Here is a 65,000-nt window from a genome sequence, read left to right as displayed (position 1 = left end):
TTTGTCTCCCTCTTGTGTTCAAATAGCACCACTAAAGGTTTATTAAGTGAATTGCTTACAAGCAATATTCTGTCTATAGCAGTGGTTCTCAACCTGTGGGTCGGGACCCCATTTGGGGTCGAACGACCATTTCACGGGGGTCGCCAAACAAGGCAGCCATTTTCCCCCCTTTTGTTTGTCCATGTCCCTGGTACCCGGTGATGTATAAGTGGTTGGGGGTCACCACAACATGGGGAACTGTATTATGGGGTCGCGGCATTAGAAAGGTTGAGAACCACTGGTCTATAGAGTAGAGTAGAGTAGAGTAGAGTAGAGTAGAGTAGAGTAGAGTAGAGTAGAGTAGAACAGAACGGGACAGAACAGAACAGAATCAATGTTGGAAGTGGTCTTGGAAGTCTTCTAGTCCAGCCCCCTTCTCCAGCAGGAGAACCTATACATCTCAGACAAGTGACTGTCTAGCCTCTTCTTCCAGTTATGGAGCGCCCACGACTTCTGGTGGCAAGCAGTTCCACTGGTTAATTGTCCTCAAAGTTAGGAAGTTTCTCCTTAGTTCCAGGTTGCTTCTCTCTTTGGTCAGTTTCCTACCACTGTTTCTTGTCCTGCGCTCTGGTGATCTGGAGAATAGATAAATGCCCTCTTTGTGGCAGCCCCTCAAATATTGGACCACTGCTATCATGTCACCCCTATTTCTTCTTTTCTTTAGACTAGCCAAGCTCAAGTCTTGCAGCTGTTCTTCATATGTTTTAGTCTCCAGATCTTTGATCATTTTAGTTGCTCTTCTCTGAACTTTTTCCAAAATTGGTTGCAGTATTCCAGGTGTGGTCTTACTAGGGTTTTTATGAAGCAGTGCTAGTACTTCACATGGTCTTGATTCTATGCCTCTGTTTGTACAACTGAGGATTGTATTAACTTTTTGGGCTGCTGCTGCACATAGCTGGCTCATGGTCAAGCATTCGTCCACTCGGACTCCTAAAGTCCCTCTCACATTCTCAGTCATCCAGGTCCTGCCGTAGTTATCCCAAAGTTGTCGCAAGATAACTAGACCTTCTTGTTTTTCTTTTCGTTTTTCAAAAGAAAGTCCAGTTGTCTGCTGAAGAAGCATCTTTGGGAAGCAATATTCTGGTTTTTGACTCCCTCTTGTGGTTAAATAGCAAAACATCCCAACATAGTCAAGAACAGTGGTTCTCAACCTTTTTAATGCTGCGACTCCCAACCGGTCGTAAGTCGAGGACTACTCAACCGGTCGTAAGTCGAGGACTACTCAACTGGCGCAACACCATTTGCAGAATGGGACTTTTGGCGGGCTCAGCAGGGCAGAGACAGCCTGGACAATTCCCATTGGCTTTTGAAAGCCAATAGAATTAGACTCTATTCAAGAGAGTCTATTCTATTGGCTTTCAAAAGCCAATAGAATAAAAGGGAGTAGCACAGCTAAGGAAAAGGGGGAAAAAATGGTGGAGTGCGTTGTTTGGCGACCCCCGTGAAATGGTCGTTCGATCCCAAATGGGGTCCCGACCCACAGGTTGAGAACCACTGGTCAAGAAGCTTTAAGACTGAGGGCCATTTCAGAGTAATCAACTTCAGTTAAAATCAGACTTTTTCCCCTCCCACAATAAACTTCTTTTTTTTTTAAGACAAGTTTTATTGTTTTTTTTTATTTTTAAAACAAAGTACTCAAGGCCCACCGTGGTGTTAGGGTGGCCAAACATCTGCAGACAAAACATACATACATAATTCAATCAATACATCAAATATTCCCTCTCTTTTTCCCTTAAATTCAACCTAAACCTGTTTTTAAAGCTTTATAAATTTACAATACCATAGTCAAAATAACTGTAAGTACAAACATTATCAGTTCGGGTATCCCTTCCAAATATATTCTAATTCCTTAATTTTATCATAGATCTTATTTATTTCTTCTTCCAAATAATATCCCTTATTTATAATAAAATATTAATCCATCCTATACGTATCTAATCCATCCATCCATCAATCTCTTTAAACTGACAAAGTCCAACCTTAAATCATTTCAATCCATTGGACAGAATTCAAATTTTCATCCAGTTAATTTTCATAACTAATAACATCCATGTTATCAGCGCCATTAGTTCCATCCTTCCAAGGTCGGTAAAAAATGGGGACCCAAATTGTTGGGGGTAATATGATGCTGACTCTGTAAACTGCTTAGAGAGGGCTGTAAAGCATTGTGAAGCGGGATATAAGTCTAAAGGCTATTGCTATTGCTATTCTTGTGGAAAACGCAAGGACTCTTACGAATTCCAGAGGGTTTTAGGCAGAGAGATTTATTGCGCAGGTTCAGAAGCAAATAGCAACCAGCAATTCTGAACCCCAAGGGAGGGTTCAGACTTCAGTTTTATACTTTCTTTTTCTCAGGAACAAAGGACTACACACATTGCAATACACGTTGTAATACCTTAGGTCCGTTTCTCACGGGTATACAATGGAGAGAGTTTGCTACATACATTGTATCCAAGTGCAATGCACATTAGGTTAGTCCAGTGGTTCTCAACCTTTTAAATGCCGCGACCCCCAACCGGTCGTAAGTCGAGGACTAAACTGGTCGTAAGTCGAGGACTACCCAACCGGTTGTAAGTCGAGGATTTTCCCTGCCCGGGAGCGCCGGGCATATGTGGTGCCGCCCTCTGCACCGGCCGAGGCATAGCTGGCAAGCGGCAGAGATGGAGCAGGCCGACCACCGGCTGGGCCACCAGCTGGCCCAGCCCAAAGGAGGTAAGGCCCCCGCCGGAAAAAGGGAAAAAAATGGCGGACAGCCTTGCTTGACGACCCCCGTGAAATGGTCGATCGACCCCAAATGGGGTCGCGACCCATAGGTCGAGAACCGCTGGGTTAGTCACATACTACTGACACAGCATTATTCCAGTAATCATGCAGACACATCATTATTCTAGTGGTTTTTCATTATTCCACATTACTATAAAGGGGTGTGGTGGCTCTGTCAGTCAGCAAGGCTGAGGTCAAGACCCAGATACTGCGTGATGGGGTGAGCTCCAGCTCCTGCTCACCTAGCAGTTAAAATGCAAGTAGATAAATAGGTACCACTTTGCTGGGAACCCGTCCGGGGATGAGAGAGGAGCCCGCATTGGATGCCCCCAAGCAATGGTGACATCGCCAGTGAATACGTCTCGACTTCAAAATGCCTTGGCTGCTGTTTCCAGGTCCCAACAGCAGCCAAATATCCGATTCAGTAGACCCCTGGCTTTTTATAAATCATCATATACTAAATACCAAGCCCAGGTCCCAGTAATAGAGTAACAGAGTTGGAAGGAACCTTGGAGGTCATCTAGTCCAACCCCCTGCCCAAGCAGGAGACCCTACCCCATTTCTGACAGATGGCAGTCCAGTCTTTTCTTGAAAGCTTCCAGCGATGAAGCTCCCACAAACTTCTGAAGGCAACTTCTGTTCCACTGGTGGTGTCAACGCTGCAAATATTGTATATTCTTGCTTTTGACAATATGTAGAATTGTCTGGTAATTATGGGATTAATACAGAGCAGAAGGGGCGTTGGGGGTAAAGCCCGGGAAAGAAAGAGGAAGAAAACATTTGACCTTCACACTAATTGGATAATGTGAGATATGACGGCTAATTTAGGGAGGGAACATGCGGATAATTTAACTGCTCAGAGGCAGAGAACTTAGATCCTAGCATCCCTCCGTTGTGCCTGTGCCGACATTTTGTAACAATAAAAGACTTTTAGGAAAATCAATGCCTGGAAGTTCTTTGGAATGTTTCATTAGCCGGAACCGCAACAGGTGGATTGTTCTCACTGTCAGAAAATGTCTTTATTTCTAGCTTGAATCTCTCCTTGATCAATTTCCATCCGTTATTCCATGTCTGGCTTTCAGGTGCTTTAGAAAATAGATTGTCCCACTCCTCTCTGTGACAGCCCCCCAAATATTGGAAGACTGCTATCATGTTTCCCCTGGTCCTTGTCTCCACTAGACTAGCCATGCCCAGTTATTATAACTCAGTGGTTCTCAACCTTTTTAATGCCGTGACCCCCAACCAGGCGTAAGTCGAGGACTACCCAACCGGTTGTAAGTCAAAGACTTTCCCTGCCCGAGAGCACCATGCATGCGTGGTGCCGCCCCCTGTGCCGGCCGAGGCGTAGCTGGAGAGCGGCAGAGACGGCGCAGGCCGACCACTGGCTGGGCCACCAGCTGGCCCAGCCCAAGGGAGGTAAGGCACCCGTCAGGCTCCATGCGTGCCAGCAACCTTCCCTGCGCCCGCCAGCCTCCCACCTCCCACCCCTGGCCCTCTTTTACTTACGTTTTTAGTAGTTGCTCAGCAGGGAGGGGTGGAAACTTCCAGACAGCTCGCCTTCGCTGCAGACAACTTGCAGCACTGTTTGCAGAATGGGACTTTTGGCGGGCTCAGCAGGGCAGAGACAGCCTGAACAATTCCTATTGGCTTTTGAAAGCCAATAGAATTAGACTCTATTCAAGAGAGTCTATTCTATTGGCTTTCAAAAGCCAATAGAATAAAAGGGAGTAGCACAGCTAAGGAAAAGGGGGAAAAATGGCAGACTGCGTTGTTTGGTGACCCCCGTGAAATGGTCGTTCTACCCCAAATGGGGTCCCGACCCACAGGTTGAGAACCACTGTTATAACTGTTCTTCATATGTTTTAGCCTCCAGTCTCCTGATCATCTTTGTGGCTCTTCTCTGCACTGTTTCTAGAGTCTCAACATCTTGTTTATAGTGTGGAGACCAAAATTGGTTGCAGCTAGATATGGCCTTACTATGGCTTTATAGAGTGGTATTAGTACCTCACGTGATCTTGATTGAATCCCTCTCTTAATGCAACTTGGGATCGCGTTGGCTTTTGGGGCAGCCATTTTGCCCATCCTTTGGTTGAACCTTCAAGTCAAGTTGATCGGAGTCAACCAATCAACCAGTGGATGTGACTCTATGAATGTCTATGGCCTCTTTTACTGGATATCGGTCACTTACATAAAAACTGAAACTTAGGAATCGGTCCAACTTGACAAGGAGGAAATGAGAGTTCCTCTTTTGCTCCATCTGTGGGAGGAAAGACCTAGTAGGCAAGATATAAAGTCATCCCAGATGTTTCTCCTGCTGCTGTCGGCATGGCTGCCTTGAGGTGCTTCAGGAGCATCCCTGGTCCTCTTCAGCTGCTGCTGCTGCTACTTCTGCAAAATCTGGGTGAGTGTTGACAATTGAGATCAGGCAGGCTCCATTCTCAGATTTACAACTGGAATAAAATCCAGGCTGCTTCATATATGTGGCACTGTTCTGAAGGTGAGCAGAGATGAACAGATGCCCCAGCAAAGCCCAGTCCCAGATGTTAGATTTGGGAAAGGCTTTTGAGAAGATTTCTTCCATTGATGCCCATCCCAAGTGCCTAGAAGGTGAACAGGTGAGGAAGAATATCAGAGATTGGAAGTTCTGGAGATCAACTTGGACCACCTGGTTTGATTTAGTCCTTGAAGTGAAGGATAGAATAGAATAACAGAATTGGAAGGGACCTTGGAGGTCTTCTAGTCCAACCTCCTGCTCAGGTATAGCAAACCTATACCATTTCAGGCAGATGATTGTCCAATCTCTTTTTTAAAACTTCCAGTGTTGGAGCATTCACAACTTCTGGAGGCAAAGCTGTTCCACTGGTTAATTGTTCTCACTGTCAGGAAGTTTCTCCTTAGTTCCAGGTTGCTTCTCTCCTTGGTTAGTTTCCATCCGTTGCTTCTTGACCCGCCTTCTGGTGCTTTGGGGAATAGCTTGACTCCCTCTTCTTTGTGGTAGCCCCTGAGATATTGGAACACTGCTATCATGTCCCCCCTCATCCTTCTCTTCATTAAAGACCCAATTCTAGCAAGAACTTTGTGGAGTGGAGAAGCAGTACTGTGGAGTCCTTGATGCTCTTTGAGCATCGGTGGTTTCCTGCAGACATTTCATTGCCCAACTAGGGAACATCTTCAGTGCTAGAAGGGAGTGGGGTTTGTGGCAAGGGGTGGAAGGAGGAGGAGGAGGAGGAGGAGGAGGAGGAGGAGGAGGAGGAGGAGGAGGAGGAGGAGGAGGAGGATTGTGGGATCCTTGGTGCTCTCTGAATTTGATTGTTTTCTTGCAGTTGTTTCATGACCCAACTAAGGAACATCATCAGTGCTAGAAGTGGTGGGGTTTGTGGTGTGGAGGAGGAGAAAGATAATAGTAGTAAAGTTGGAAGGGACCTTAGAGGTCATCTAGTCCAACCCCCTGCTCAGGCAGGAAACCCTACACCATTTCGGACAAATGGCTGTCCAGTCTCTTCTTAAAAATTGTAATTGTATTGTATTGTATTGTAATAATACAATAAAAATTGTAAAAATTAATAATTGTAGTGTCCTTGATGCTCTCTGAGCTTTGCTGGTTTGCTGCATACATTTCATGACCCAGCTAGGGAACATCATCAGTGCTAAAAGAGAGTAGGGTTTCTCTCTGTTTATGTACACTGGCTTGTTCTATCAGTGTTGGTGGATGTGTTTCTGCTGGTTGTTTGATTGGACTGTTGTTTACTGTTAGCTTGTTTGTCTGAGATTGGGATATTGTTCATGGCTTGATTGTGGGCTTAGTATTCATCTTGGTGTTTAATCTTGGCTTATGGTCCCCGATAGGATCAAATTAAGGCCAGCTGATTTCATAAACAGAGCCCACCAATTTGTACTACCCTCCCCTCGTCTGACTGACAGGTTGTTAAGTGTTGAAGATGAAAGAAGAGATTTTTTTAAAATCCATTGATTTCCAAGTCATCCTTCAGGCTGGACTCCACAATTTTGTAAAAAGAGAATTATGAGCAGTGACCAGGCAAGGAAAAGCAGTCAGGGAAGCAGGATCGTCAGCAGATGTTGATCGTCCTCCTTCCGGTAGTAGTTTAGGGGCTCCCAAAGGTGCTTTTTTTTTTCGGGAGGCAACTGGACTTTCTTGTTTTAATAATGATGATGATGATGATAATAATAAAGTTGGATGGGACCCTGGAGGTCATCTAGTCCAACCCCCTGCTCAGGCAGGAAACCCTATACCATTTCAGACAAATGGCTGTCCAGTCTCTTCTTAAAAACTTCTAGGGTTGGAGCATTCACCACTTCTGGAGGCAGGTAGTTCCACTGGTTAATTGTTCTAACTGTCAGGAAGTTTCTCCTTAGTTCTAGGTTGCTTCTCTCCTTGATGAGTTTCCATCCATTGCTTCTTGTCCTGCCTTCAGGCACTTTGGATAATATGATAATAATAATAATAATAATAATAATAATAATAATAATAATAATAGAAACACCATTGGCATTGACAAATTTGCTATTAGTCAATTGCAAAAGGTGGCCTTACTAGGAACTGCTTCCATCCTGCAACGATATCTGTAATACCATCAAACATCCACATCTGCCTATCCCAGGTTCTGGGTAAGGACTCGATAGGTAGACAAAATGCCAAATCCAGTCTGAACATCTGGCTGACTGTGTGATGATCCTCAATAATAATAAAAATAAAGTTGGAAAGGACCTTGGAGGGCATCTAGTCTATCCCCCTGCTTAGGGAGGTAACCCTACACCATTTCAGACAAATGGCTGTCCAGTCTCTTCTTAAAAACTTCTAGTGTTGGAGCATTCACCGCTTCTGGAGGCAGGTTGTTCCACTGGTTAATTGTTCTAACTGTCAGGAAGTTTCTCCTTAGTTCCAGGTTGCTTCTCTCCTTACTTAGTTTCCACCCGTTGCTTGTTGTCCTGCCTTCAGGCACTTTGGAGAATAGCTTGACTCCCTCTTCTTTGGGGCAGCCCCTGAGATATTGGAAGACTGCTATCATGTCCCCCCTCGTCCTTCTCTTCGTTAAACTAGACATACCCAATTCCAGCAACCGTTCCTTATATGTTTTAGCCTCCAGTCCCCTAATCATCCTTGTTGCTCTTCTCAGTACTTTTTCTAGAATCTCAACAACTTTTTTATATCGTGGTGACCAAAACGTCTTCTTTGAAGATGTTTCGCTTCTCATCCAAGAAGCTTCTTCAGCTCTGACTGACTGTTTGGGTTTAGGGGCTATTACTTAATGCTGAAGGGGGCAATGCTCCCCCTTGAATTCTGCAATGTGTCACAAAAGTCTTTTAAAAAGTTTAACCTGTGACCCCAATTTCTAGCTCTATGAATGCATGCATGATGCTGTCTAAAGCCTACATGCTTTGATTTAGCCTCGGCCCAAGCTGCGACTTTAACACATGGCATCCTCCCCTTTTAAAATTTGGGATTCTGGTTTCAAAGTGGGTGGTTTTGCACTTTTCCCAACTCTGATATCAACATCTACATCTATATATCTATATATTACTAAATCTGCCCTGTTCGTCTTTGTGTATCTATTAACTGGGTGCAACAGCGCACCATAGGGTGATCTTGATTCTATGCCTCTGTTTATAAACCAAGGACTGTATTAGCTTTTTTGGCTGCTGCTGCACACAGCTGGCTCATGTTTAAGTGATCACCTACTAGGACTCCAAGGTCCCTCTCACAGTTACTGTTTTTGAGCCATGTTTCACTTAATCTCTACTTGTACTTTGGGTTTTTTTTCCCTGCCTAAGTGTAAAACCTTGCTTTTCTCCACATTAAACTTCATTTTGTTGCATAGGGCCCATTGTTCAAGTTGGTCAAGATCTTTTTGGATCCTGAACTTGTCTTCTGGGGTGTTGGCTACTCCTGCCAGCTTGGTGTCATCTGCAGATTTGATGAGTTCCCCTTCTATTCCCTCGTAAGTCATTGATGAAGATGTTGAAGAGTCCTGGGCCTAAGACGGAGCCTTGTGGTATCCCATTGCTTACTTCCCTCCATGTACAGGAGATGTAGTATTATCAAGGACTACTCTTTGAGCACAGTTTGTCAGCCAGTTACAAATCCATCTGGTGGTGATGCTAGTGGTGATGCTAGATGACCTAATGGGAATATATGCAATGACAAATATTAGCATTATGAATAGAATAGAATAGAACAGAACAGAACAGCATAGAATAGAATAGAATAGAATAGAATAGAATAGAATAGAATAGAATAGAATAGAATAGAATAGAATAGAATAGAAAATATGGAACGGAATAGAATGGAATGGAACGGAACAGAATAGAATATACGGAATGGAATGAAATGAAATGGAATAGAATAGAATAGAATGAAGAGAGATTGGAATAGAATTGAATTGAATATAGAATAGAATAGAACAGAACAGAACAGAACAGAATAGAATAGGGCTGGAAGGGACCTTGGAGGTCTTCTAGTCCAGGGCTTTTCAACCTTTTCACCCATTGTACCACTTTTAGGATATGGTAACATCCGAGGACCACCAGTCGCCTAGCAAGGTGTCAAAAACTTGATGCCCCCCCCCCCAAAAAGGAAAAAAGTGATGAAGTACAGGTAGTCCTCGACTTACAACAGTTTGCTTAGTGACTGTTCGAAGTTACAAGGGCACTGAAAAAGGTGCCCCCCAAGCCACAGCCGAACAAGACCCCTGCCTGCCCGCCCGGTGGCGCTCTTCCTCCTGTCCGAGGTTTTCATTATTGTGAGCATTTCTGTTGAGGATTGGCAGCAGGGGTGGTGTGGAGGGGTGTTTGGTTTTTATTCCGACCATCTGCTGGGTGGTTGCAGCAGGTTTTGGTCACTCCACATGACCCTGGGACACTGTGACCGTCATAAATATGAATCAGTTGCCAAGCCTCTGAATGTAAATCACAAGACCCTGGAGAGGCTGCAACATTCCAGCTGATCGATGCTTCTTTTGGGCTCAGCAGAAGCGCCAGGATCAGTGCTGCTTTCCAACTGATTGGTGCTTCTTAAGGGCTCAGCAGAAGCACCAGGATCAGCACTGAGCTCCAGTTGGAGCCTGGCGCTGATCCTGACACTTCCACTGAGCCCTGACAGCCCCGAAGAAGCGCCGATCAGCTGGAAAGCGGCACTGAACCTGGCGCTTCCACTGACCCCTGACAGCCCTGCAGCTCCAGCCATCTCTCGCTTAGGCTTGTGCAGTGCTACCACTGGTTCAGCTCATTCCCCTCCTACACTACCACTTTTCTAGGATGGTCACGTACCATCTGTCAGGTGCCAATGTACCACAGGTGGTACCCGTACCACTGGTTGAAAAGCCCTGTTCTAGTCCAGCCCCCTGCTCAAGCAGGAGAACCTATACCATCTCAGATGGGTGATTGCCCAGTCTCTTCTTGAAAATTTCAAAGGATGGAGCGCCCACGATTTTGTAGAAAGAAAAATCATCAGGTCCAGTTCCAAGCTGGGGGTAAACCAAATTGGAGGATAAGACACTGGAAGCAAAATGGAGGCTGGCTGTTTGGAAAGAAACCAGTTCTGTTTGAGCAGAACCACCAGCAGCATGTGGTTCTGGGACAGCTGACAAAATGGAGTTGATAGTCGATGGGTTTTTAATACCTTCTTAGACTTTGTATTTGAGATACCTGTTCCTGTCTGAATACTTTGACCTGAGCTTTTGGTATTCTAATTGTGGTGGGTTAATCCTATTAACTCCTAAAGGTCATGTTCCTGTCCTTTGGAGCTGGGTGGGGGAATGTAGCTTTTAGGAGTCTTTGTTTTTCTAATCCCATCAGCTCCAGGTTTCCTGGCCCCAGTTTCCCTGCCTGGATTAGAAAATCTGCATTTCTAAAGAATGTCCGCCTCAGTTTCTGTTTGGGGCAGAGAGACTGGAGGCAGGAGGGGGAGACTGGGGCTGGTTTTCTGCCTCCAGTAAGATTTTTCTCCATTATTTCTTTGGGGAAATACACTATTCTTCCCCCAAAATATTTCCTTCTCTAGGCATGTGGGTGGGTGCTGACTTTCTACACTACAAATAGATATGATTCATTGAGCTGGAACTTACGAGATCTAGTGTGGAGGGACATCCCCACTTACAACATAAAGAAACCAAATTCACTAGGCATTTTAGTTATAACAATCTCCTTTCCTGAGGCACAATCACAGAATAACACAGCTATAAGGGACCTTGGAGGTCTTCTAGTCCAACCCCCTGCTCAAGCAGGAGACCCTTTAAATTGAGGATGAAGGTTTGTTCTCCGAGCTTATGGGTTGGTTTCCGAACGTCCCATTACCAGCTAGATAACATCTTCAACGGAGTTTAGGGGGTGTCAATGTCGGTGTTCTTCTGTTTATAAGGGCTTCAGGGGTGGGTGTGTTGAGTGAAAGTCTTGTAATGGGTCTTGTGATGGACCAGGTCATCAGTAAATCTTGTGATGGGTCTTGTGATGAGGAGGTTACATAAGATCGAGGTCACTGGGGTCATTTTTGTAATGTGACCAAAACTGGATACAGGGTCTTTCTAAGGATGTTCCACTGCAGCATTTATTACAAAGAGTTGCCAGGAAGAGAATTCTAAAAATTTCTAAAAATGACACTACAGAACTTGTGTGTAGGCAAAGCTTACGGATCATACCCACAGATTAATTTTTCTGACTGTCTGGAAATTCCTCCTTAGTTCCAATACCATTTCGGACAAATGGCTGTCCAGTCTCTTCTTAAAAACTTCCAGGGTTGGAACATTCACCGCTTCTGGAGGCAGGCTGTTCCACTGGTTAATTGTTCTCACTGTCAGGAAGTTTCTCCTTAGTTCTAGATTGCTTCTCTCCTTGATCAGTTTCCATCCGTTGCTTCTTGTCCTGCCTTCAGGTGCCTTGGAGAATAGCTTGACTCCCTCTTCTTTGGGGCAGCCCCTGAGATATTGGAAGACTGCTATCATGTCCCCCCTCGTCCTTCTCTTTGTTAAACTAGACATGCCCAATTCCAGCAACCGTTCCTTATATGTTTTAGCCTACAGTCCCCTAATCATCTTTGTTGCTCTTCTCTGCACTCTTTCCGGAGTCTCAGCATCTTTAGTTTCCATCCGTTGCTTCTTGTCCTGCCTTCAGGTGCTTTGGAGAAGAGGTTGACACCCCCCCTTTCTCTGTGGCAACCCCTCAAATATGGGAAGACAGTTATCAAATTCCCCCTAATCCTTCTCTTCTAGACTGACCCAGACTGTATCCTGCAACATGATCCTGGGACACGTATATTTGCCATCTTTCATAATCAGCTATTACTAATAGCTTAACGCCCTTAAGCATAAACAAAGAAAAACTGGGAAACAAAATAATCTGAGACAAATATAAATGTATGCCAAAGCCAGTGGGCAAGGAACTTGGGATATAATGTCATGCTTGAACAACGGGAGAATTTGTGGATGAAAGGTTTAAGATTTACACCAAATTATAATCTAAAAGAAAACGTCTATGACATGATGTATCGTTGGTATTTAACACCAGATAAGTTGTCCAGAATGTATAAAGGTATTTCAAATGAATGTTGGACATTCAAATGTAAAGGTCCTTTTATTATTCATGGGGGACATGTGATAAAGCAAAGAAATATTGAAGTAGGATTCACATCTTAACACAGAAAATTCTCAAAGTGAATATAAAGATAAAACCAGAAACTTTTCTTTTGAGTTTAATGGAAAAAAGAACTTTCATGCAAAACTCGCCCACCATATAAATTAGCCCTCTGCAAGGCAATAATTCAAAACTGGTCAGGAATCCAAAACAGTTGGTCATAGTCCAGAAGGATTGCATTCAGGAAATGCAAATAATTCTGTTCTCCGAAGGGGCACCACCAATGATCCTTTGTGTCCAGAAGAGTGGTGACCACTTTCTAGAGGAAACCTAGTTACAAAAGTGTCTCTTTTTATTTCAGTTGTTACAGGACAGAAAACGGAGGTAACACAACTTCCGGAAACTGTATCGGTGAAAGCTGGAGACAGCCTCACTCTAAAATGTACATGGACTGGGGCAAATTTACTTGGAGGCGTGCGGTGGTTCAAAGGTCTGGACAGAAACCAGCCCCCCATTTACAGCGATAAAGTAGGTGCTTCCAACCGGGGGGTGAGGCTCATCCCAAGATCCAACACGGACTTCAGCATCAACATCCCAAACATCCGTCCTGAAGATGCCGGAACGTACTATTGTGTGAAGTTCAGGACAGGGATCCCAGAGAGAGAACTGGCTTCGGGGAAAGGCACTGTGGTCTCCGTAATTGGTAGGTGGGGCTCTCCGATTTGATTTCTGGGGATGGAGGGAGATGTTCCCAGTCAATCGAGAGACGTATAAGATTAAATCTCATGTTCTGAAGTTGGATGTCATGGTTCCAACAGATGTTACTCCTCAAAGAACTTCGAGGCATTGTTTACCTTAAAGAATCTTTATACTAAATAACGTGGCTTCGGTATGTACATGGTCGGAGCCAAAATCTGAATTCTCCTCCCCTAAACACATAGTATCGAAGCACAATTCCCTCCTCCAATTAACAGTTATAAATCAAATTCTCCAATTAGTTTGAAATGCAAACCTTCCCTCCAGTTTCACAACCCGCCATTTCTTATCTTCTCTTATTTCAAACAACTTTGAACAATACTCTACTGCAGTGGTTCTCAACCTGTGGGTTGGGACCCCATTTGGGGTCGAACGACCATTTCACGGGGGTCGCCAAACAACGCAGTCCGCCATTTTTTCCCCCTTTTCCTTAGCTGTGCTACTCCCTTTTATTCTATTGGCTTTTGAAAGCCAATAGAATAGATTATCTTGAATAGAGTCTAATTCTATTGGCTTTCAAAAGCCAATCGGAATTGTCCAGGCTGTCTCTGCCCTGCTGAGCCCGCCAAAAATCCCATTCTGCAAACGGTGCTGCACCAGTTGAGTAGTCCTCGACTTATGACTGGTTGGGGGTCGCGACATTAAAAAGGTTGAGAACCACTGCTCTACTGTGATGTTGTTATGTCTAACTAATCCCCATACACATTCTTCCCCCTCCCCCCCAGTTCCATTTAATTCTAACTCTAAAAGTAATACACAGGTTAAAGCGAAAATGGCTGCATCTTCATATATTGTCAAAGCAACAACATCCGATGTTAGCAGCGTTGACATTGAGTCTCTCCAACCAAACACAGCCTTGTTGCTTCCTGTATTATCTCTGAGGAACGTCAACTGATATCTCTCTCTACTTTCTCCCTCAGCCAAGCCATCCCAGCCTGTGGTTCGTGGCCCCACAAGAAGAGTCGTGGTAGGGTCTCGGGCCTCCTTCAACTGCTCCACAGAGGGATTCTCCCCCCAGGAGATCACAGTCAGCTGGTTGAAGGACGGGAACAAAATACAGGCTGGCCAGACCAACATCCTGAATTCCGATGGAACAGAGAGCATCTCGTACCAAGCAGAGAACACGGTGGAAATCCCGCTGGAGCAAGGAGATGTGAGGTCTCAGCTGACCTGCCAGATCCAACACAGATCGTTGGATGGTCCTCTCCAGCAGGCCTTCCCACTCGGTGATGTCCTAAGAGGTAGGTGAGCTCTGGGTTGCAGAAAGGGACCAGGCCATGGAGTCTGGATCTGGTAAGGGCTCATCATGGCAGAGGGAATAACACCAGGAAGAACCACGTTTTCATCCCACGGAAGCCCACTAAGACCAGTCACGCTTTCTCAGCCCAAGCTCCCTCACCGAGCTGTGATTATGGGGAAGAGGTCTTTAGAAGGACCTTCCACCTCTGCTCTTTCTTTGGGGACTTGGGTCAAATTGAGTTCCCAACTGGTGAGACATATTTTGATCCTAATTGTTCTGGAATCATTTCCTCAAAGCCACAATCGGAGAGCTGAACCAGTTGGTCTTCCAGCCCCTTCTGCATGCAGGAACCACGAGTCTGAAGCTCTTCTGACTGATCTCTTTGGCTTTCTTTGCTCAGTTCCTCCCAAAGTCCATCTTGAGACCAGTCCACCTTCTCCCGTCCAGCCGAACGCCACTGTGACGGTCACTTGCCACGCAGAAAGTTTTTATCCAGACGATGCAGAAGTGGAGTTGTTTACTAAGGCTCTCCCAAGCAGAAAAGGAACTGTTGGCCCGAGGACCCCGAATCCAGATGGGACCTTTTCCCTCAAGAGTCACCTGGAGATGGTGGCCACCGAAGACAGAAATTCCTCCATGTTCCTTTGCCAGCTCCAGCATAATTCCCAGCCTCTGGTCAACGAAACCACCATGCTCCTCATTATGAGCCAACTTAAAGGAAGTAAGTGTCCTTTGTTTTCTTTTGAGCATTTGCTGGTTTACACCTTGCAGATTTTCCCTTCATTTTTCAGATTAAGATTAGATTGAACTACTCCTTAATATATTATATTTTAAGCTATCTTTCTTTAAGGTTTTAAGATACTGGACCTCAAGAAGGAATGGTTAGTTACATATGGAGCCCCTTCCCAGGAATATTTGTATTTGAGGGTGGAGGTTTGTTCTCCGAGTTTGTGGGTTGGTTTCCAAACGATTCATTACCAGGCTAGGTAACATCTTCAGCAGAGTTTAGGGCAGGGGTCGGCAACCTTAAACACTCAAAGAGCCACTTGGACCCATTTCCCACAGAAAAGAAAACACTGGGAGCTGCAAAACCCGCGTGCATGCGCGTGCACGCATGCAGGAGGGGGGGGCTTGATTGAAGAGTTTAATTAAAAAGAAATAGAGGCTGCTGTGCATGAGTTCTCTCTCTCTCTCTCTCCCTTTCTCCCTCTCTCTCTGTCTCTACCCTCTCTCTCTCCCTCTCTCCAATCTTTTGATCACCTGGCAAGCTGGCTTCACGCTGTTCTCCAACAAGCTGACACACATTCTTATTGGGCTGGCTCTCTCCTGCCCTTGGTCTGCCAGTCCTCTTCCCCCACTAAGTAAGAGAGAAAAAGAGAGATAGAAACAGAGAGACAGAGAGAGATGAGAGAGAGCTGCTGCTTTCTGCTTTCTGCTGCTTCCTGCTTCCTGTGGAGATGCAGCAAAGGCAGGAGCCCCACCCAATAAGCTTGTCAGCTTGTCAGAGAACAGCGTGAGGCCACTCTCTTTTTTACACATACACACAGAGAGAGAGAGAGAGAGAGAGAAGGGAAGTGCAAGTGCCTGTCTCTGTCTCTCTCTCTCTCTGCAAATGGCGGAGGAGGCTGGGAGCCGCAGGAGAAGGCTCAAAGAGCCACATGCGGCCGGAACCGCGGGTTGCCAACCTGTGGTTTAGGGGATGTCTATGTTGGTGTTCTGTTTATAAGTGCTTCAGGTGTGGGTGTGTCAAGTGGGGGTCTTGCGATGGGTCAGGGATGGGTCATCACTTAGAGGCTTGGGATAGGTCTTGTGATGAGGAGGTTACATCAGGTCAGGGTCCTTGATAGGTGAACTGCTGATTGAGGGAGGATTGTGCGGGATGGTTGAGGGTCAGTGTTGTCTCTGGTTGGCTGTGTGATTGATTTGGATCCTGAGGGGTTCATAGGCTGGTTGTAGGTTGACATGTCTGTGGATGGAATTGCTTGTGGAGGGCCAGGATTTGATGAACTCACGAGTGTGGTGGGTGGTAGCATGGCCGATGATTTTTGTGCTGCTCCAATTGAACTGGTGTTGTTTGGTGTCAATGTGGCTAGAGATTAAGGATTTGGGATTGTGGCATTTGACTGCCAGCGGTATTCATGGATTCCACTTTTTAATTGATGTGATAGCATCACATACCTCCTATACCTCCTCCGTCATTTACAGAGAGACAGAGAGAGACAGAGGCACTTGCGCTTCCTCTCTCTCTCTCTCTCTCTCTCTCTCTCTCTCTCTCTCTCTCTCTCCCTGTGTGTGTGTAAAAAAAAGAGTGGCCTCATGCTGTTCTCCAACAAGCTGACAAGCTTATTGGGTGGGGCTCCTGCCTTTGCTGCCTCGCCGCAGGAGACAGAAAAGCATGAAGCCAGCTTCCCAGGTGAGCGGAAGATTGGAGTGAGGGAGAGAAGGGGGAGAGAGAGGGAGGGAGACAAAGAGAGGGAGAGGGAGGGAGGGAGGGGGAGAGAGAGAGAAAGAGAGAGAGAACTCATGCACAGCAACCTCTATTTCTTTTTAATTAAACTCTTCAATCAAGCTCCCCCACCTCATGCATGCATGCGAGCATGTGCGCCCACAACCTTTACAGCCCCCACTGTTTTCTTTTCTCTGGGAAACGGGTCCAAGTGGCTCTTTGAGTGTTTAAAGTTGCCGACCCCTGGGCTAGACATACCCAATTCCTGCAACTGTTCTTCATATATTTTAGTCTCCAGGCCCCTAATCATCTTTGTTGCTCTTCTCTGCTCTCTTTCCAAAGTCTCAACATCTTTTTTATAAGGTGATGTCCAAAACTGGATGCAGCATTCCAGGTGTGACCTTACTCTCTGTAGATGGAATGAACATGGCTGATCTTATGCAGCGGAGTTTATAAAACCTATAGGGGGGAAAGGGTCTACCATCTTCATGTTTTTGATCGCACTCTGATGAGACCCTTGATACTAATCTGGAATACTTACGATGGAGCAAGCTTTATTTTATCTGTAAAATTTATTGGCCACCCACCTTACCCAGGGCAAGATTATGATTAAATCAAAACAATCCGCTGTTTTTTTTTTCCTCCACAGGCTCACTGCAACAACCCCTCCTTTTTCTCTGGCTCCTGCTTTTCCTGACCAAAGTAGCCGTCTTTCTTTTCATCTTTTCCGTTTTCCTAATAAAGAGGTTTGGATGCAACAACCAGAGCTGAAGAAGCTTCTTGGATGAGAAGCAAAACGTCTTCAAAGAAAAAACAAGAAAGTCCAAGTTGCCTTTTGCAAAAGCGGCTTTGGGACAACTACGACCTGGATGATTGACAATCTCCCTAGACATAAATGCTGATTGCTTATTTTTTTAAAAAAAAAAAAACAAGAAAATTAAAGTACCGTATTTTCCAGCGTATAAGACGACTTTCTAAAGCATGCAAATCAGCTCTGAAGTCGAGGGTCGTCTTATACGCCGAGTTGTCTTATACGCCAGAAATTACAGTAGTTTCCGGCGTATAAGACAACTTTCTAAGCATGCAAATCGGCTCTGAAGTCGGGGGTCATCTTATACACCGAGTTGTCTTATACGCCGGAAATTACGGTAGTTTCCGGCGTATAAGACGACTTTCTAAGCATGCAAATTGGCTCCGAAGTCGGGGGTTGTCTTATACGCCGAGTCATCTTATACACCGGAAATTACAGTAATTGTTTTTTCAACATGCATTTAAACAATTTAAAAGCATTTGCTTACAGAAGTTATAAAGGAGAAAATATAAAAATCATGTCATTTGGGGCCGTGGAGATGCTTTTGAAATATGAAGAAGTAATACAAAATGTTACATATTCGCATTCAACACTTTGTCTGTGCTATTTGTATCGATGGGGGAAAAAATTGCCTGGAATGACATCACTCAATCAATTTATGGGCAAAAAGAAAGATATAAAAAGGGTGGATAGACAAAAATCACTCTTTCAAGTTTATTCCAATGAAATAGAATTTTTCTCTTCTTCAAAATATCTGTTCAGAAGGCGTGGGCTTTTCTTTCTTGAAATTCTGACAAGGGATTTCATTCAGGACGATTATCCATTTTCAATTTCAAAATAAAGCGACAGTCTAAAATTTGTTTTCTTCTTCTTCTTACAATCAGCTCTCAGAACTTTCCTGACTGTGGCATATTGGGAATTTATTCTGTAAATCTTATATATTTCTAATTCAATATCTTTTATCCTGCTTCCCAGTCTACTAGTTGAGCCCAAGATTTAATCATTCTTGATTATATATATCTTCTCCCAACTCACAGACAATTCAGAATCCATAGCTGAAGTTCCTAGTCCTGTAATTTCCATAGAGGTCTATTGTCCAACTCAGCTTCAGGTTGAATGTCTCTCTTCTCTATTTTATGCTCCAAAAATTCGCTCTTATCATTTATCTGTTTGACTTCTCCACTAAGCTCTCATCAAGATCACATGAAGTGTTAATTCCACTTTACAATGCCTTGGTAAGGCCACACTTGGAATACTGCATCCAGTTTTGGTCACCACGATGTAAAAAAGATGCTGAGACTCTAGAAAGAATGCAGAGAAGAGCAACAAAGAGGATCAGGGGACTGGAGGCTAAAACATATAAGGAACGGTTGCTGGAATTGGGTATGTCTAGTCTAATGAAGAGAAGGCCGAAGGGGGACATGATAACAGTCTTCCAATATCTCAGGGTCTGCCCCAAAGAAGAGGGAGTCAAGCTATTTTCCAAAGCCCCAGAAGGCAGGACAAGAAGCAACGGATGGAAACTCATCAAGGAGAGAAGCAACCTAGAACTAAGGAGAAACTTCCTGACAGTGAGAACAATTAACCAGTGGAACAACCTGTCTCCAGAAGCGGTGAATGCTCCAGCACTGGAGGTATTTAAGAAGAGACTGGACAGCCACTTGTCTGAAATGGGATAGGGCAGCGGTTCTCAACCTGTGGGTTGCAACCCCATTTGGGGTCGAACGACCATTTCACGGGGGTCGCCAAACAACGCAGTCTGCCAATTTTTTCCCCTTTTCCTTAGCTGTGCTACTTCCTTTTATTCTATTGGCTTTTGAAAGCCAATAGAATAGACTCTCTTGAATAGAGTCTAATTCTATTGGCTTTCAAAAGCCAATAGGAATTGTCCAGGCTGTCTGGAAGTTTCCACCCCTCCCTGCTGAGCAACTACTAAAAATGTAAGTAAAAGAGGGCCGGGGGTGGGAGGTGGGAGGCTGGTGGGTGCAGGGAGGGTTGCTGGCGCACATGGGGCCCGGCGGGTGCCTTACCTCCCTTGGGCTGGGCCAGCTGGTGGCCCAGCCGGTGGTCGGCCTGCGCCGTCTCTGCCGCTTGCCAGCTACGCCTCGGCCGGCGCAGGGGGCAGCACCATGCATGCGCGGTGCTCCCGGGCAGGGAAAGTCCTCGACTTACGACCGGTTGGGTAGTCCTCGACTTACGACCGGTTGGGTAGTCCTCGACTTACGACCGGTCGCGGCATTAAAAAGGTTGAGAACCATTGGTATAAGGTTTCCTCCCTGAGCAGGGGGTTGGACTAGATGACCTCCAAGGTTCCGTCCAACTTTATTATTATTATTATTAAGCTGATGAATCACCTATCAACTTTTACTTCAATCTTTGCTTCCATTGCCTGAATTACTTGAATATTTCCTTGAGTGTTCTTCTGAAATATTTCTTAGGGCTTCAGATTTCTCTAAACCTCTCCTTTCTTGTTTTCTTCTAGCAACCATGTGTGATAATTTACCAACTGTTTATTCTATTAAATTAAATTAAAGGTTTATTCTATTAAATTAGTAGCTTACAGGCAACGTTTAGGTCTTTGGCTCTCTCCTGTGGTCAAACAGCACCACTACAGGTTTATTGTGTACAGATTTATTCTATTAAATTGATAGTTTTTTAGGAGCAATATATTCTGCTCTTTGGTTCCCTTTTGTGGTCAAACAGCAAAATATCTCAACACAGTCAGGAATCTTTAAGTCTGATGTTGATTCCTGACCAATCAGCTTCAGCTAAAATGGAACCATTACCCCTCCCCCCCCCCACACACACCAAACCTCAGGAAATCAACACTTATTAGAGTTTTATATGAAAACCGCAGAGAATGAAGAAAGGCCTTCAAAAAAAAAATGTAAACCCTTAAACTTCAAAAATCTAAAAAAGGGTTTTGCGGCTTTTTTATTCTGGCTCAGCTTCATGATTTTCACCTCCTCACCATTATGCAATCACGGAGCCTCCAAAATGATGCAATTTCCCCCCCCCAAAAAAAAAGCAAAAGCAGGCAAAAAGAATGTCCTTTAAAGCAGCAAAGCTAAGTGTACCAAATTCAGTGCCTAAGTAGTAGAAGGCGTATTTCATTGTCCGTATTGTGGGAAGTCAGCCCCCCAGAGAAGAAAATATTAAAAGGGCAGAAAAATATATTTCCTCAAAGGATCTTAAAGAGTAGGAAAGCATGCCCAGTTTTTTCTTAATAGCCCCAGGTCTCCCTCCCCCAAGCAGAAACCAGCTCTGTAGAAATACAGATGGAGGCCCACCCAGCTAGAAGATTAAGAAGACAAAGACACCTAAAATCTACATACCCCACCCAAACTCTAAGACAGGACATAATAGGATTAACTCACAGATGCCAAAGGGCACACCCAGATTCAGGTCAAAATACATAACACAGGAAATAGCCTCAAACAGGAACAGAAAACAACTCCAAACAAAAGGCTCCAGAGGGTATAAAAACCCACTCCCTACATGTGCTCACTCTCTTTTTTTCCAGTGGCATCTTCCTGACTGGCTCTTCTCTTCAATAAACTGCAACCTTCTTTCTGAAGCAGTCGCCATGTTGTTTATTCCCAGCTTGGACTGAACCACGATGAAGACTTTTCTTTCAACAGTATTAAAAATGGTTAAAAGCAGCTGATTCTTCCATGGTTGAACTTGCTTCTTGCTTGCTCTGCTCCAGATGGAAATTCATCCTGTCTGCTTCTTAGCTCAGCTCCAAAACATCCTTGCAAGCCCCCCATTGCTTGGGGGAGGGGATGATTTCAGTGGCTTCTCCTTCCCCAGAGAAGTTTCTTCAGGGTTAGGAACTGACAAAGCTTACTAACCATGCAGAACCAGGTTCCAGGAAACACATTCCAATGGTCATAGTGAACACCGGAAGTTACATCAGAATAACAGAGCAATAGAGTTGGGAGGGAGCTTTAGCCCAGCCCCCTGTTCAAGCAGGAGACCTTAAACCAGTGGTTCTCAACGTTTGTGTGACGGCGACCCCCGTCACACAAACGTTCTGCGCATGCCCCCTGAGGGGAGAAAATGGCGGATCGCCTTCTTTGGCGACCCCCGAAAAATGGTCGATCGACCCCAAATGGGGTCGCGACCCATAGGTTGAGAACTGCTGCCTTAAACCATTGCAAACAAATGACTGTCCAATCTCTTCTTAAAGACCTCCAGTGATGGAGCACCCGCAACCTCTGAAGTTAATTGGTTAACTGGTTAATTGTTCTCACTGTTTGGAAATTTCTCCTTAGTTCTCTCCTTCATTAGTTTCCATCCGTTGCTTCTTAGAATAGAATAGAGCTGGAAGGGACCTTGGAGGTCTTCTAGTGCAGCCCCCTACTCAAGCAGGAGAACCTATACCATTTTAGATAAGTGATTGTCCAGCCTTAGAAATCTACAGTGATGGTGCACCTATGATTTCTGGAGGCAGGCTGTTCCACTGGTTAATTGTCCTCACTGTCAGGAAATTCCTCCTTAGTTCCAGGTTGCTTCTCTCCTTGATTAGTTTCCATCCGTTGCTTCTTGTCCTGCCTTCAGGCACTCTGGAGAATAGCTTGACTCCGTCTTCTTTAGGGCAGCCCCTGAGATATTGGAACACTGCTATCATGTCACCCCTGGCCCTTCTTTTCACTAGGCTAGAAATCATTTTATAAGATGGTGGAGGTTCATTCTCTGAACTTGTGGATTGGTTTCTGAAAGTTTCATTACCAGGCTAGGTAACATCTTCGGCAGAGATTAGGGGATATCAGTGTTCTTCTGTTTATAAGGGCTTCAGATGTGGGTGTGTCAAGTGAGGGTCTTCTGATGGCTCCAGTGTGAGTCATCAGTGAGAGGCTTGTGATGGGTCTTGTGATAGGGAGGTTAGATCAGGTCAGGGTTATTAGAAGGTGAACTGCCGGTGAGATGGGGAGTGGGGGATTGCGCGGGATGGTTGAGGGTCAGTGTTGTCTCTGGTTGGCTATGTGGTTGATTTGGATCATAGGCTGGTTGTAGGTCGCTGTGTCTGTGGGATGGAATTGCTTGTGGAGAGCCAAGCTTTGATGAGCTCGCGAGGATGGTGGGTGGTGAGTGGTGTCCGATGATTACATCAAGATCCTTCTGTATCTTGAAAGAAACACTGTCATCTACAAAATCAACTGTAACCATTGCAACCAATTCTACGTGGAACAAATCTCACATCAGTTAAAAAACAGGATTCACGAACGCCGGATGGCAGTGAAGTGCCACGATCCCAAATTCTTTAATCTCTACTCATGCCGACACTAAATGACACCAGATCAATTGGAGCAACACAAAAACCATCAGCCATGCCACCACCTACCACCCTCACCAGTTCAGCAAAGCCTGGCCCTCCACAAACAATTCCTTCCACCGAGACTGTTACGTATTGAATAAATATAAAGTTATGTTAATCCCTGCTAAAGCGAAACTAACTTAACTACAATTGCTTGTGAAGCTAAAATGAAACTAATCTTTAGATGACCCTGTTCACTCCAACTGTTTTGGAGGGAAACTTTGAACATTCATATTTGGGCGGGTTTTTCAAGTATTGTGATTGGTTAAGGCCCTGTGGCTCAGAGTATAAATTACAGGCAATTGCCTGCAGTTCTCCAGTTCTAGTAACTATGCTGGTCTGCTCCTTGCCTACTGAAGCCCACTGCACAATAGAGACATTGACCTATATCCAGCCTACGAACCCCTCAGAATCCAAATCAACCATACAGCCTATCAGAGATGGCACCAACCCTCAACCAACTAATGGAGGCATGCTAGAGACAACAGACAAACAGGATAAAATCAATTACATTTGCTTGACAGGATTAAGACCAAGGGAAGCCGATACTTAAGACCCATTGCAAGTCTTTGCGAAACAAGTAAAACCAATCAAATACAAGAAAAAGCACATGAAGCAAGGCTCAAAATTTAAAAAAAATACTGTAAACTTTATATAAATCCTTGCATTCACCAAGCTATTTGTCAGCCACCCCAGAAACTTGCTTGCTGCCATTTTAATTTCTGGCTACCAAATAAACAGAGACTTTCTTTCCTGCAAGTCCCATTTTGTTTTCAGCATCTTTCTTCCGGCTTGGAACTGAACCTGATTTTTCTTCCCACAGTATGCTGGGACTTTCAAATCATTGGAGTCAACCACTTAGCTACTGAATGGGACTTGTGTGATCCAGAACTTCTCCTTCTTTTGCTACACAGCATCTGGCTTTCCTTAGGCCACGAGTATCCTTTGAATCTATCTTAGAGTACCTGGAGTTAGAAATGGGCCTACTCCAGGATCAGGTGACAGGCTACTTAATAATAATAATAATAGTAGTAAAGTTGGAAGGGACCTGGGAGGTCATCTAGTCCAACCCCCTGCTCTGGCAGGAAACCCTACACCATTTTGGACAAATGGCCATCCAGTCTCTTCTTAAAAACTTCCAGTGTTGGAGCATTTACTGCTTCTGGAGGCAGGCTGTTCCACTGATTAATTGTTCTCACTGTCAGGAAGTTTCTCCTTAGTTCTAGGTTGCTTCTCTCCTTGATTAGTTTCCACCCGTTGCTTCTTGTCCTGCCTTCAGGTGCTTTGGAAAATAGCTTGCTTCCCTCTTCTTTATGGCAGCCCCTGAGATATTGGAATACTGCTATCATGTCCCCCCTTGTCCTTCTCTTCGTTAAACTAGACATACCCAATTCTAGCAACCGTTCCTTATATGTTTTAGCCTCCAGTCCCCTAATCATCTTTGTTGCTCTTCTCTGTACTCTTTCTAAAGTCTCAACATCTTTTTTACATCGTGGTGACCAAAACTGGATGCCGTATTCCAAGTGTGGCCTTACCAAGGCCTTGTAAAGTGGTATTAATACTTCACGTGATCTTGATTCTATCCCTCTGTTAATGCAGCACTGTGTTGGCCTTTTTGGCAGCTGCAGCACACTTCTGGCTCATATTTAGGCGATTGTCTACTAGGACTCCAAGTTAATGTAAGGGGGATCCTGGTATGTACATATCAATTGTTGGAGGAAGAATTATAGGTAGGGTGAGCACACTCATAGACACCTTTCTTATAACACACGAGAGATAGGCAATTGCAGGTAGCTGGATGACATGACTTTGTATGATAGGCTGAGTTCACACAGGTAAAGCTGGTTTAATTTTAAATGTGATTGCTTTTCATGTGGTTTTGTGCATCATGGGGATGGGGGCAATGGGCCTTTAGGACTTTGATGGTGTGAATTTTTAAAGTTGCTATCGTGCTGCTCAGAGTCACTTGTGCGTGAGTTGGGTGGCCACATATCTTTGTTTAATTTAACAAAACAAAGCAAAAATGAATTGTCCCAAAGGTGCTTTTTCAGGAGGCAATTGGATTTCTTTGTTTTTCTTTGAAGATGTTTCACTTCTTATCCAAGAAGCTTCTTCGGGTTCTGAGACTGGATGGTGGGAAATGGAAGGATTTATACTCCTTGCAGATAGCCGGTCATTTGCATTTTTAGAAAGTCGTTGAGGCCACATGGAGGCTTGTTTGTGTCCTCAGTTGTCCCAAAGTGCTTTTTCACGAGGCAACTGGACTGTTTTTCTTTGAAGACATTTCACTTCTCATCCAAAGAAGCTTCTTCAGGTTCTGGGACTGTATGGTGGGGAAGGGAAGGATTTATACTCCTTGCAGACAGCCAGTCCTTTGCCTTCTTTTAGAGAGTCATTGAGGCCACCTGGAGGTTTACCTGTGTCCCCAGGGTCACCTGAGTGGTGCAAATGGGCTTGGAGCCTTCATGGAACTGCTGAAAGAATTGTGTTGCTGTTCAATTTGCATCACAATACAGTGAACTATGTGCAGATCTAAACATTGGGGAAACAAAACAACAACTTCATAAACGCATGGCACAACATAGGAGAACAAACCCATCAGGACAAGATTCAGCAGCCCCTCTGCATTTAAAAGACAAAAGCCACAATATATAGCAAAGTCCACAATCTGGACAGAGAGGAATTCTGGTTTGAAAGAGGGTTCAAAGAGACCATCTAGGTCAAAATTGAACAGAGGGGGTGGGACATGACATCGTCTATCTCCAGCCTGAATTGTGAGAATATGCTTCTAACTAGCTTTTCCTTCAATAGCTTGTTTCCCAAAGTCACGTTTAAGTAGGATCGCCCAAGCCCCATTTTTTTCCTCCTTTCACATCTATAGAGACTTCTCAACATGTGAAATGCTGAGAGAAATGAGCTGGCTGTTATGTCCTTGTTATGTACTTGTGCTGGTACAGAGTAAGATATTGTTGTTTCATCCAGGGGGGAGGGGTGTTATGTCCTGAGCCTGCTGAAGCATTCAGCAGGCTCAGAAATGTTGCAAAGGGTCCCGGGCAGACCAAAAGCTGCCTGGGACCAGACTGGCTGTCTCCAGCCTTGTGTGCATCAGAAGGTCCCAGTGGGCCAAGAGGACTATGTGAGGTTTCTGTCAAGTCAAGGGAACTTTACTAGTCCTTTAACAAAATGCAGAGCAAACACTCAGTAAAGGGGTGTCCTATCCAGCATATTATTTGTTGTATTTTTTTTTCTGTAAATAATTATAAAGGTAAGGGTGCCCTGCCTGTGTGCAGGCATATTGTGCTTCACAATAACATCCAGTCCATTGAACGTATGTACTTGTGCTGCTACAGAGTAAGGTATTGTTGTTTCATCCAGAGGGGAGGGGTGTTATGTCCCGAGCCTGCTGAAGTATTCAGCAGGCTCAGAAATGTTGCAAAGGGTCTCGGGCAGACCAAAATCTGCCTGGGACCAGATTGGCTGTCTCCAGCCTTGTGCGCATGCGCAAGGCAGGAAACAGCCTCTGCAATCATTGGTTGATGTTGTCCGGGGATAGGACACTATAAAAGGCCTACGCACCATTTTGTAGTTTACGCTGGTTGTAAGAAGAGAACAATAAAAGGAAGCTTGCTTACACAATGTGTCTCCGCTTAATGCCTCAACCCTGTGAACATAAAACTGGCCTAGAGCTTTTAAATTTGGGGATGACAGAGAAAGACCAGCTGCTGAACATTGCCAATTTAGAGATGATATTTATTCCCCAGAGTAAGCAGCACACTTCCCTTACTGGATACTGTCACTTATGCAGTAACTCAAACTTTAGAAACGGGTCCCAATTTACAAGGAGGAAATGAGACTTCCTCTTTTGCTCCCCCCCCCCCCACGAGGGGAAAGACCTAGTGGGCAAGATGCAAATTCACCCCAGATGTTTCTCCTACTGCTATCGATATGGCAGCCTTGAGGTCCTTCAAGAGAATCCCTGGTCCTCTTCAGCTGCTGCTGATGATGATCCTTCTCCCACGAGATCTGGGTGAGTGTTGACAACTGAGATCAGGCAGGCTCCATTCTCAGATTTACAACCGGAATAAAATCTAGTGCAAGATGAATATTAAGGCTGCTTCAAAGCTACTGTGCTGTTCTGAACAGGGAGACGAGCCGATTTCCCAGCAAAAGCCAGTTCCAGATGTTAGATTTGGGGAGATTTCTTTCATTGTCTATAGAGATTCTCAGTCATCCAGGTCATAGTTATCCAACAGGTGCTTTTTCAGGAGGCATCTGAACCCTTGTTTTTCTTTGAAGACATTTCGCTTCTTATTCCAGAAGCTTCTTCAGCTCTGACTGGATGGTGGAGGATGGAAGGATTTATACTGTTTGTAGACAGCTGGTCATTTGCCTTCTTTGAGAGAGTCCTTGAGGCCACCTGGAGGTTTATCTGTGTCCTCAGGGTCACCTGAGTTGTGAAAATGGGCATGGAGCCTTCTTGGAACTGCTGAAAGGACAGTGTGGTAGATTGTTTCTCGTCCTTCCCTCTGGTGCTCTGGTGAACAATGTGACCCCCTCTGCCTTGTGGCAGCCCCTCAGATACTGGAACGCTGCTATCATGTCCCCCCTGTTTCTTCTTTTCTTTAGACCAACCAAACCCAAGTCCCGCAGCCGATCTCCGTATGTTTTAGTCTCCAGGCCTTGGATCATCTTAGTTGCTCTTCTCTGAATTTTTTCCAAAGTCTCCACATCTTTTTTGTAGTAGGGTGACCAAAATTGGTTGCAGTATTTTTTGGAGTATTTTTGCAGTATTTTGGGGTCAGCAAACTGGCTTCCCCACCCAAGGAAAAAAGGGAACAAAAAAGAGAACATCAGAAATGAAACTTCATGAAATCTTTGGTGGCTCAAGGCAGAAAGTGTGAGACACTGACTAACTAGAAACCGATTCAGCAATTCACAGCAGGCAGAAACTAGGTTGCTTTTAGGGGTTTATGTCATGATTTCGACAGATGAATCTCTTCCAAAGAACTTTGAGGCATTGTTTACCTTAAAGAATCTTTTATTTTCGAGAAACAAAGTATCGGCACTACATAGTTAAAGCCAAAAACTGAATTCCCCTCCCCTGGGCACAAAGTTGTTGTTGTTGTTGTTGTTGTTAATTGCGAAGTCATGTCCGACCCATCGTGACCCCATGGACATTGTTCCTCCAGGTCTTCCTGTCTTCTAACATCTTCTGGAGTCCATTTAAGTTCATGCCTACTGCTTCAGTGACTCCATCCAGCCACCTCATTCTCTGTCGTCCCCTTCTTCTCTTGCCCTCAATCTTTCCCAGGGATACAAAGTAACAAAGTGCAATTCCTTCCTCCAATTAACAGTCATAAATCACATTTCCCAATTAGCTTGAAGGGGGCTTTCTCCCCAGCTCTCCAGCCCTCCAAAACTCTATCAGCTCTGGGCCCAATGTCCTTGGGTTCCCACGGCTGAGTTATTATTGTTATGACTAGCTGGACTCTCATCCACATTCCCCCTCCCAGCATCAACGAAGACTCAAAGCAGTAGAGAAAAATGGCTGCATTTCATTTATTTATTTATTTATTTATTTATTTATTTATTTATTTTTAACCAACAAAACAAAACAAAGCAAAACATAACACACATACACACACATATACTCCTCTCCCTTTTTTAAACAGCGATTACGTAACAGTAATCTTCTATTATTTACATTTCCCCCCTTATTTTTCTTTAGAATATTTGTCCTTATTGCCCCGTTGTTTCTTATTTACATTTTTCTTCCTTCATATTCTACTTCTTACTAAGAATAATTCATATTATTATTATTATACATTATTATACACATATTTTCACTTTTGACCTTTCCATATTTAACCTCCTCTATTATTTCTAGTCTCCCACCAGTCATACCACTTGTTCCATGTTACATAATACTCTGTGTCTTCCTTTTCTTTTATCTCTTTTGTTAATTTGTCCATCTCAGCACAGTCCAGGAAAAATGGCTGCATTTCCATCTGTTGTGAAAGCAAGAACATCCGATGTTAACAGCATTGACAGACTTGCTCCTCTCTTTTGAGAGAGAACTTTTTTTTTTTCAAAAGATCACCACAACCTTTTGAACAGCCCAGATGAAGCACTGGTCCCTACAAAAGAGAATATTTGTACTTCAGGGTTGAACAGTGGAGTACATGGTGGTCTCTGAACTTGGTTTTTTTCTTGCAGATGTTTTATTACCCAAGTAGGTTACATCATCAGTGCTAGAAGGAAGTGAGGTTTATGGAGAGGAGGAGGAGGAGGAGGAGGAGGAGGAGGAGGAGGAGGAGGAGGAGGAGGAAGAGAACTGTGAGGTCCTTGCTGCTCTCTGAGCTTGGTGGGTTTTTTTGCAGATGTTTCATGACCCAACTAGGTAACATCATCAGTGCAAGAAGGGAGTGGGGTTTGTGGAGTGGAGGAGGAGGAGGAGGAGGAGGAGGAGGAGGAGGAGGAGGAGGAGGAGGAGGAGGAGGACTGTAGGGTCCTTGGTGGTCACTGAGCTTGGTGTTCTTGCAGACATTTCATTACCCAACTAGGTAACATGATCAGAGATAGAAGGGAGTGGGTTTGTTTTTTGTTTTATATACAAGTGGTGCCAAGGTTACACTGTTGTTTACTGTTAATTTCTTCTTCCTGGATTGGGATATTGGTGTAAGAAACTGTAGATGTAGAAACAGCATCATCAATGGTCCTCTGCCTCCAGAAGAGTGGTGGCCATTTTCTAGAGGGAACCTAGTCACAAAAGTGTCTCTTTTTGTTTCAGTTGTTACAGGACAGAACTTGGAGGTAACACAACTTCCGGAAACTGTATCGGTGAAAGCTGGACACAACCTCACTCTACAATGTACATTGACTGAGACAAATTTACCCGGAGGCGTGCGGTGGTACAAAGGGCTGGACAGAAACCAGCCCCCCGTTTACAGCGATAAGCAAGGAGCTTCCAACCGGGGGAAGAGGCTGGTCGCAGGATCCAACACAGACTTTAGCCTCAACATCCTAAACATTGGTCCTGAAGATGCCGGGACCTACTATTGTGTGAAGTTCAGGGCAGGGATCCCAGAGAGAGAACTGGCTTCAGGGAAAGGCACTCAGGTCATCATAATTGGTAGGTGGCCCACCCATTTGCTTTTTGGGGATGGGGGGAGATGTTCCCAGTCAACCGAGAGACATGTGGGAGTAAATCTCATGTTCTGAAGTTGAGTCTCTCCAACCAAACACAGCCTTGTAGCTTCCTGTATTATATCTGAGGAATGTCAACTGATCCCAGCCTATGGTTAGTGGCCCTATAACAAGAGTTGCGGCAGGGTCTCAGGACGCCTTCAACTGCTCCATAGAGGGATTCTCCCCCTGAGAGATCACAGTCAGCTGGTTGAAGGATGGGAAAAAAATACAGACTGCCCAGACCAACATTCTCAATTCAGATGGAATTCATACCGAGCAGAGAGCACGGTGGAAATCCCGCTTGAGCAAGGAGATGTAAGGTCTCAGCTGACCTGCCAGATCCAATAGAAGAGAATAGAATGGAATGGAATGGAATGGAATGAAATGGAATAGAGAATAGAGAATAGAATGGAATGGAATGGAATGGAATGGAATAGAATAGAATAGAATAGAATAGAATAGAATAGAATAGAATAGAATAGAATAGAATAGAATAGAATAGAATAGAATAGGAGCTGGAAGGAACCTTGGAGGTCTTCTAGTCCAGCCCCCTGCTCAAGCAGGAAGCATACCTGCTTCAAACAGGAAAGCGGTGCCGAGAGTGGTGAGGACAGCAGAAAAGATCATTGGCAGTTCCTTCCCTCCCATCCAGGACATGACACAGAAGCGTTGCTTGAGCAGGGTCAGCAAGATTGTCTGGGACACCACACACCCTCTCCACGACCTGTTTTCTTTGTTACCTTCTGGGAGGGGGGGCTCCATGGACCCAAAGCAGAACATCCAGATTCAGTCACAGTTTTGTTCCATACAGCATTAACCTTGTGAACTCTCAAGCTTCCTCCTTCCATTATGTATTCAAGATGGACAGTGTTTAGTATTTATTTGTTATGTAGGGGTGTGGGTCTATACGTATGTTGTATATCATATGTTTAGGTGTGTGTCATGTATGTGTTTCACTAAATTTCATTTTTGATGTGTGTCGTTGTGCTCGCAGTAAAAAAAATGAAATAAAGGTTATCTTATCTTATCTAACTCTTGCTCCGTGGTGAGTTATCCTGTGGCAAGTTGGCTGTGACAAGTTGTCCTAGACCCTGATGGAGCAGGCGTTATTAAATCAAAATAATCCGCTGTCTTTTCTCCGCAGTTGCGCAGCAACAATCCCTCCTTGTTCTCTGGCTCCTGCTTTTCCTGAACAAAGCAGCCGTCCTTCTCCTCTCCTGCCTTTTCCTAACGCAGATGTGCAGATGTGCAGAGGCAAAATCTCATTCCAGAAAACCCCAGGAAGTAAAAGGGTTTGAAAGTCCAATTAGGAACGCCTGTTCCTGACAGCTTTTCCGGCTGAGAAAGAAAAACAAACCGAGAAAACGGAAATAAATAAATATATATATATATATTGACGTGCATTGAAATGATTAAGAAAGAAATAAAAATGAAAAGTCTTTGTTTACAGAAGTTACAAAGGAGCAAAGATTAAGATCATATAATTTGGGGGTGCAGGTCTGCTTTGGAAAGATGAGGAGACAATGTCTGTAATCAATGCTTGTGTCTATACAGGTAATCCTTGAGGTACGACTCTAATAGGGCTTATCCGTTGAGGGTCGTGAGTCAAAAATATGTAAAATGAATTGGACTCATTGTTACATTTTTTACCATGTTTGTTATGCAGATCAAGCAAGAAAATGGAATGGAGTGGAGTGGAGTGGAGTGGAGTGGAGTGGAATGGAATGGAATGGAATGGAATGGAATAGAGTAGAGTAGAGTAGAGTAGAGTAGAGTAGAGTAGAGTAGAATAGAATAGAATAGAATAGAATAGAATAGAATAGAATAGAATAGAATAGAATAGAATAGAATAGAATAGAATAATGGTGGGATGGGATGAAATAGGATAGGATATAGAATGGAATGGAATGGAATGGAATAGAATAGAATAGAATAGAATAGAATAGAATAGAATAGAATAGAATAGAATAGAATAGAATCATGGAATGGAATAGAATAGAATAGAATAGAATAGAATAGAATAGAATAGAATAGAATAGAATAGAATAGAATAGTTGGAAGGGACCTTGCAGGTCATCTAGTCCAACCCCCTGCTCAGGCAGGAAACCCTACACCATTTCAGACAAATGGCTGTCCAATCTCTTCTTAAAAACTTCCAGTGTTGGAGCATTAACAACTTCTGGAGGCAAGTTGTTCCACTGGTTAATTGTGGTTTTTTTTTTTATTATTATATGAACAATGATCAACTTTGTTGTTTTGTTTTGGTTGGTTAAATCAGGGTTCCCCAACCCCCGGTCCATTGAACGGCACCGATTTGCGGCATGCCAGAAACCAGTCCACAGAAACAAACAAAGCCCCATCTGTGGGATGCAGGCAGCATGCGAAATAACACGGAAAAACCTCTCTCCACGGAACCTGTCCCTGGTGCCCAAAAGGTTGGGGACCACTTGGTTAAATGGTCTCCATCATTGTTACATGAACCAAGAGGCTGGAGCTGCGGTCCTCAACCTTCCCGGCTTTGCGATTCGGTGGGAGGAGGGGAAGAGAAAATGGTTCCTTGGGAGTCACAGGCTTACACGGACAGCTCCAATGGAGCTTCACACACACGTGTGAGTGCCCGCCACTCATGCAAATGGAACCGCAGGAGCGTGCTCGCCTGCCACTTGCGGCTACCCGGTTTTGAACAAGTTGTGGCCCAGTACCAGGCCACGGCTGAGGGATTGGGGACCCCTGGGCTAGACAATTTGCAGGGCTCCAGAATGAAAGGTGCCACCTGGCCATCAGCCGTTCTGGCAATGCCAGGCAGCCCACTGCATCTGCACCACAGTGCCCCCAAGCATAAAATTTGTTATCTACCTATCCAGCCTCTGCCCTGCCTCATTTGTCTCGGTTCCCTGTTGTGTTGACCCTGTCAACTGATTCAGCCACATGGCTATCTGTGGAGAACACCATTGCTGTGATCTTGCAATATGTCGATGACTTACAGGTAGCTGCCCCCACTGTTTCTTTGTTAAATTCCCTTTGTTATTGGGCCTATAACAGTGGTTCTCAACCTTTTTAATGCCGCGACCCCCAACTGGTCGTAAGTCGAGGACTACTCAACTGGTGCAGCACCGTTTGCAGAATGGGACTTTTGGCGGGCTCAGCAGGGCAGAGACAGCCTGGACAATTCCTATTGGCTTTTGAAAGCCAATAGAATGAGACTCTATTCAAGAGAGTCTATTCTATTGGCTTTCAAAAGCCAATAGAATAAAAGGGAGTAGCACAGCTAAGGAAAAGGGGGGGGGAAATGGCAGACTGCGTTGTTTGGCGACCCCCGTGAAATGGTCGTTCGACCCCAAATGGGGTCCCGACCCACAGGTTGAGAACCACTGGCCTATAAGGTTTCCCGTACAAAAGCCCATCTTGTCAAAAGGAGGTTCGATATTTAGGTTATATTCTATCACAAGGGATTAGAAAATTATTCCCGGAAAGGATCCAGGCTGTGTGCCTCCTTAAGCCACCTAGTACTAGGTGCCAGATTTGGGAATGGCAGGTTTCTGTCGTATTTGAATTCCAAATTTCGCTCTAATGGCTAAGCCCTTGTATCAGGCCCCCACAGGTTCAGATAAAGCACCCTTTGAATGGATCAAAGATTGTCAGGTGGCAAAATAATAATAATAATAATAATAATAATAATAATAATAATAATAATAATAATAGTAGTAGTAGTAGTAGTAGTAGTAGTAGTAGTAGTAGTAGTAGTAGTAGTAGTAACAACAACAACAACAACAACCATCATCATAAAATTGGAAGGGACCTTGGAGATCTTCTAGTCCAACCCCCTGCTCAGGCAGTAAACCCTATTCCATTTCAGACAAATGGCTGTCCAGTCTCTTCTTAAAAACTCCCAGTGTTGGAGTATTCACAGCTTCTAGAGGCAGGTTGTTCCACTGGTTAATTGTTCTCACTGTCAGGAAATTCCTCCTTAGTCCCAGGTTGCTTCTCTCCTTGATGAGTTTCCATCCGTTGCTTTTTGTCCTGCCTTCAGATGAATAGTTTGACTTCCTCTGCTTTATGGCAGCCCCTGAGATATTGGAAGACTGCTATCATGTCCCCCCTCGTCCTTCTCTTTATTAAACTAGACATTCCCAATTCCAGTAACCGTTCCTTATATGCTTTAGTCTCCAGTCCGCTGATCATCTTTGTTGCTCTTCTCTGTACTCTTTCTAAAGTCTCAACGTCTTTTTTACATCGTGGTAACTAAAACTGGTTGCAGTATTCCAAGTGTGGCCTTACCAAGGCATTGTAAAGTGGTATTAATACTTCATGTGATCTTGATTCTATCTCTCTGTTAATGCAGCCTAGCACTGTGTTGGCTTTTTTGGCAGCTGCAGCACAAGGCTGGCTCCTATTTAAGTGATTTTCCACTAGGACTCTGAGATTTTCATTGTGTCTCTCTTTTCCCCCCAACTACTTTGCTATGAACAAGTGCTTACTTCCTTTCAGCTTCCTGATTTAAAATTACCCACACTTGATAAGAAATGCTAACCACTAAGACTTCCCCAAATGTCAATTTTACACAAAAATGCCACTGGCTTCCTCTTTTCCCCCACTTCTGGGTAGACCCCCCCCTTCCCCTAGCCATTCCTTTGTCTGTATTTACAAACAAGTTACTTAGTAAAGAGCCAACAAAGGAGCGCTCACCAAATTCTGCTTGAGTTTGCATACAAATCTTTATTCAAAACAACATAGCTCATTTATAATCTCAAAAATTTTCTCAACTCCTTCATTTTAAACAAGGGTTGAATTACAATTCCTTCAATTCTCTTAGGTATTATTTTCTATCAGTGTGTCCTGCACACAGACATAAAGACATAAAAATAAATAAAACAATAAAAAAGCAACTCCACAAAATAAACAAATAAACAAGCTTAATAAGATATTCTGACTTACTGAAATAGTTTTGTATCAAACTCTAGTAACCTTTGTTTTTAATATAAATTTAGTTAAATTCCAATTTAATCAGGTTCCATTCAGATGGAAACAAATTTCCATTAAGTAGGTTAAAACATTTACAAATCTAAACAAAACAATTCAGAGTCATTTCTTTGGGTTGATGGATATAGAGGTGTATTCTTCTCATATTTATTTTTTTTTTTAAAAAAAATAACCTTATTTCTTACTGCAAGAATGGGTATTAAATTTCACATCCACCCCATCTTCCTCAAATGAGAATTTTACGCAGAAAAAAAAATAGTTAGAAAGATCAGACCCCCACTTTTCCTTTCTGTCTCTCTCACTCTTAAAGCAACACAGCCAGCCTGGGGGGGGACAGGAAAAGAAGAAGAAACACAAAAATTCCACCACTAACAAAACAGTTTTCTCTTTTTCACATGCATTTCCATGAATTCTCTCACACATCCTCCATGGGACTCTTCTTATGCAAACACTTGCGATTGCCTTTCCATTTCACCTTTAAGCAACACACACACACACAAATCTGCAATTTTCTGTTTCTTTCACAGTCTGGGGTGGGGGAGAAACTCTCTCTCACAAACACACACAGAGAGAGACACAGGATCAGCATATCCACACATTCACTTCCATTCAAACTGCTTGTATAAACACTGTCACATACAGATATTTCATTTCATACTTTCCCCTGACAAACCAATAACTATTATTATAATTTCAAGGAGCTGTTCACAAGCCAATGGGCTCCCTTTCTTTGTTTCTTTTTCCAGCAAATCACTTTGTTTGTTTTGAAATAAGGCCTTTTTATTAATTATTAGACACAACACAGACAGACACACATACACTACCTCCACACTCCTCTAACAAAAATGGACTATATATTGCCTGGGATCCAACAAGCATATAAGCGTCTTTTATTAACCTATATATTTTATTAACATATATGCCACAAAAAAGAGGGAGTCAAGCTATTTTCCAAGGCGCCCGAAGGCAGGACAAGAAGCAATGGATGGAAAGTAATCAAAGAGAGAAGCAACCTAGAACTAAGGAGAAACTTCCTGACAGTTAGAACAAGTAACCAGTGGAACAACCTGCCTCCAGAAGTGCTGAATGTTCCAACACTGGAAGTTTTTAAGAAAAGACTGGACAGCCATTTGTCTGAAATGGTAAAAGGCACAGGTCGGCAACCTGTGGCTCCAGAGCTGCATGCGGCTCTTTGAGCCTTCCCCTGTGGCTCCCAGCTTCCTCTGCCATTTGCAAAGAGAGACAGAGAGGCACTTGCGCTTCCCTGCTTCTCTCTCTGTCTGTCTCTGTGTGTGTTTGTTTGTTTGTGTGTGTGTGTGTAAAAGAGAGGGGACTCACAGTGTTCTCTGACAAGCTGAAAAGCTTTTGGGGCGGGGCTCCTCCCTTTGCTGTATCTTTGCAGGAAGCAGAAAGCAGGAAGGGCAGGAGAGAGCTAGCTAGCCTAGCTATGCTGGCTCAGGAATTCTGGGACTTGAAGTCTATGAGTCATAAAAGAGCCAAGGTTGCCTACCCCTGAGCTTGTTGGAGAACAGCTTGAAGCCAGCTTACCAGGTGAGCAGAAGATTGGGGGAGAGAGGGGGGGAAGGGGAGGGAGAGGGAGAGAGGGGGAGAGAGAGAGGGAGAGGGAGGGAGAGGGAGAGAGAGGGAGGGAAAGAGAGAGAGAAAGGGAGGGAGGGAGAGGGGGAGAGGGGGGGAAGGGGACTGGCAGACCAAGGGCAGAAAGAGAGAGAGCGAGGGAGAGAGAGAGACAGAGAGAGAGAGACCCTTTTGACATCTAAAATGAAGATAACACTGCATATATCCTTTTTTACCTTTATGATATATATACCTTTATCATAAAGGTAAAAAAGGATATATGCAGTGTTATCTTCATTTTAGATATCAAAAGGGTTTTGCGGCTCCCAATGTTTTGTTTTTTGTGGGAAACGGGTCCAAGTGGCTCTTTGAGTGTTTTGGGTTGCCTACCCATGGACTAGATGACTTCCAAGATCCCTTCCAACTTATTACTACTACTACTATTATTACTATTACTATTATTATTGCTTGACATAGCCAGTTTTTAAAACTTCCATATTTTGAGCAAAATGCACTAGTGCTTTTAATAGGATTTCTTGGCCATTCAAAATAACAATGTTGAGTCATGCTACCTTTACTCTTATCCCAGGTGTATTTTCCGGATGAATCCATCCCATCCTGCTAGCATTTAAAACAGCAATACTTTGTCATAATACTTTTACTTTTACCTCAAGTATATAGTTTATCCTGCCAACCTTGCCCTCAAATGAAGTAATTAAAACTACCTAACTGAGTTCCCTCATCTATTTGTTTCCGTCCCCAAATAAAATAACAGTATTGAATCATCATGTCTGTATCTAAATCTTTTACCATTCTTCTATAAGGAGGAGGATTCCATCCAGCCAGGATCTTTCCCAGGCGACTGTGAGGAGGGATGAATACATTCTCTCCCTTTCCCTCATCTTTATTTCATTTTCCTTGACCTTGGGGGTCCCCTCTTTGATCCTTGTGTGGCTTCTTGGACGGTCTATTACCCTTCAGTGGTTGGTGCCTGGTTCTCTTATCATTTTTGATCTTGTGAGACCACCTTACGCTTCACCAAGCCACTTCCCGCCTTTTCCGGCCAAAGGAGTCCGCTCTCACTCCGCCTTGCCAGCCTAGCCTCGACCCTTGGGGCGCCTCTTTCACCCTCTCACAAGTCTCAGATTCACACCATCCCTCCCACTCAGCCGCCCAGGTAACTGTGAAAATGCCCTGATTTTTTTACCTGGATCTCTGCACACAGTTTCCCGGCAGTTGGTACTTGACCCACCTCCTTCACCTTGCCAGCCCTTCGGACCCTAGGGCAGTGGTGGCGAACCTATGGTACGCGTGCCAGAGGAGGCACTCAGAGGTCTCTCTGTGGGAACGCACGCCATGCCCCACAGATGGCAACTATCCTCTTCAACCAGCTGCCCACTAACTTGCCAAGATCCCACGTGGCCGGATGCATCCCAGCACCCATGCGCTGGCTGGCCTCTGTGTGTGGGGGCCAATGGTGTCAGGCAGCAGCCACCCCGGCCCCTGCCTTGCCTTGCCCTGCAACATGGCACCGCCACTCTGCCTTGCCTTGCCTCGCTTCACCCCACAGAGCCAGCCTCCTGCCCACTGCCCCACCCGCCAGAGACCCCTGGATCTCCCCCAATCCTGCCCGGCCCACACAGGCATCCCTCCCCATGAGCAACATCAGGCTGGCCATGCCCACCCCAGCCACGCCCACCCATCTGCCATGATCACTGTAGCCACGCTCACCCAGCGGCCATGCCCACCCGGCACCCGACAATACATAAGTGGGTTTTGGGTGGAAGTTTGGGCCCTCGGTCTCTAAAAGGTTTGCCATCACTGCCCTAGGGACATTCACACCTTCTTGGGTGTGTATGTCTTGCCAGTCTTCCAGGACCCTCATGGCATCCCAAAAAAATTGACGTGACTACCTGTGTTCCTGGAACCCACTATTTAGTGTCCAGTTCCTCATGGGAACCAGGCCATGGGCAGTCACCTTTCAGGCAACCGTCAAAATCGACGTGGCGCCTGTCCCCTTAGGGGTGGCCACTCTCGGGGATCCGGGGACCATTTGGATATCCCAGGATGAGCCCTCAAGTTGTTTGGAATGTGGCTCAAGATCCCAAAACAAACCAACTCACTTGGAATTCTAGCAACAAAGCTTTATTCAAAAAGAAGCTTTGGCAAAGGCCTGGTGAGCTGAAACACACGCAGGAGTTCAGCCACACCTTAAAGAGCGGTTGGACAAATTTTTATATCCTGTCCCCGACACAGGTCCCCCCCCTCCTCAATGCCCCTTATCTCACCCGACACCTAATCCAGACCACCTAAAAACCACCACCCCCCTCCCCACGTTCCAGGAAGCCCCTTTGAGTGCATCCTATCTGTAATGTACTGAGCTAAATTTATGGAACAGGTGCACGGAGTTGCACTGAAACCGTTAGCAGACCACGTGGCCTGCTAGCCAGACTTGCTGTCTGCAAGGGCTGACTAGTATGCATTTGAGCGGGAAAATACGGTGCATTCATTAGCTGACACTGCAGCGAGCTGAATGTATAAATAGGGGCGGAGCCATCTTTGTTGGAGTTCTCTTTTGTCTTCATTAAAGAAGTACCTGTTTATTATATTACTATATGGCTCAGGGCCAGGCTATTTGCAAGACCGCCTACTACCTCATAGTTCCCTTCATCCGGTTAGATCCCACAGGCTGGGCCTCCTTCAGGTCCCGTCGGCCAAGCAGTGCCATTTGGCGGGGCCGCGGGGGAGGGCCTTCTCTGTGATGGCGCCCACGTCTTGGAACCAGCTCCCCCCCGGAGATTAGGACCGCTCCCACCCTGTTGGTTTTCCGCAAGCTGCTTAAGACCTGGCTTTTCCGGCAGGCCTGGGGTTTATAAAACCTGACCCCTGGATGAATGTTATTGTACTGTTTGTCTTGTTAAGTTATATTGTGTTTTTATTGTTAGCCGCCTGGAGTCCGGCGGGAGTGGGGCGGTTTATAAATTTGAATAAATAAATAAATAAATAAATAAATAAAGATTACTCCTGCCTCTTCAACGCTGAACCCAGCAGAAACAGAACACTATCTATCACCATCTAATTTTCTATCAGCAATGGTTATAATCACCTCTATATTTGTTTAGGGTTACGCCTTTGCTACCTTAAGCTCTAAACTTTATCCTTAGTTTTTGTGTTTCCTCGGCTTGCGGTTTCCGTTAGCTAGCAACTCCTGCTTTTCTTATTTGTCTGCAATTGACTTGTCTGATTTTATGACTTTCAGACGGCTTCTTCTATCCACCTTCGTTAGAAATTTCTGAATAATACTTTATTCCTTTCAATCCACCCTCTCTGGTCTTTATCCCTTTCACCATCACTTAGGCAGAAACTCAAAGTCGAGAAATTGGTCCAGATTTACGAGGAAATGAGAGTTCCTCTTTTGCTCCTCCTGTGGGAGGAAAGACCTAGCGGACAATACGCAAAGTCACCTCAGATGTTTCTCCTGCTGCTATCGACATGGTTGCCTTGAGGTTGTGTCCTCAGTTGTCCCAAAGTGCTTTTTCATGAGGCAACTCGACTGTTTTTCTTTGAAGACATTTCACTTCTCGTCCAAAGAAGCTTCTTCAAGTTCTGAGACTGGATGGTGGGGAAGGGAAGGATTTATACTCCTTGCAGACAGCTGGTCCTTTGCCTTCTTTTAGAGAGTCGTTGAGGCCACCTGGAGATTTATCTGTGTCCTCAGAGTCACCTGAGTGATGCAAATGGGTGTGGAGCCTTATTGGCACTGCTAAAAGGATTGTGTTGCTGTTCAGTTTGCAGCACAATGCAGTGAGCCTTGTGCAGATCTAAACATTGGGGAAACAAAACAACAACTTCACAAATGCATGGTACAACATAGGAGAACAAACCCATTGGGACAAGATTCAGCAGTCCATCTGCATTTAAAAGACAAAAGCCACTCTTTTGAAGACAGCAAAGTCCACATTTTGGACAGAGAGGACCGCTGGTTTGAAGAGGCCATCTAGGTCAAAACTGAACAGCCCTTTTTCAACAGAGGGGAAGTGTTGTGTATTAACCCAATTTGATAGGGCGGTTATAAACGCTTAACTGAAGTGGTTCAATTCATATCCTTAACTGTCTGTATATAGATTGCAAGCCTGTATTTTGGGCGGGAATGTATGCTTTAAACCAGGGGTATCAAACTCAATTTCATTGAGGGCCGCATCAGCATTGCGGTTGCCCTTGGGGGGGCAGGTGGGTGTGGCCAGGGTGGGTGCAGCCTACTGGGTGGGCGTGGATGGAGTGGGTGTGGCCTACTGGGTGGGCATGGCCAGCTCTACATCGTTCGCATCAAGGGTACCTATGGGGGCCTGGGCAGGAGTGGGACAGATCTGAGGGTCTCTGGCAGAAGGGGGTGGGACCAGGGCAAGGGCCAAGGCATGGTCCATTTCTTCATTCCTCACAAAGGGTGACACCTCCCCAGCATGCACCCACGGGGCGGGGCTAACACGGCAGGGGCTGGTTCCTCGCTATTTCCAGACGGCCTTGTAGAGCTAAGACTGAATGCGTTTCAGCATAGATGGCCACCACAAAATTGTACATTGGCTCCTGGCCGGCCTGGGCCAGGGTCAAGGCAGCAGGGGCCGTTCCCTCACTGTTTCCAGGATGGCTTCGTGGGCCACATGAAACCACTTCGCGGGCTGCATCTGGCCCCCAGGCCTTGTGTTTGACATGTCTGCTTTAAACACATTGGCTGCCGTCTAGTGCAGGGGTAGGCAACCCAAAACACTCAAAGAGCCATTTGGACCTGTTTCCCACCGAAAACAAAACACCGGGAGCCCCAAAACCCTTTTGATATCTAAAATGAAGATAACACTGCATATATCCTTTTTTACCTTTATTATAGTGTTTGTGTGTGTCTGTGTCTGTGTTTGTGTGTATGTACACACACAGGTAAAAAAGGATATATGCAGTGTTATCTTCATTTTAGATGTCAAAAGCATCTCTCTCTCTCTCTCTCTCTCTCTCTCTCTCTCTCTCTCTCTCGCTCCCTCTCTATCTGCCCTTGGTCTACCACTTCTCTTCCCCTACTCTCTTTCTCTCTCTCTCTCTCTCTCTCTCTTTCCTCTCTCTCTCTCTCTCTCTCCCTCTCTCTCTCTTTCTCTCTCTCTCTTTCTCTCCCCCCTCTCTCCCTCTCTCCTATCTTCTGCTCACCTGGCAAGCTGGCTTCAAGCTGTTCTCCAACAAGCTCAGGGTAGGCAATCTCGGCTATTTTATGACTCATGGACTTCAACTCCCAGAATTCCTGAGTCAGCATAGCTGGGCTAGCTAGCGCTCTCCTGCCCTTCCTGCTTCCTGCTTCCTGCAGAGATGCAGCAAAGGGAGGAGCCCCGCCCAATAAGCTTTTCAGGTCCTCGGAGAACACTGTGAGTGCACTCTCTTTTACACACACACACACACACACACACACACACAAACAAACACACACACACACACACACACACACAGAGAGAGAGAGAGAGAGAGAGACATAGACAGAGACAGAGAGAGAGAGAAGCAGGGAAGCGCAATTGCCTCTCTCTGTCTCTGTCTCTCTCTGCAAATGACAGAGGAAGCTGGGAGCCACAGGGGAAGGCTCAAAGTGCCACATGCGGTTCTGGAGCCACAGGTTGCCGACCTGTGGCCTAGTGGCAGTCCGTATAAATAGGAGTCAGGCAGCTGTTAGACCTGCTTCTGTGTTGATGGAATAAACGAGCTGTCCCTTTCACTCGGGTCTCTTCAATGCCTCATCGATCCCAGTATATAACAGGGAGGGATACAAAATCATCTATCTCCAGTCTGAATGGTGAGAATATGGCTTCTAACTAGCTTTTCGTTCAATAGCTTGTTTCCCAAAGTCACGTTTAAGTAGCATCACCTACACACCCCTGTTTTTTCTTTCACATCTATAGAGACTTCTCAGCATGTGAAATGCTGAGAGAAATGAGCTGACCTAGAGCTTTTAAATTGGGGAAATGACAGAGAAAGACCAGCTGCTGAATATTGCCAACTTAGAGATGATTTTTATTCCCCCTGAGTAAGCAGCAGAACTTCTGTGACTTCGTTTACTGGATACCGTCGCTTATGCAGTAACTCAAACTTTGGAAACGGGTCCCAATTTACAAGGAGGAAATGAGAGTTCCTCTTTTGCTCCCCCCCGCGGGGGGGGAAGACCTAGTGGGCAAGACGCAAAGTCACCCCAGATATTTCTCCTGCTGCTATCGACATGGCAGCCTTGAGGTCCTTCAAGAGAATCCCTGCTCCTCTTCAGCTGCTGCTGTTGCTGATCCTTCTCCCATGAGATCTGGGTGAGTGTTGACAGCTGAGATCAGGCAGGCTCCATTCTCAGATTTACAACAGGAGTAAAATCCAGCGCAAGATAGTAATAGTAATAGTAGTAAAGTTGGAATGTACCTTGGAGGTCATCTAGTCCAACCCCCTGCTCAGGCAGGAAACCCTACACCATTTCAGACAAATGGCTGTCCAGTCTCTTCTTAAAAACTTCCAGTGTTGGAGTGTTCACTGCTTCTGCAGGCAGGTTGTTCCACGGGTTAATTGTTCTCACTGTCAGGAAGTTTCTCCTTAGTTCTAGGTTGCTTCTCTCCTTGGTTAGTTTCCATCCGTTGCTTCTTGTCCTGCCTTCAGGCACTTTGGAGAATAGAATAGAATAGAATAGAATAGAATAGAATAGAATAGAATAGAATAGAATAATAGTTGGAAGGGACCTTGGAGGTCATCTAGTCCAACCCCCTGCTCAGGCAGGAAAACCTATACCATTTCAGACAAATGGCTGTCCAGTCTCTTCTTAAAAACTTCCAGTGTTGGAGCATTTACTGCTTCTGGAGGCAGGTTGTTCCACGGGTTAATGGTTCTCACTGTCAGGAAGTTTCTCCTTAGTTCTAGGTTGCTTCTCTCCTTGATTAGTTTCCACCCGTTGCTTCTTGTCCTGCCTTCAGATGCTTTGGAGAATAGCTTGATTCCCTCTTCTTTATGGCAGCCCCTGAGATATTGGAACACTGCTGTCATGTCCCCCCTTGTCCTTCTCTTCGTTAAACTGAATATTTGTTAAGATGAATATTAAGGCTGCTTCAAAGCTACTGTGCTATTCTGAACAGGGAGATGAGCCGATTTCCCAGCAAAAGCCAGTTCCAGATGTTAGATTTGGGGAGATTTCTTTCATTGTCTATAGAGATTCTCAGTCATCCAGATCATAGTTGTCCAAAAGGTGCTTTTTCCAGGAGGCATCTGGACGTTCTTTGTTTTTCTTTGAAAACATCTTCGCTTCTCATCCCAGAAACTTCTTCAGCTCTGACTGGATGGTGGAGGATGGAAGGATTTATACTCCTTGTAGACAGCTGGTCATTTGCCTTCTTTTAGACCAGGGGTCTTCAAACTTGGCCCTTTTATGACTAGTGGATTTCAACTCCCAGAATTCCTCAGCCAGCGTGCCTGGCTGAGGAATTCTGGGAGTTGAAGTCCACAAGTCATGAAAGGCCAACTTTGAAGACCCCTTTTTCAGAGAGTTGTTGAGGCCACTTGGAGGTTTTTCTGTGTCCTCAGGGTCACCTGTGTGGTGAAAATGGGTGTGGAGCCTTCCTGGAACTGCTGAAAGGACTGTGTCGTAGACTGGAGGTGGATGATACCGTATCCCTCCCCCTCTGTTGAGAGAGGGCTGCTCAGTTTTGACCTAGATGGCCTCTTTGCTCCCTCTTTCAATTCAAACCGCTCTTCAAGGCAGGAGTCTACGTACCATCTCAAAGAAATGGTTGATCAATTTTTTTTCTTGAAAACCTCCAGCGATGGAGCACTCACAACTCCAGGAGGCAAGCTGTTCCATTGACTAATAGTTCTGTCAGAAAAATCTGACCTCAGATAACCTTTTTACTTTAGTTGAGATACAGACATGCAGAACATACAGAACCCTAGCATTGGAAGTGACCTTGGAGGTCTTCTAGTCCAGCCCCCTGCTCAAGATGGAGGACCTATACCATCTCAAACAGGTGAATCTCCAGTCTCTTCTTAAAAATCTCCAGTGATGGAGCGCCCATCATTTCTGGTGGCAAGCTGTTCCACTGGTTGATTGTCCTCATTGTCAGGAAGTTTCTCCTTAGTTCCAGGTTGTTTCTCTCTTTGATATGTTTCCAACCATTGTTTCTCGTCCTTCCCTCTGGTGTTTTGGTGAATAAACTGGCCCCCTCTGCCTTGTGGCAGCCCCTCAGATACTGGAACTTTGCTATCATGTCTCCCCTATTTCTTCTTTTCTTTAGACTAGCCAAACCCAAGTCCCGCAGCTGTTCTTTATATGTTTTAGCCTCCAGGCCTTGGTTTTAGTTGCTCTTCTCTGAATTTTTTCCAAAATCTCAACATCTTTTTTGTAGTAGGGTGACCAAAATTGGTTGCATTATTTTTTGGAGTATTTTTTGCAGTGTTTTGGAGTCAGGAAACTGGCTTCCCCATCCAGGGAAAAAAGGGAACGAAAAAGAGAACATCAGAAATGAAACTTCATGACATTTTTGGTGGCTCAAAGGGCAGAAAGTGTGACCAACTAGAAGCCGATCCAGCAATTCACAGCAGGCAGAAACTAGCTTGCTTTTGAGGTTTATGTCATGGTTCCGACAGATGAATCTCTCCCAAAGAACTTTGAGGCATTGTTTACCTTAAACAATCTTTTCCTCGAGAAACAAAGTATGGGCACTACATAGTTAAAGCCAAAAATTGAATTCCCCTCTCCTGGGCACAAAGTAACAAAATAATAATAATAATAATAATAATAATAATAATAATAATAATAATAATAATAATAATGAGGCACTACCTTGACGTGGTTGTGGGGCTTGTGTACTCTGAGGAAGATGAGAGCTATGCTAGAGGTTCAACCATACTGGACAGGTCTCATCAGAGGAGTCAGACAAAGAGTGTCTCTCCCATAAAAAATATGGTGAGACGTAAATTTCAGAATGCCATACCGGCTCGGACGTCGCCCGGGTTAACAAGGTCCGCACTAGATATTGGAGTTCCTGGATATCTGGTGAAAAATGGGTTACAGGACTCAGGACTGTTGGCTGAGCAACCAGGGCCAGCAGCTGCAGAACTACTGGAAGAAAAGGTGTTTACCCGTCGCAGATACACAGTGACATCAAGAGAGTGAAGAAGATCTTAAAATCCAAACTCAATGGAGGAAATACCATAAAGGCAATCAACACCTGGCAATCCCAGTCATTAGGTACACAGCTGGAATAGCGGACTGGACTCAAGCAGAACTAAAAGCAATGGATAGGCAGACCAGAAAAATAATGACAATGAATCATGCCCTTCATCCACGCAGTGACATTGATAGACTTTATCTACCAAGGCAAATAGGTGGGCGTGGAATGCTACAAGTACATCAGATGGTTGAAGAAGAAAAAATGGCTTTGGAAGAATATCTGAAGAACAATGATGAAGATGCACTGAAATTAGTATATCAGGAAGGCTTACTAACTACTGGAGAGACCAAACTGGCCTACAAGAAAGACCAAATGAAGAACAGAATAGAGGCATGGGAAGACAAAGCACTACATGGCCAATACATGAAAAAAATAGCTGGGAAAGCAGATAATAATAAAACCTGGCAATGGCTAAGAGCAGGAAAATTGAAGAAAGAGACCGAGGGACTAATTCTGGCTGCACAAGACCAAGCCTTAAGGACAAATGCATACAAAGTCAAAATTGAGAAGACAGCAACAGACAGTAAGTGCCGCCTATGCAAAGAAGCTGAAGAAACAGTGGACCACTTGGTAAGCTGTTGCAAGAAGATTGCACAAACTGATTACAAGCAGCGGCATGACAAAGTAGCAACAATGGTGCATTGGAAGATCTGCAAAAAATATCATTTGCCTGTAAGCAAAAACTGGTGGGATCATAAAATAGAGAAAGTCATAGAAAATGATAAAATTAAACTGCTCTGGGACTTCAGAATTCAAACAGACAAGCACCTGCAACATAACACCCCAGACTTAACAATTGTCGATAAGAAAGACAAAAAAGTCTGGATAGTGGACGTGGCAGTGCCTGGAGACAGCAGAATAGAAGAGAAAGAACTGGAGAAGATAACAAAATACAAAGACCTACAAATAGAAATAGAAAGACTGTGGCAAAAGCAAGCAAGGGTAGTACCAATAGTCATAGGCTCCTTGGGTGCAATCCCAAAACAACTGGAGCACCACTTGAACACCATTGGCATTGACAAATTCGCTATTAGTCAATTGCAAAAGGCAGCCTTATTAGGAACTGCTTCCATCCTGCGACGATATCTGTAATACCATCAAACATCCACATCTGCCTATCCCAGGTCCTGGGTAAGGACTCGATAGGTAGACAAAATGCCAAATCCAGTCTGAACATCTGGCTGACTGTGCGATGATCGATAATAATAATAATGTTGGAAGGGACCATGGAGGTCATCTAGTCCAACCCATTGCTTCTCTCCTTGATGAGTTTCCATCCGTTGCTTCTTGTCCGGCCTTTAGGTGCTTTGGAGAATAGTTTGACTCCCTCTTCTTTGTGGCAGCCCCTGAGATACTGGAACAGTGCTATCATGTCCCATCTCATCTTTCTCTTCATTAAACTAGACATACCCAATTCCAGCAGCCAATTCCAGTTCCCTCCTCCAATTAACAGTCATAAATCACATTCCCCAATTAGCTTGAAGCACGGGCTTTCTCCCCAGCACTCCAGTCCGCCAAAACTCTATCAGCTCTGGGCCCAATGTCCTTGGGTTCCCACAGCTGAGTTATTGTTGTTTTGACTAGCTGGACTCTCATCCCTATTCCCCTTCCCAGCATCAACGAACTCTAAAAGCAATAGAGAAAAATGGCTGCATTTCCATCTGTTGCCAAAGCAACAATGTCCGATGTTAGTAACATTGATAGACTTGCTCCTTTCTTTTGAGAGAGAACTCTCAGGTTGTTAGATAGCCTGAATATTAAATACAGACCTTTATTTATTTATTTATTTTTCCAAAAGAGCACCAGAACCTTTTGAACAGCCCAAATGAAGCACTCATCCCTATAAAAGAGAATATTTGTACTTCAGGTTTGAACAGTGGGGCCCAGGGTGATCTCTGAACTTGGTTTTTTTCTTGCAGATGTTTTATTACCCAAGTAGGTTACATCATCAGTACTAGAAGGAAATGAGGTTTATAGAGATGAGGAGGAAGAGGAGGAGGAGGAGGGGGAGGAGGAGGAGAAGGACTGTGGGGTCCTTGGTGCTCTCTGAGCTTGGTGGTTTCCTTGCAGAGGTTTCATGATCCAACTAGGTAACATCATCAGTGCAAGAAGGGAGTGGAGTTTGTGGAGGAGGAGGAGGAGGAGGAGGAGGAGGAGGAGGAGGAGAGGAGAGGAGGAGGAGGAGGAGGAGGAGGACTGTAGGGTCCTTGGTGGTCACTGAGCTTGGTGTTCTTGCAGACATTTCATTACCCAACTAGATAACATCATCAGTGCAAGAAGGGAGTGGAGTTTGTGGAGGAGGAGGAGGAGGAGGAGGAGGAGGAGGAGGAGGAGGAGGAGGAGGAGGAGGAGGAGGAGGAGGAGGAGGAGGACGACGACTGTAGGGTCCTTGGTGGTCACTGAGCTTGGTGTTCTTGCAGACATTTCATTACCCAACTAGGTAACATCATCAGTGCTAGAAGGGAGTGGTTTGCTTTTTGTTTATATACAAGTGACTATTAATGTTAGTAGAAGTGTTCTTGGTGGTGCCTAGATTACACTGTTGTTTACAATTTCTTCTTCCTCGATTGAGATATTGGTGTGAGGAACTGTAGATGTAGAAGGAGCACCACCAGTGGTCCTCTGTCTCCAGAAGAGTGGTGAGCACTTTCTAGAGGAAACCTAGTCACAAACATCTCTCTTTTTGTTTCAGTTGTTACAGGACAAAAGATGGAGGTAACACAACTTCCGGAAACCGTATCAGTGAAAGCTGGAGACAGCCTCACTCTAAAGTGTACATTGATTGGGGCAAATTTACCCGGAGGCGTGCGGTGGTACAAAGGGCTGGACAGAAACCAGCCCCCCATTTACAGCGATAAGCAAGGAGCTTCCAACCGGGCAGTGAGGCTGGTCGCAGGATCCAACACGGACTTCAGCATCAACATCCCAAACATCCATCCTGAAGATGCCGGGACCTACTATTGTGTGAAGTTCAGGGCAGGGGTCTCAGATAAAGAACTGGCTTCGGGGAAAGGCACGCAGGTCTCCGTAATTGGTAGGTGGCCCACCCATTTGCTTTTTGGGGTGGGGGGGAGATGTTCCCAGTCAACCTGGGAATAAATCTCATGTTCTGAAGTTGAGTCTCTCCAACCAAACACAGCCTTGTAGCTTCCTGTATTATCTCTGAGGAACATCAACTGATATATCTCTCTCTACTACTTTCTCCCTCAGCCAAGCCATCCCAGCCTGTGGTACGTGGCCCCACAAGAAGAGTCGCGGCAGGGTCTCGGGCCTCCTTCAACTGCTCCACAGAGGGATTCTCCCCCCAGGAGATCACAGTCAGCTGGTTGAAGGATGGGAAAAAAATACAGGCTGGCCAGACCAACATCCTGAATTCAGATGAAACAGAGAGCATCTCGTACCAAGCAGAGAGCACGGTGGAAATCCCACTGGAACAAGGAGACATGAGGTCTCAGCTGACCTGCCAGATACAACACAGATCATTGGAGGCTCCCCTCCAGAAGTCTTTCCCACTCGGTGATGTCCTAAGAGGTAGGTGAGCTCTGGGTTGCAGAGAGGGACCAGGCCACGGAGTCTGGACCTGGTGTAGAAAGACCTTCTGCCTCTGGCTGTTTCCCCAGAGACTTGGATCCAGTTGAGTAGAGTTCCCAGCTGATGAGCTATATTTTAATCCTGATTGTTCTGGAATTGTTTCACTTTGTTTTAGCGGTTTGCGCTGTTTTGCGTTTGTATCTTTGCTCAGGGGGCGAAAGGTGTCTGATTATTTGAGTTAGGGGGTCAAATATATGTCATAGAATAGAATAGAATAGAATAGAATAGAATAGAATAGAATAGAATAGAATAGAATAGAATGTAGAATATAGAATAGAATAGAATAGAATAGAATAGAATAGAATAGAATAGAATGTAGAATGTAGAATAGAATAGAATAGAATAGAATAGAATAGAATGTAGAATGTAGAATGTAGAATAGAATAGAATAGAATAGAATAGAATAGAATAGAATAGAATAGAATGTAGAATGTAGAATGTAGAATGTAGAATGTAGAATAGAATAGAATAGAATAGAATAGAATGTAGAATAGAATAGAATAGAATAGCATAGCATAGCATAGCATAGCATAGAATAGAATGTAGAATAGAATAGAATAGCATAGCATAGCATAGCATAGCATAGCATAGCATAGCATAGCATAGAATAGAATAGAATAGAATGTAGAATAGAATAGAATAGAATAGAATGTAGCATATAGAATAGAATAGAATAGAATAGAATAGAATAGAATAGAAAATAGAATTGAATAGAATGTAGAATGTAGAATGTAGAATAGAATAGAATAGAATAGAATAGAATAGAATAGAATAGAATAGAATAGAATAGAATAGAGCTGGAAGGGACCTTGGAGATCTTCTAGTCCAGCCCCCTGCTCAAGCAGGAGAACCTATACTATCTCAGATAAGATTCTCTAGTCTCTTCTTTAAAATCTCCAGTGATGGAGCTCCCACAATTTCTGGTTTATTGTCCTCACTGTCAGGAAGTTTCTCCTTAAGAAGGTGGGTGAGAAGCTGGCATTTAAACATAGGGCTGAACAGAAACCTAACAAACACATGAAATGAAGAAACGACAACACAGAGTTGCTGGGAATTGGGTGGAGTTCTTTATTTCTTTCTTTGCTGGTAGTGTTAAGTTTTTATCTTGAGCTTCCTGAAAACCAGGCTCAGGATTTTTCACAGCAGGGTTGCGTTTAGAGAACTTTCTCCTTTCCCCAATGCCACAATCGGCGAGCAGAATCAATGGGTCTTCTAGGCTCTTCTGAAGGTAGGACCCGTGAGTCTGAAGCTCTTCTGACTGATCTCTTTGGCTTTCTTTGCTCAGTTCCTCCCAAATTCTGTCTGGAGACCAGCCCACCTTCCCCCGTCCAGCTGAACACCACTGTGACGGTCACTTGCAGTGTGGAAGAATTTTATCCGGATGATACAAACGTGGAATTGTTTATCAACAATGCCCCAAGCAGAAAAGGAATGGTTGGCCCGAGGACCTCGAATCCCGATGGGACCTTTTCCCTGAAGACCTACCTGGAGGTGATGGCCACGGAAGACAGGAACAACTCACAGTTCAGTTGCGTGGTTCAACAGAAATCCCAAAGTCTGCTCACTCTAACAACAAAACTTGCCGTTGTAATGCAACCTGAAGATCACAAATGCTTGGGCAGTGCTCCATCAAGTGAGTCCTTCTTAAATCCTTCAGAACTTTTCTTCTGAGGATTTGCTGACACACAACCTGCAGTTTTTTTTCCCTTTCTTACTTAGCTGTGTTTTTTCTTGCACTGTATGAAATTAGCCATCGACCTTTCTGCTTCTGAAACAGAACAACAGAATAACAGAATTGGAAGGGACCTTAGAGGTCTTCTAGAGCAACCCTCTGCTCAGGCAGGAATCCCAATACCATTTCAGACAAACGGCTGTCCAGTCTCTTCTTGAAAACTTCCAGTGTTGGCGCATTCACCGCTTCTGGAGGCAGGTTGTTCCACTGGTTAATTGTTCTAACTGTCAGGAAGTTTCTCCTTAGTTCTAGATTGCTTCTCTCCTTGATTGGTTTCCATCTGTTGCTTCTTGTCCTGCCTTCAGGTGCCTTGGAGAATAGCTTGATTCCCTCTATAAGCTATTCTCCAAAGCACCTGAGGGCAGGACAAGAACGATCATGAGAATAGCACCTGCTTGCCGAATAGCATCTGATTGCCTCTGGAGAAAAGCTGAACCTGCATCACATTGCAGCATCCAGGTGCCTCTTTTTTGACACAGTCATTTAGCAAATCAGTGCAGTTTGAAATAAAATGCATGAGGTTAGGCAAATCTGGCTTCTCCCATTAACTTTGCTTCTCAGAAACCAGCTGGGAAGATTGCAAATGGTGATCGCCTGGCCAATTCTCCACAGCCAACGTGCCATGGGACAACCCGCTGCAGGACCAATCAACACTTCAATTTAATTATTTAAATTGATTTAAAAACATATTTTAATTTTTGCCATTCTCATTTCATTTTGTCCCTCCTTTGGCATCCTTTCTTTAAGGAGTCTATTCCACCATTTCTTTAATATTAGTGCAACTCTTGCATCCTGTCATAGAGCATCGCCGTCTGGTTTGGAAGCATCCCTGCTTCAGACAGCTAGGCAGTGCAGAGAGTGGTGAGGATGGCAGAAAAAACCCTAGTTGTTCTGAGACAATTGTACATCTATGAGACAGAAGGCAAATAATGATCATCATCATAATAATAATAATGGAAAGGTAGAAGTGGCCCCTAGAGAAAGGACTGTGGCAGGAAATGTCATAAAAATCACTTAACAAACATCTCGCTTAGCAACAAAAATGGGCTCCATTGTGGTGGCAAGCACATCTTCCTTCCCCTGTCCTTACTACTTTCTGCAGAAGGACGATAGAGAGCGTCCCGTCACAGAGCATCACAGTCTGGTTTGGAAGCATCCCTGCTTCAGACAGGAAGGTGGTCCAGAGAGTGGTGAGGACAGCAGAAAAGATCATTGGTAGTTCCCTCCCTCCCATCCAGGACATAGCACAGAAGCGATGCTTGAGCAGGGTCCGCAAGATTGTCTGGTACACCACCCATCCTCTCTACAACCTGTTTTCCTTGTTACCTTCTGGGAGGGGGCGCTCTGTGGTACCCAAAGCAGAACATCCAGATTCAAACATTAGTTTTGTCCCATACAGCATTAACCTTGCGAACTCTCAAGCTTCCTCCTTCCGTTACGTATTCAAGATGGATGGTATTTAATATTTATTTGTTATGTAGGGGTGTGGGTCTATACGTATGTTGTATATAGTATGTTTAGGTGTGTGTCATGTATGTGTTTCACTTTAAGAGCAGGCAACTAAATTTCATTTTTGATATGTGCCATTGTGCTCACAGAAAAAAAAATGAAATAAAGGTTATCTTACCTTTTCTAACTCTTGCTCCATGGTGAGTTATCCTGTGGCAAGTTGACCATGGCAGGTTGTCCTAGACCAGTGGTGGCGAACCTATGGCACGCGTGCCAGAGGGGGCATTCAGAGCCCTCTCTGTGGGCACATGCGCCTCGCTCTTTGGCTAAGTTTTCACAGGAAAAAGTCATTTCTCAAACCGTAGCCAAAACAAGCCTCTGGAGCGAATGCACTGTTTTCAGCTTTGAATTATATCAAATCTGACACCCAAAACAGACTAACAGATGACCTGAGTGCTGCATGTGTTGCTTTCAAACTTACAAAGTATAAGCCAAGGTCAGACAAATTGTCAGCATGCATACAACAGCAAAAATCACATGAATTGTTCCAAAGCATGCCAAATGCAAACTTTTACCTTTCAGAAAAAAGTGGTTTATATCATTGGAAGCTTTGTTATCGTGTTTTTTTCTTTTAAGACAAAAGATGTTAAGGTATGGGTTGTTTTTTCGAAACCAAAACCTCGGTATTCAGATTAAATTGCCGTGTTGGCGCTTTGCGATAAATAAGTGGGTTTGGGGTTGCAGTTTGGGCACTCAGTCTCGAAAAGTTTCGCCATCACTGTCCTAGACCCTGATGGAGCAAGTTATATTAAATCAAAATAATCCGTTGTCTTTGCTCCACAGGGGCACAGCAACAATCCCTCCTTGTTCTCTGGCTCCCGCTTTTCCTGAACAAAGTAGTCATCCTTCTTCTCCTCTCCTGCCTTTTCCTAACGAAGATGTGCAGATGCAAGAAGGCAAAATCTCATTCCAGAAAACCCCAGGAAGTAAAAGGGTCCGAAAGTCCAGTTAGGAACACCTATTCCTGACAGCTTTTCAGGCTGAGAAAGAAAAACAAACCAAGAAAACGGAAATAAATATATATTTTTTTGATGTGCATTGAAATGATTAAGAAAGAAATAAAAATGAAAAGTGTTTGTTTACAGAAGTTACAAAGGAGCAAAGATAAAGACCATATAATTTGGGGATGCAAGTCTGCTTTGGAAAAATGAGAAGGAGACAATGTCTGTGATCAATGCTTGTGTCTTTACAGGTAGTCCTTGAGGTGCTTATCCGTTGAGGGTCATGAGCCAAAAATATGTAAAATGAATTGGACTCATTGTTACATTTTTTACCATGTTTGTTATGCAGATCAAGCAAGGGAACAGAGCGGAGCAGAATAGAACAGAACAGAATAGAATTAAATAAAATAGAATAGAAAATATGGAGTGGAATGGAATGGAATGGAATAGAATAGAATAGAATAGAATAGAATAGAATAGAATAGAATGGTTGGAAGGGACCTTGGAGGTCATCTAGTCCAACCCCCAGCTCAGGCAGGAAACCCTATACCATTTCAGACAAATGGCCATCCAGTCTCTTCTTAAAAACCTCCAGTGTTGGAGTATTAACAACTTCTGGAGGCAAATTGTTCCACTGGTTAATTGTGGGGTTTTTTTTGTTATTATATGAACAATGATCAAGTTTGCTGTTTGCTTTGGTTGGTTAAATCAGGGTTCCCCAACCCCGGTCCATGCACTGGCACTGATCCGCGGTATGCCAGAAACCAGTCCACAGAAACAAACAAAGCCCCATCTGTGGGATGCAGGCAGCATGTGAAATAACACCCCTTCCGGTCCGCAAAAAAACCTCTCTCCACGGAACTTGTCCCTGGTGCCCAAAAGGTTGGGGGCCCTTGGGTTAAATGGTCTCCACCATTGTTATGTGAGCCAAGAGGCTAGAGGAGTGGTCCCCAACCTTCCCAGCTTCGCGATTCGATGGGAGGAGGGGGAGAGGAGCTTCACACATGCGTGCGAGTGCCTGCCGCTCGTGCAAATGGAGCTGCATGAGCGTGCTCGTCTGCTGCTTGCTGCGGCCCAGTTTTGAACAGGTTGTGGCCCAGTACCAGGCCACGGCGGAGGGATTGGGGACCCCTGGGCTAGAGAATTTACAGGGCTCCAGAATGAAAGGTGCCACCTGCCCATCATTTGCTCTGGCAATGCCAGGCGGCCCACTGCATCTGCACCACCGTGCCCCCAAGCATAAAGTTTTTTATCTACCTATCCAGCCTCTGTCCTGCCTCATTTGTCTCGGTTGCCTGTTGTGTTGACCCTGTCAACTGATTCAGCGACATGGCGACCTGTGGAGAGCACCACTGCTGTGGTGTTGCAATATGTCACTGAGGGCAACTGTCTTGTATGTGGCTGAAAGCAAAGGGGTGGCTGGTGGGGTCCTTGCTCAGACCCTTGGTACTTGGTCTTGTGCTGTAGCCTATTTCTCCTTGATCCTGTTGCTCAAGGATGGCCAGCATGCCTTCAGGCTGAACAATTAAACTTTGGGGCTCCTATCACAGTGCAATCACCCCATTCCATCCAGGATTTGTTACCATCCAAGGGGGGCCGTTTGCTTACAGCAGTGTTTCTCAACCTTGACAATTTTAAGGCATGTGGACTTTAACTCCCAGAATTCCACAGCCAGCAATGCTGGCTGTGGAATTCTGGGAGTTGAAGTCCACATGCCTTAAAATTGTCAAGGTTGAGAAACACTGGCTTACAGCCTCCCGACTGGAGCGGTATCAGATCGCACTCCTTGACAACTTACAAGTTCATATCAAGCACAGGGGCGACCTTTCTTCCCCAAATGAAACAGGATGGTGATCATGATTATGTACCAACTATTACTGTAGTGTTTTCTGGCTGGTCAGATTTAACTGACCAGGAGGATCAGTTAGAGCAGTGGTTCTCAATATGTGGGTCGTGACCCCATTTGGGGTCGAACGACCATTTCACGGGGGTTGCCAAACAACGCAGTCCGCCATTTTTTTCCCCTTTTCCTTAACTGTGCTACTCCCTTTTATTCTATTGGCTTTTGAAAGCCAATAGAATAGACTCTCTTGAATAGAATCTAATTCTATTGGCTTTCAAAAGCCAATAGGAATTGTCCAGGCTGTCTCTGCCCTGCTGAGCCCGCCAAAAGCCCCAGTCTGCAAACGGTGCTGCAAGTTGTCTGCAGAGAAGGCGAGCTGTCTGGAAGCTTCCACCCCTCCCTGCTGAGCAACTACTAAAAATGTAAGTAAAAGAGGGCCAGGGGTGGGAGGTGGGAAGCCGGCGGCGCAAGGAGGGGTGGTGGCGCGCGTGGGGTCTGGCGGGTGCCTTACCTCCCTTGGGCTGGGCCAGCTGGTGGCCCAGCCGGTGGTCGGCCTGCGCCGTCTCTGCCGCTTGCCAGCTACGCCTCGGCCAGCGCAGGGGGCGGCACCACGCATGCGTGGCACTCCAGGACAGGGAAAGTCCTCGACTTACAACCGGTTGGGTAGTCCTCAACTTATGACCAGTTGGGTAGTCCTCAACTTATGACCGGTTGGGGTCGCGGCATTAAAAAGGTTGAGAACCACTGAGTTAGAGGATACGGACAGGGACCTGTATACAGATGGCAGCAGTTTTATGAGTCAGGGAGGAAGGCTAGCTGGCTCTGCCGGGGTCACATTGGATCAGGTAGTAGAAGCAGCAGCTCGCCCTGCAGGTACCTCAGCTCAGAAAGCTGAACTCATTGCTTTGACGAGGGCCTTGGAATTGTCAGACAGTGCGGTTGTTAATATCTTTGTTGTTGTTAATTGCGAAGTCATGTCTGACCCATCACAATCCCATGGACAACGTTCCTCCAGGCCTTCCTGTCCTCTAACATCTTCTGGAGTCCATTGAAGCTCACGCCTCCTGCTTCAGTGGCTCCATCCAGCCACCTCCTTCTCTGTCGCCCCTTCTTCTCTTGCCCTCCATCTTTCTCAGCATCAGGCTCTTCTCCAGTGAGTCCTTCCTTCTCATTAGGTGGCCAAAGGACTTGAGTTTCCACTTCAGGATCTGGCCTTCTAAAGAGCAGTTGGGGTTGATCTCCTCTAGGACTGACCGGTTTGATCATCTTGCAGTCCAGGGGACTCGCAGGAGTCTTCTCCAGCACCAGAGTTCAAAGGCCTCCATTCTTTTGTGCTCAGCCTTTCTTATGGCTCAACTTTCACAGCCATACATTGCAACTGGGAAAACCATGGCCTTGACTATACGCACTTTTGTTGGCAGGGCAACGTCTCTGCTTTTTAGTATGCTGTTTAGATTTGCCATAGCTTTCCTCCCCAGGAGCGTCTTTTAATTTCTTGGCTGCAGTCCCCATCTGCAATATCAGTAAGTTTGCTTTTAGTGTTCTACATGCGCAGGGGGCCTTGTGGAAGGAGCGTGCTTTGCTCACTGCTCAAGGCACCCCTGTAAAATATGGACAGGATATTTTGGGGCTGCTGGATGCTGTTGGCTTCTGGTTGGAGATGGTTTAAGGAACTATTCATTGGTCTTTGCTTTGTGGGTATTCCTTGATCTCTTTTCCTGTTGCATCACTCACTGCTTGTCCCTAATCACCTCTGCTTGTCCTAAACAGCATGCTGCAGAAGCTTATCCTGTGTCTCTTCAGTCTGACACTCATACTTCTTTGCACTGCTCAAAGTAATGAAAGGGGAGATTAGGTTGACCCGGAATTAGGGGACAGCATAGGAAGTATCAAGTGTGAATATGTGCAGATGGCCCGCTGTCTCTGGACACTCGCAAAATCATGGGTGCAGGGTCATGAAAGGACACCAAAGAAACACCCAATATCCTAACCCAGAGGTTCTCAACCTTTGGGGCACCAGGGACCAGTTCTGTGGAGAGAGGTTTTTCCGCAGACCGGAGAGTATGTGGTTTTGTGTGCTGCCTGCATCCTGCAGATGGGGCTTTGCTTGTTTGTGCAGACCAGTTGCTGGCATGCTGTGGCCCAGTGCTGGTCCACGGACCAGGAGTTGGGGACCCCTGTTTTAAACCATTTTCATGTGGGACCTGTACACCCCTTAAAGTGTGTCCCAGATCTGTGGGTCTCCCTAAAACTGCAGGAAGTGTGTGGGGAGAGGCCTTTTAAATTGCTTTATACCAGTCTTCCCATCCTGGGACACCTGTATACACTGGATTTCAACTCTCAGAATCCCTGGTTAGCATGAGCCATGGGAATGGCTGGGAAACGTGCCCTAGGATTTAAGAAATTTGAGCAACCATTTGGAATTGGTTCCTAACTTATCTCATGTTTTGTTCATGTTTAATGTTTTGCTCTTACGACGTTCTAAGCCAGAGGTCCCCCTAGTTCTAGGTTGCTTCTCTCCTTGATGAGTTTCCATCCGTTGCTTCTTGTCCTGCCTTCAGGCGCTTTGGAGAGTAGCTTGACTCCCTCTTCTTTGGGGCAGCCCCTGAGAGATTGGAAGACTGCTGTCATGTCACCCCGGTCCTTTTTTCACCTATTTATCTACTCTCATTTTACATGCGTTGGAGCTCTGTGAACTTGGCGGGTTTCGTTGCAGATGTTTCATTACCCAACAAGGTAACATCATCACTGCTAGAAAGGAGTGGGGATTGGGAGGAGGAGGAGGAGGAGGAAGAAGAAGAAGAAGAAGAAGAAGAAGAAGAAGAAGAAGAAGAAGAAGAAGAAGAAGAAGAAGAAGAAGAAGAAGAAGAAGAAGAAGAAGAAGAAGAAGAAGAAGACGAAGAAGAAGAAGAAGAAGAAGAAGAAGAAGAAGAAGAAGAAGAAGAAGAAGAAGAAGAAGAAGAAGAAGAAGAAGAAGAAGAAGAAGAGGAAGAGGAGGTGGATGAGGAGGAGGAGGACTATGGAGTCCTTGATGGTCTCTGAGCTGGCTTCTTTTCTTGCAGACATTTCATGACCCAACTAGGTAACATCATCAGTGCTAGAAGGAGGAGGAGGAGGACTGTGGGGTCCTTGATGTTCTCTGAGCTTAGTGGTTTTCTTGCAGGCATTTTATTACCCAAATAGGTAGCATCATCAGTGCTAGAAAGGAGTGGGGATTGGAAAGGAGGAGGAGGAGGATGATGATGATGATGATGATGAGGAGGAGGAGGAGGAGGAGGAGGAGGAGGAGGAGGAGGACGACTATGGAGTCCTTGATGGTCTCTAAGCTTGGTGGTTCTCTTGCCGGCGTTTCAACTAGGTAACATCATCAATAAAACAGAACCAGAATCACCGCTGAGGTCTCCGTCTTGGTGTTTTCCAGCCTCTCCTTGCATCATCTCCATCTGTATCTTCTACTTCAGGACATTATTAATCTAGAATTCCGGAATAGCTCTTTACTCACTCTCCTACGGAGCAACAGTGCCAAAGAAGGCAATTGTTGCAGGCATAGAAACAGGAAACACGAGTTCCTCTTTTTGCTCCATCTTCAAAAGGAAACATTTTGGGCAGGGTGAAAAGTAGCTCCAGATGTTTCTCCTGCTGCTGTAGGGATGGCTGCCTTGAGGTCCTTGGTGGGCATCCTTGCTCCACTTCAGCTGGGGTTCCTCTTGCTGGTGCGAGTCCTGGCGGAGGGTTCATTTGAAAGAATAGGTGAGTGGTTTTGCTCAGATTTCTAGCTGGAAGACAGGGAGATTAATAGATTGACCAGAAAGAGCCGGTCCCAGATTATAAATTCTTTGAGGTGAAGGTTTCTTCCATTGATTTCTCCCTCAGAGGCCAGGTGAACAAGTAGGTACAGCCGTGAAGAGCATCAGAGAACTGAGGTTTTGAGGAGGTCAAGAGTGGTCCCTGGTTTTGTGATGGTGGTGGGGGGTCTCAGGATGCTTCAACATGTGGATGGACGCTTCTTGAATTTGGGCTAGAAGCTTAAATGCTTCCGACAATGTCACCACGATGTGAAAAAGACGTTGAGACTCTAGAAAGAGTGCAGAGAAGGGCAACAAAGATGATCAGGGGACTGGAGGCTAAAGCATATAAGGAACGGTGGCTGGAATTGGATATGTCTAGTTTAACGAAGAGAAGGACGAGGGGGGACAGGATAGCAGTGCTCCAGTATCTCAGGGGCTGCCCCAAAGAAGAGGGAGTCAAGCTGTTCTCCAAAGCGCCTGAAGGCAGGACAAGAAGCAACGGATGGGAACTGATCAAGGAGAGAAGCAACCTGGAACTAAGGAGAAACTTCCCGACAGTAAAAACAATTAACCAGTAGAACTGCTTGCCTCCAAAAGTTGTGAATGCTCCAACATTGGAGGTTTTTTAAAAAGAGACTGGACAACTATTTATCTGAAATGGTATAGGGTTTCCTGCCTGAGTAGGGGGTTGGACTAGAAGACCTCCAAGATCCCTTCTAACTCTATCATCATCATCATCATCATCATCATCATCATCATCACTATTATTGATCATCGCATAGTCAGCCATAGGTTCAGACTGGATTTGGCATTTATGTCTACCTATTGAGTCTTTCCCAAGGACCTGGGATAGGCAGATATGGATGTTTGAATTGATGGCATTACAGATCTCGTCGCAGGATGGAAGCTGTTCCTAGTAAGGCCACCTTTTGCAATTGGCTGATGGCGAATTTGTCAATGCCAGTGGTGTCCAAGTGGTATCATCACCATCATCATCATCATTATCATCATCATTATTATTATTATTATTATTGATCATCGCATAGTCAGCCAGATGTTCAGACTGGATTTGGCATTTTGTCTACCTATCGAGTCCTTACCCAGGACCTGGGATAGGCAGATGTGGATGTTTGATGGTATTACAGATCTCATCGCAGGATGGAAGCAGTTCCTAGTAAGGCCGCCTTTTGCAATTGACTGGTGGCGAATTTGTCAATGCCGATGATGGTGTCCAAGTGGTGCTCCAGTTGTTTTGGGGTTGCACCCAAGGCTGCTAAATTCATTATTATTGTTTTTACTGTTAACCATTCTGTTATCAATTATAGTTTATAGAGGACAGGCTAAAAATTTGCAGGTATTGAGGTATCCTGGGTTGAATTGTCCCTGAGTTGTCCTGTGGTGACTCAATCATGGCTAGACAACTGGGTAAATCGGATGGGGTTTGCATCCACTCTGTTGTGTTGGGGTTCACTTCAGGCCCGTGTCTCCCCCATCCAGGCCTTGATGAATTCCAGCCACTGGTCCATATGTTTAACCCTCTTTCAAGTGTCCCGTTACACCCCCACGAGTTAGTCACCTTATCTGAACACTACAACATCTATGCTATGTGGTCTATCTATATGTACAAATGTGTTATCTAGAAAAACCAGTATGTTTTTTTCTAGATATGTACATATTAAGATAAGGAATCAAGGGGGGGGGGACATGATAGCAGTGTTCCGGGATTTGAGGAGCTGCCACAAAGAAGAGGGGGTCAAGCTATTCTCCAAAGCACCTGAAGGCAGGACAAGAAACAATGGATGGAAACTAATCAAGGAGAAAAGCAACGTGGAATTAAGGAGAGACTTCCTGACAGTGAGGACAATTAATCAGTGGAACAGAAGTTGTCTCCAGAAATTGTGGGCGCTCCGTCATTGGAGGTTTTTAAGAGGAGGCTAGACAGTCACTTGTCTTAAATGGTATAGGTTCTCCTGCTTGAGCAGGGGGCTGGACTAGAAGACCTCCAAGGTTCCTTCCAGCTCTATTCTATTCTATTCTATTCTATTCTATTCTATTCTATTCTATTCTATTCTATTCTATTCTATTCTACTCTATTCTACTCTACTCTATATTCTATTCCACTCTATTCCACTCTATTCCATTCCATTCTATTCTATTCTATTCTATTCTATTCTATTCCATATTCTTTTGTGTTCCGTTCTATTCCGTTCTATTCCATTCTATTCTATTCTATTCTATTCTTTTCTATTCTATTCTACTCGACTCTACTCTACTCTACTCTACTCTATATTCCATTCCATTCCATTCCATTCTATTCTATTCTATTCTATTCTATTCTATTCTATTCTATTCCATATTCTTTTGTGTTCCGTTCTATTCTGGTCTATTCTATTCTATTCTATTCTACTGTACAATCTGTCTATTCTATTCTATTCTATTCTATTCTAATTCTAATTCTAGATTACAGCGGCCCCCAACCTTTTGGGCCCGAGGGACCAGTTCCTTGGAGAGAGGTTTTTCCGTGGACCAGAGGGGATGTGGTTTTGTGTGCTGCCTGCATCCCACCGATGGGGCTTCAGTTGTTTGCATGGCTCAGTTTGTGGCATGCTACAGCCCAGTCTGGGGAACCCTGGACTAGAAGACCTTCAAAGTCCTTTCCAGGCCTAGCATTCTATGATCTATTTCTCCCCACCCCAGCCCCATTTCTGCCTAAGTGATCTTGTCTTTGTTCTGAGTTATCTGCCAGATCTAACAATCTGCAACCTTGCAAACAGAGTCAGTGGTTTTCATCCAGCTTCGTACTACATTGCACCACAAGTGACAAATCACCAGAGTGGTTCAAATTGCTCAATCTTGTGGAAGATAAAAGCAAAGGCTCTCTGTTCTGAATTTGTTACACCGTCCATCGTTTCCTGCACTTCTGCCCTGTCCCCTTTTTAATTTTTCCATTCCAGACTGGGACATGGACCCTGTGACACACCTACACAAGGAAGCAGACACAGGGATATATACACACAAACAAACATACACTGCTTCAAAAGCACCTGGAGAATTTTGTGGCTTTTCCTGAAAACACACGCTGGGTCCTTGGGAAGCTGTGAAGAGACTGCAGTCTTCTGTATGGTTTCCAAGAAAAAGTAGAATCTTAAAAGTCAACACCCCCCCCCCACTCCCAACAATTAAAATTAATAAAGAATGCATGAGACTGCAGAATCATACAGCTGAAGGGGACATCAGAGGTCATCTAGTCCAACCCCCTGCTCAGGCAGGAAACCCTATACCATTTCAGACAAATGGCTGTCCAATCTCTTCTGGTTGTTCCACTGGTTGGCGTGTCATTAAATCCAGAATGTAAACACAGCCTAAACCAGTGGTTCTCAACCTGTGGGTCGGGACCCCATTTGGGGCCGAACGACCATTTCACGGGGGTCGCCAAACAACGCAGTCCGCCATTTCCCCCCCCCCCCTTTTCCTTAGCTGTGCTACTCCCTTTTATTCTATTGGCTTTTGAAATCCAATAGAAGAGACTCTCTTGAATAGAGTCTAATTCTATTGGCTTTCAAAAGCCAATAGGAATTGTCCAGGCTGTCTCTGCCCTGCTGAGCCCGCCAAAAGTCCCATTCTGCAAACGGTGCTGCACCAGTTGAGTAGTCCTCGACTTACGACCGGTTGAGTGGTCCTCGACTTACGACCGGTTGGGGGTCGCGGCATTAAAAAGGTTGAGAACCGCTGGCCTAAACCATTCCGTGTGAGGAGTATAATGCCTAGGTCAGGATGTTGTAATTGGGCTTGTAGAATAAGGGAAGGGACCTTGTGGGTCATCTAGCCCAACCCCCTGCTCAAGCAGGAGAGGCTATATCATTTCTGACCAATGGCTGTCCAGTCTTTTCTTGAAAGCCTCCAGTGATGGACCACTCACACGTTCTGAGCTGTTCCATTCGTGGATTGCTGTGGCTGGGGGTTGTCGAGTGTCGATTGGGGGTATAGAAGAAAACAACTAAAGTTAAGCTAATAAATGGAGTCAGGCCTGGAAGCGGGGGGTGGGGGGAGTGTAAAATAATCCTGCCATGCATTGCTTGGCTCACCTACAATCATTTTGGTTCTCCAGACTAAACCGAAGCCATTTTCCTTTTCAGTTGGTCGACCTCCCAGTCAAAGCCCAGAGGCTGTGTCAATCATAGCAGGCAGTGACCTTTTGCTCAAGTGCACCCTAACTCAGACGGATCTGCCAGCAACCGCTGAATGGTACAAAGACTTGGGAAACGATCAGAAGTTAATTTATAGGCAAAGCGACAAATTTTCCCGCGGAGTGAGGGTCCTACTAGGATCACCCATCGACTTCAGCGTCAGCCTCAGCAACATGCGCCCTGAAGATAGTGGGACTTACCGCTGCTCAATGATTAAGGAAGGTCCACATGGTGGAGAACGCACTCCCAAGAAACTCACCGTGGTCTCTGTCGTTGGTAAGTACCTATCAGGGAGGGAGGGAAGGAATCAACTGAGAGATTTGGAAAGGAACCTGGGGGGGGGGAGCAAACGGCTGCCAGTCTGGAGGAAGGGGTCAAGCAGGGACTTAGCTTGGAGTCCTTGTGCAGCCACAAGAGGCATAAGCTTCACCTCCCCAAGATCCACGAAGCCTTATCTGCAGTGTGCTGCAGCTGGGAAAAAAGCCAGTTCCCATAACAAAGTGAAATTGTTTACATGGGCTACATAATAATAATAATAATAATAATAATAATAATAATAATAATAATAATAATAAGGCAATCAACACCTGGGCAATCCCAGTCATTAGGTACACAGCTGGAATAGTGGACTGGACTCAAGCAGAACTAAAAGCAATGGATAGGCAGACCAGAAAAATAATGACAATGAATCATGCCCTTCATCCACGCAGTGACATTGATAGACTTTATCTACCAAGGCAAAAAGGTGGGCGTGGAATGCTACAAGTACATCAGATGGTTGAAGAAGAAAAAATGGCTTTGGAAGAATATCTGAAGAACAATGATGAAGATGCACTGAAATTAGTATATCAGGAAGGCTTACTAAATACTGGAGAGACCAAACTGGCCTACAAGAAAGACCAAATGAAGAACAGAATAGAGGCATGGGAAGACAAAGAACTACATGGCCAATACATGAAAAAAATAGCTGGGAAAGCAGATAATAATAAAACCTGGCAATGGCTAAGAGCAGGAAAATTGAAGAAAGGAGGGACCCGAGGGGACTAATTCGGGCTGCACATAGACCAAGCTAAAGGACAAAATGCATACAAAGTCAAAATTGAGAAGACAGCAAAAGACAGTAAGTTGCGCCTATGCAAAGAAGCTGAAGAAAACCAGTGGACCACTTGGTAAGCTCGTGTAAGCGAAGATTGCAAACAGACTGATTACAAGCAGTGGCATGACAAAGTAGCAACAATGGTGCATTGGAAGATCTGCAAGAAATATCATTTGCCTGAAGCAAAAACTGGTGGGATCATAAAATAGAGAAAGTCATAGAAAATGATAAAATTAAACTGCTCTGGGACTTCAGAATTCAAACAGACAAGCACCTGCAACATAACACCCCAGACTTAACAATTGTCGATAAGAAAGACAAAAAAGTCTGGATAGTGGAAGTGGCAGTGCCTGGAGAAAGCAGAATAGAAGAGAAAGAACTGGAGAAGATAA

At 44.9% G+C, this 65,000-nt stretch overlaps 3 protein-coding genes and 1 gene segment (V, D, J or C); all 4 read left to right on the top strand.

Moving 5' to 3' along the window:
* Positions 1 to 12,209: 12,209 nt before the first annotated feature.
* LOC120319653 (signal-regulatory protein beta-1-like) lies at positions 12,210 to 15,176 on the top strand. Its single transcript, XM_039368730.1, has 5 exons — positions 12,210 to 12,300; positions 12,746 to 13,087; positions 14,061 to 14,381; positions 14,781 to 15,101; positions 15,172 to 15,176. The coding sequence occupies exons 1-5, from the start codon at positions 12,210 to 12,212 to the stop codon at positions 15,174 to 15,176; spliced, it is 1,080 nt and encodes a 359-aa protein (XP_039224664.1).
* An 11,672-nt stretch (positions 15,177 to 26,848) lies between these two features.
* On the top strand, positions 26,849 to 31,534 carry LOC120319651 (tyrosine-protein phosphatase non-receptor type substrate 1-like). Its single transcript, XM_039368728.1, has 3 exons — positions 26,849 to 26,984; positions 29,748 to 30,089; positions 31,290 to 31,534. Exons 1-3 carry the CDS (start codon positions 26,903 to 26,905, stop codon positions 31,469 to 31,471), a joined length of 606 nt encoding a protein of 201 aa, XP_039224662.1. The 5' UTR covers positions 26,849 to 26,902; the 3' UTR covers positions 31,472 to 31,534.
* Positions 31,535 to 42,902: 11,368 nt separating this feature from the next.
* Positions 42,903 to 53,930, top strand: LOC120319652 (signal-regulatory protein beta-1-like). The gene is made up of 5 exons (XM_039368729.1): positions 42,903 to 43,023; positions 48,614 to 48,955; positions 49,132 to 49,452; positions 50,798 to 51,145; positions 53,537 to 53,930. Exons 2-5 carry the CDS (start codon positions 48,631 to 48,633, stop codon positions 53,719 to 53,721), a joined length of 1,179 nt encoding a protein of 392 aa, XP_039224663.1. The 5' UTR covers positions 42,903 to 43,023; positions 48,614 to 48,630; the 3' UTR covers positions 53,722 to 53,930.
* A 5,217-nt stretch (positions 53,931 to 59,147) lies between these two features.
* Positions 59,148 to 63,788, top strand: LOC120319649 (the record flags this gene model as incomplete). The annotated part of the segment is given in 2 exon segments: positions 59,148 to 59,287; positions 63,462 to 63,788. Coding segments are annotated over 2 exon segments (427 nt in total), but the record flags the coding sequence as incomplete, so codon positions are not given.
* Positions 63,789 to 65,000: the final 1,212 nt, after the last annotated feature.

Source organism: Crotalus tigris, unplaced genomic scaffold (genome assembly GCF_016545835.1).
Source record: "Crotalus tigris isolate CLP2741 ecotype Arizona unplaced genomic scaffold, ASM1654583v1 scf7180000020918.170012, whole genome shotgun sequence".
Taxonomy (NCBI): domain Eukaryota; kingdom Metazoa; phylum Chordata; class Lepidosauria; order Squamata; family Viperidae; genus Crotalus; species Crotalus tigris.
This window is presented reverse-complemented; position numbering and strand designations above follow the sequence as displayed.

What these genes read in the sequence shown, in the direction of transcription:
- LOC120319652 (XM_039368729.1), top strand. Translation starts at nt 48,631, where the DNA reads ATGGAGGTAACACAACTTCCGGAAACCGTATCAGTGAAAGCTGGAGAC. An exon ending in ACTCGGTGATGTCCTAAGAG is followed by an intron (nt 49,453 to 50,797) that starts GTAGGTGAGCTC and finishes TTCTTTGCTCAG; the next exon opens with TTCCTCCCAAATTCTGTCTG. An exon ending in CTTGGGCAGTGCTCCATCAA is followed by an intron (nt 51,146 to 53,536) that starts GTGAGTCCTTCT and finishes TTTGCTCCACAG; the next exon opens with GGGCACAGCAACAATCCCTC.
- LOC120319653 (XM_039368730.1), top strand. Translation starts at nt 12,210, where the DNA reads ATGCTTGAACAACGGGAGAATTTGTGGATGAAAGGTTTAAGATTTACA. An exon ending in CGTCTATGACATGATGTATC is followed by an intron (nt 12,301 to 12,745) that starts GTTGGTATTTAA and finishes TTTTTATTTCAG; the next exon opens with TTGTTACAGGACAGAAAACG. An exon ending in CACTGTGGTCTCCGTAATTG is followed by an intron (nt 13,088 to 14,060) that starts GTAGGTGGGGCT and finishes TTTCTCCCTCAG; the next exon opens with CCAAGCCATCCCAGCCTGTG.
- LOC120319651 (XM_039368728.1), top strand. Translation starts at nt 26,903, where the DNA reads ATGGCAGCCTTGAGGTCCTTCAAGAGAATCCCTGGTCCTCTTCAGCTG. An exon ending in CCTTCTCCCACGAGATCTGG is followed by an intron (nt 26,985 to 29,747) that starts GTGAGTGTTGAC and finishes TTTTTGTTTCAG; the next exon opens with TTGTTACAGGACAGAACTTG. An exon ending in CACTCAGGTCATCATAATTG is followed by an intron (nt 30,090 to 31,289) that starts GTAGGTGGCCCA and finishes TTTTCTCCGCAG; the next exon opens with TTGCGCAGCAACAATCCCTC.